Genomic DNA, 71,219 nt, shown 5'->3' on the forward strand with positions numbered 1-71,219 from the left:
TGATGGCCCCTGGACCTTCGAGAACCATACATTTGTGTGCGACCAGGTCCCGCCCGAGGCCAGACCGGAAGAGATATCGCTCGATCATATCTCCTTCTGGATCCAGGTTCACGGTCTGTCGACAGTGTATGCATCAACAGAGTTTCTCACGAAGATTGGCAATTATGTGGGCACTTTCGTGTCCATCGACCCGCTGAATTTTGGTGGTTCGTGGAGAAGTTTGTATCGCATCCGAGTCCGAATCAACATCGCAACACCTCTGAAGAGGCGCATGAAATTGGTGCGTAAAGATGGCATGTCAGATTGGATTGCTTTTCGCTATGAACGCCTGAGTACGTTCTGTTATTGCTGTGGGGTGCTGGGGCACTCCGATAAATTTTGCGGACGAGTCTACGTGGAGGGTATTGCACCAGAAGAATTCCCATTTGGTAATTGGATGAGAGCTGGCCAGCGGCGTCAAGTACGCCCGATCGGTGCAAAATGGCTACTATCTGCTCCGATGCAACAGCCCGCGACGGGGGATGTGGAGGTTACTGGGATCTCACCGCCCATGATAGAGGCAATGGAGGAGAATGGTGGTATCCAGGGGGATCTGAAACGCAGGCGTGAAGATTCTGAGGCGTCCGGCAGCACGCATGCGGAGGATGTAACGATGGTGGAGACATAAAAAAATGCTGTGTCGGCGGGTCTGGAGGGCCAGGCTCGCCAAGCCAAATGAGTCTCCTGAGCTGGAACTGCTGGGGTTTGGGTGGCACCCGGACAGTTCGCGAACTCTTGGACATGGTGTCCAAGCAGCGACCTTCTTCGTCTTTCTCATGGAGACGAAGGCCAAGTTACAGTGAGTGGAGGAGGTGAGGGTGAAACTGGGTTTTGAAGGCATAATTACAGTGGATCGACAGGGTATGGGGGGCGGTTTGGCAATGTTGTGGAGGGATGCAGATGGTGTATCGTTACTGAGCTATTCCCAGAATCACATCGACATGGCAGTGACGTTACCGGGCAAATCACCATGGCGGTTAACCGGTTTCTACGGAAATTCGGAGCAGTCGGATAGACACATCACATGGGATCTTTTACGGCAGCTCAGGGATAAATCTCCATTGCCTTGGATTGTCGTTGGTGATTTCAACGACATTTCAAGTCCGGCGGAGAAAAGGGGAGTGCATCCGCAACCGACGGCGCTCGTGGAGGGTTTCAATGACGCGTTGAGTGACTGTCAATTGTGTGATCTTGAGATGGTGGGTGGCAGATTCACATGGGAACGGGGTAGGGGGACGGAGTCGTGGGTGGAGGAAAGGTTGGATAGAGCGGTGGCAACGGTGGATTGGGTGGAGCTATACGAGGAGATGATAGTCCGGAAGATATACACGAGACAATCTGATCACAGCGCCATTTATGTCAACAATGAGCTACGCCTGGTAAGGGCGGCCAAGCGGCCTTTTAAATTCGAATCCGCATGGCTGTTTGAGGAAGGTTGTTCGAAGCTTGTAGACGATGCCTGGCGCCAATCTGCAGGTTTGCCGTTCCAGGACCGCATAGCTTTATGTGGGAAGCGTCTATCCAAATGGGGTGGTGAACATTTCAGACTTTTTGGGCACAGAATTAACATGCTGCGCCGCCGGTTAGACGTGTTACAGGAGGATCGGGCACCTCAGGCGATTGTGGAATATTTGGCTGCCGACATGTCAGGATGAGATCTTTTGGAAGCAACGCTCTAAGTAGCTTTGGCTTCAACACGGTGATGCTAATACAAGCTATTTCCACAAGGCAGCATCGGCTCGACGTCGCCGGAATTTGTTGACGCGCATTAAAGATCAGGGTGGGGTCTGGAAAGAAGGCACTGACATGAATGCAGAAATATTAAGGTATTATGAATGTATTTTCTCGTCCGGTACTAGTAATTCGGATCTTTTCAGTCGCGTGCGGAGACGGGTAACGGATGAGATGAATGTCTCTCTGTTACAACCGTTTACCGTCGCAGAGGTCAAGGCGACCCTATTTTCTATGGCCCCGGAGAAGGCACCAGGGCCTGACGGCATGACGCCGGCCTTCTATCAACATTTCTGGCCGGTGTTGGGTCATGACTTGGCCATGTTCATTCTTCGTTGTGTGGAGAATAAAAGCCTGCCGGAGGGAATGAATGATTCAAATATCGTTCTTTTGCCTAAGAAAAAGAGCCCAGAAAAAGTCTCCGATTTGCGCCCGATTGCATTGTGCAATGTGGTGTACAAAGTTCTAGCCAAGATGTTGGCAAATAGACTTAAAAGTAGCCTGGAAATGGTTGTGTCACCGTCTCAAAGCGCTTTCGTCCCTGAAAGGTTATTGACGGATAATGTAATCGTGGCCGGGGAAATTGGGCATTACCTGAGATGGAAAACGAATGGGGCTGTCGGGTGGGCGGGGCTTAAGCTAGACATGGCTAAAGCGTACGACCGGATGGAATGGGTGTTTTTGAAAGGGATGTTACACGCATTGGGTTTTGACACGGAATGGCTTCAACTGCTGATGATGTGTGTGACTACTGTGAAATATACTATTCAGGTTAATGGTGAGCCAGTAGGCACGGTTAACCCCACGAGGGGTATTAGACAGGGAGACCCTTTATCTCCGTACCTATTCATTATGTGTGCTGAGGGGTTGTCGATTTTATTACAGCAGGCGGAGGCAAGGGGGGAGATTCATGGGGTGCGTGTGGCGCGGGGGGCCCCGACCATCACACATCTATTTTTTGCTGACGATAGTCTTGTGTTCTTTAGGGCCAATCAGCAGGAAACTTTAAAGATCAAGGACTGCCTGAATTTATATTGTGCTGCTTCGGGGCAACTTAACAATTTTGATAAGTCCAATGCTGTGTTCAGCTTAAACACATCGGGGCAGGTGAAAAGTTAGATTTCTGATTGTCTGGGCGTAAATGTTGCATCTGACTTAGGCCGGTATCTAGGCCTACCTTCGGTCCTGGGTCAGAATAAGGTCAGTACTTTTCGTTACATTGAGGAGAAGGTGCGAGAACGGATCGGGAACTGGCAACATAAACTCCTTTCGAGGGCCGGTAAGGAAGTGTTGTTAAAGAGCATAGCGCAAGCTATGCCTATATTTACAATGTCCATGTTTTTATTGCCGCTACGGACTTGCGATTCGCTGAAGAAGTTGTACAACCGGTTTTGGTGGGGGGGCGACGGCACTGGCACGAGGGGAATTCATTGGCTCAGTTGGGAACGAATTTCCTAAATCAAGCGGGGGATTGGGTTTTAAACGCCTCCACGAGTTCAATGTTGCTTTGCTCGCGAAGCAAGGTTGGCGCATTCTGATAAAGCCGGAGTCACTCGTCAGCCGTATTCTGAAAGCAAAATACTTTCCGAAATGTGAGTTCATGGAGGCACAACCCGGGGGGAACCCGAGGTATATCTGGCGGAGTATTCTTGCGAGACAGAAGGTGTTAAAACTGGGGTTAGCCAGGCGGATTGGGGACAGACACGACACAAAGATATGGGATTGGTCGTGGCTTCCAGACACAACAAACCCGAAACTACTCACGGCTCACATTACCGAGTTACGTGATGCCACGGTAAGCGGCTTATTAGATGAGAATGGTGCATGGGATGTGGAGGTTGTACATGATTTATTCCAGGAGGAAGATGCCAGGAGGATCGTTGCTACGCTGGTGAATACCCAACACAAAGACTCATGGAGGTGGTTAGGCGATCTTCGTGGACTGTACAGCGTGAAGCATGGATACCGATTAGCTTCAACAAATCATGGTCAACTCGGCATGGTGGATGAGTTTCAGATTTGGAACAAGCTATGGTCGTTACCAGTTCCTCCGAAGGTGAGAAACCTTCTATGGCGTTGCGCTCGCAGAGTATTACCAGTGCGTGAAAATCTGAAGTCGAAGCATGTGTTCATCGGAGGTGGTTGTCCCCTATGCAATTATCATTCCGAGACGCCAGAACATCTCTTTTACGACTGCTGCTACGCACGAGATCTTTGGGGGCGGGTGGATATGTTGCAGGGTCGTAATCTGCAGGCATGTATGAAGGCTTGGTTCGAATCATCCACGGCGGAACAGGCGATAGAGGCAGCCGCAATCTTCTGGATCATATGGACTGGACGTAACGATGCGGTTTGGCGTAGCATTCAGCCGTCTACCACGTTTTTGCGTTCGCAGTTGGCGACCTTATCTGCTTGCTGGGCAGCTACGTATCACAAAGGATCCCAGCGGGGAACGCGTATCATGCTCGCGGCCACTTGGCAGCCACCATCGCGTGACATGTTAAAATGCAATGTTGATGCAGCAACCTTCTCGGCTGGAGCAGGCTATGGTGCTGTTGTTCGTGATCACGATGGCCGGTTCATAGCGGCGAGAAGCGGTCGAATTGTGGGCAGCCGGGATCCCCTAATGTTGGAAGCAATTGCGCCTAAGGAAGCGTTGACGTGGCTCAAAACCTCCCATTTTGAGAATATCATTCTTGAATCCGATTGTATTAATTTTTGTAACGCTTTCAATTCTAGTAGTACGGACTACTCGTACGTAGGGGTGATAGTTAAGCAATGTCGTGCTATTGCTAATGACATAGGTAATGTAAATGTTTGCCATGTCAAGAGAACAGCGAATCGTGTGGCTCATGAGTTAGCTCGGGCAACCGGTTCTTCTTCTGTCTCTAGAACGTGAGAATTTATCCCACCAGCCTGTATTTCCGGTTTATTAAGCTATTAATGAAGTTGTTTGCTTTTGTTTCAAAAAAAAAATGTAATTAATAAATTTAACTCGCCTGTTATCCATTATTGATCAATTATTAATTATTAATGATAACTAGTATTTTCACTCGTGCATTGCACGGAATGGATTTGTTATAATATTTTAAGAATATTTAGATCGATATACAATTGTATAAATTATAACGGCGAATATTATATAGTGCAATTGAATAATTGAGTTTGATCGATTATATTTTATGATGTTATCATTGCTTGAATTCGAGCAAATAATTGTCCAATTAATAGCTAACGTGTAGATATACGCATCCGGTGCTGAAACTTTAGAGATTTTATATATCAGTGTTTAACATTTGTATCAATTGGGCTAATTAATTAGCTCGTTGTCTAGCAACTCAGTTATATAAATTATTTGTATGGAAGATATATATTTTTTATGTAGATATATAGCAATTTTGCCATCTTTGTATAAAAAGAAAACATAATATCACTGGTTTGAATTACACATTATTGAAAACCTCTTTGTAGAAGACATCGGTAGTAGTAACAGAATTTTGTCCATCCCCGTGTAGAGCTAAAGCCTTCAGGCCACCAAGATGGGTGATGGGTGACTCAGGAAAAAGTCACTGTGAGTCTGTGACACCACGAAAATCCTATCCTTTAAATAGGATTAATTGGATAATTAATCCTAAGTCATCCTTGCAGACTTTCTTATCAATTTTTCAAATTGATAGTCGGAGGACTTAAATTGACCAACTCCTTGGTCAATTGATTTAAGTCTAAAAGGGAGACCTTTGGCTTTGATGGTTGTATCTAACTCTTTGGGGTCTTCCTAAGTTTTTCTGGGAAAGTAAGTGCACTATAGTCTTTTCTCATTTGCTTGGTCTTGAAGCCTTACCCTATCAAGCCTAAATCTCATTTCCCCAATTTGACAAGAAAACTTGAAGGTTTCTTAAATAAGAACATTTTTGACTTCTCAATACTTGCTACATTAATGTGCAAACAATTATGTTTGTACATCTTATATAGAAGAGCTCAAGAGCTCATCTTTTCAAACATTTTCAATGTGGGATCAAAATGATCCCACATCATTTACAAAGGGAGCTCGTGGGTTCCCTTTGTTCTTTTTTTTTTTTTTTTTTTTTTTTTTTTTTTTTTTTTTTGATTTTAATTTTGTTTTGTATATGGTTTTGTTTGGATTATTATTATTATTATTATTGTTGTTGTTGTTGTTGTTGTTGTAATTTGATCATTTGACAAATTAGCTAAAATTTTAAGAAATTCGTCTGTTTAACATTTTATATTTAATCAAAACACCAAAAATATTATTTAATAACTTAACAATTTGCTCCAAACGGTTAAAAACTAAAACAACGTATATACATTTTGGGTTAATCTTTCTCAAACCCCCTAATAAATTAAAAAATTAAAAAAAAAAACAAATAAGAAGCCACTAAATAAGGTTTCTTAAATAAGAGCCTTTTGACTCGTTGTGCTTCAATAGGTTGATAAAGTTTATATTAACAGATATTACATGTAACTGGGGGAATTGAATCAATCATTATTGCATGGACCATGGTCCACAAAATTGTATGGATCATAAATAAAAAATATATTTTTAATATATTAAGGGTACATTATTTATGTACGTAAGGTACATTTTTTAAAAATACATTTTTAATATACTAAGAGTATATTATTTTATATAATGTACCTTAAGTACAAATATAATATACTTTTAATATATTAAAAATGTACCGACACCTCAATAATCATGTATTTTTTTTCTAAAATTCTAATTAGATACGGAGTAGTATTTTTCTTTTCCTTTTCAGTAAAATGTTCTCTTTTTCTTTAATTTTGTTTGAAAGAAAAATATCTCCGATTGGGCGGTTCTCAATGGCATCCAAAATACTGAATAGCTGATGACTTCCCATTCTGCAGATAAGCCCATCCTCTTTTTCACTCTCGCCGGCCGCAGATTCCAATCTTTTTTATTTTCTCTGTAATACTGATTTCTGTCTATGAATTTCAAGCAACCATCCTTCTGAAATTCATGCCCAAATATACTCCACCGGAATTTCTTCAAATATGGCTATAGATGTACTTAATTCCTCAACATTCTGTTGCGCTCATTTCAATTGCATATCCGTAACTGACACTGCGCCAGGTAAGAGCTCGCTATCACTGTGGGTTTCAATTAGTAATGGGCCACTTAGAGGCAGAAAGTTTGAATCTTTGAAGGTTTTAAGGCGCGGGTCTGTGGTAAATTGGAAGAAAACTAGAAGAAAGAATGTGGGTGTTTGGCATAATGTGATGAACACTTCGAATGGGAATCTCAACAGTGGGATTTCTTCAGAGGAAGTGTTTGGGATCTTGAAGTCGTTTTCAGACCCGAATCAAGCCTTATCTCTGTTTAATTCTGTTGCTGAGCTGCCTAAGGTGGTTCACACTACAGAAACGTGTAATTACATGCTTGAGCTTTTGAGGGTTCATGGGAGGGTCAGTGATATGGCTATGGTGTTTGATGTGATGCAAAAACAGATCATTTATAGGAATCTGGACACTTATTTGACCATATTCAAAGGTCTTCATATAAGAGGAGGGATTAGACTGGCTTCATTTGGTCTTGAGAGGATGAGAAAAGCAGGTTTTGTGTTGAATGCATATTCCTACAATGGGTTGATACACTTAATTCTTCAAGCCGGGTTCTGTCAGGAGGCTTTAGAAGTTTATAGAAGAGCGGTTTCAGATGGCATTAAGCTGAGCCTTAAGACTTACTCCGCATTAATGGTTGCTTGTGGTAAAAGAAGGGATACCGCCACGGTCCTGAGTTTGTTAAAAGAGATGGATAGTTTGGGGTTGAAGCCTAATATTTACACCTTTACCATCTGCATTAGAGCCCTCGGGAGAGCTGGAAAAGTTGATGATGCTTATGCTATATTGAAGCGAATGGATAATGAGGGTTGCACACCTGATGTTGTTACTTATACAGTTCTAATTGATGCTCTTTGTATTGCTGGAAAACTTGATACTGCTAAAGAAGTTTTCATTAAGATGAAATCTAATGGTCAGAAACCTGATCGAGTCACATATATCACCTTATTAGACAGGTTTAGTGACTCTGGGGACTTGGATTCTGTGAGGGAATTTTTGGACAGGATGGAAGCTGATGGTTATGAAGCAGATGTTGTTAGCTTTACGATACTCATTGATGCTTTGTGTAAGGTTGGGCGGATCGATGAAGCTTTATCAACTTTAGATGCTATGAAAGAGAAGGGGGTATCACCTAATATTTATACTTACAATTCTCTAATTAGTGGCCTTCTGAGAATGAATAAGGTGGATGATGCATTATTACTGTTTGATAACATGGAGTCTTTTGGAGTTCGACGTACTGCTTTCACGTATGTCCCCTTTATTGACTACTATGGGAAGCTGGGAGAGCCTGATAAAGCACTTCAAACTTTTGAAAAGATGAAAGCTCATGGAATCACACCAAATCTCGTTGCTTGCAATGCTTCTATGTATAGTTTGGTAGAGTCGGGCAGATTGAGAGAGGCTAAAAGTATTTTTGATGGAATTAAAAAGAGTGGACATGTTCCGGATTCCATAACCTATAACATCATGATGAAGTGCTACAGCAATGCTGGGAAAATTGATGAAGCCATTCACTTGCTGTCTGAGATGAAGGAAAATGGATGTGAGCCTGATGTGATTGTAGTCAATTCATTGATTGACATACTTTACAAGGATGATCGAGCTGATGAGGCATGGGAAATGTTTCATGGAATGAAGGATATGAAACTTGCTCCTACTGTTGTGACTTATAACACACTATTGGCTGGACTTAGAAAGGAGGGTAAAGTTCAAGAGGCGTTTAAGTTATTTGAGAGTATGGGTGCACAGGGATGCTCTCCAAACACAATAACCTATAATACTCTTCTGGATTGTCTTTGCAAGAACGGTGAGGTTGGTACGGCCTTGAAGATGCTTTATGAAATGACAGAAAGAAATTGCGTTCCTGATGTTTTCACTTATAACACTGTCATTCATGGATTGGCTAAAGAAAAAAGGGTTTATGAAGCATTTTGGTTCTTCAATCAGATGAAGAAAATTGTCCCGCCTGACTGTGTGACTATTTACACACTTGTTCCTAGTCTTGTGAAAGATGGTTCTGTTAAGTATGCTGTTAAAATTGTTGAGAATTTTGTTTGGCAAATGGAAAATTGGTCAGATGATTCTTTTTGGAGAAGTATTTGTGATGGATTTTTTAATGAAGCAAAATTAGAAGATTCCATGTTGTTTATTGAAATGCTGATGTATAATGGTATATGCAAAAATGACTCAGTTATGGCACCTTTGATAAGGTTCCTGTGTAAGCAAAAGAAAGCTCTTGTTGCTCATGATGTCTTTGTAAAATTTACGAAATCTTTTGGAATTCATGCAACACTAAAGTCATATTATCCTTTGATTGAGGGCCTTCTTGATATTCATCTTTCAGAATTGGCATGGAGTGTTTTCAAGGAGATGAAAAACGCTGGCTGTGCCCCTGATGTTTTCACGTATAATGTGTTGCTCAATCATCTTGGAAAATCTGGGAAGGTTGATGAACTTTCTGAACTGTACGAAGAGATGCTTCACAGAGGGTGTAAACCGATAGCTATAACTTACAACATACTTATCTCTGGTCTGGTGAAGTCAGATAAGTTGGAGAAAGCAGTAGAGTTATATTATGATCTTATGAGTGATGGTTTTTCTCCCACTCCTTGTACATATGGTCCGCTAATTGGTGGCCTTTTGAAGGCTGGAAAATTAGATGATGCAAAGACTTTCTTTGAGGAAATGACAAGTTATGGTTGCAAACCTAACTCTGCTATCTACAATATCCTCATAAATGGGTTTGGAAAGGCAGGTGACATAGAAACTGCCTGTCATTTGTTTGAGAAAATGATCAGAGAAGGCATTAGACCAGATTTAAAATCCTATACCATTCTTGTGGATTGCCTTTGCTTGGCAGGAAAGGTAGAGGATGCTGTGCGCTACTTTGAGGAATTGAAATCATCTGGCATTGATCCCGATTTAGTTTCATACAATCTTATGATCAACGGCCTTGGGAGGTCAGGAAAATTCGAGGAAGCCTTATGTCTTCTCGATGAGATGCGAAGCAAAGGAGTTACTCCTAACCTTTATACATATAATTCTTTGATTTTCAACTTTGGAATAATTGGAAGGATGAAGGAGGCAGACAAAATGTATGAAGAGCTTCAGAATCTGGGTCTTGAACCTAATGTTTTTACATATAACGCTCTAATTAGAGGGTATAGCAGGTCGGGTGATCCTGATCGAGCATATGCAGTCTATGAAAAAATGATGGTTGGTGGCTGTAGTCCTAACAGTGGGACTTTCGCTCAACTACCAAATTAATGAGGGAATTCCATATTCTTTTTATGCAACTCATGAGAGTGAACTTGTGAAGTCGGAATGCAACGAGTAAGGTACTTTCTGTCTTTACTCACTGTTCTTTCCCCCAATTCTCTTATTGTTGGGCGGAGGTCGGTAAGGGCCAAGTCCAACACCATGTGGCTAGGGGGATTGTTGGGTGGAGACCGGTAAAGGGGTCAAGTCCAGCACCCTGGCTCTCGAAAATGTAAGGCGGTTTATAAGGAAATAAAGTTGCGCCTTCGCTACTAGCTATAGCTTTTGGCATAGTGGTAAGCGCTTGATCCTAACACTTATTTTCCTCAGTGGTTGCTATTTCTTCTAAAGGTAATATTACCTCGTCTTCAACTTCAAACTTTTGTTCTTATATTCATCTGGTTCTCTTCTGCAGAGTCAGCTTGTGTAACTACATTGACTACATCCGATTATAGGTGGCTTATTCAATGCGGAGTCTTCCTATAGGTGTTTAACTATTGTTCATAACAGTGATGCCAGCCTCCATTCTGGCACTGCTTCATAATGTTAAGGTGCAATGTGGCTCTTTCAACATTGTTGTCTATACAGATTGTGAATATTTGGTTTCTGTACATATCCTTGAGCTTATGCAAATATACATTAACAATGTATTGCCTGTCTTATTCCTGGTCAAAATGTTAACTTTTTGCATTTTCAGAGCGGCTATTATAGATTATCAGCTTATAGAGCAAATTTCTTGTATACTTTCAATCTTGACATGTACTTCTGAGGGAACTCTTGACCAAGAGTATTGTCAATAACAACTTCCCTTAATTACCTCCTTATCTATGGTATTTATAGTATTAACCTAATCTTAGACATCTATTTTTTAAACACCTGAAAATATATAAAATTTGAAGAAAGCTACCAATCAATCCAAGTATGTCCTAAGTTTCCAAATTATTGTAACTTTCATGTGACTTCAATCCAACTTTATTTTAAAGCAAACCATTGATGCGTGGTTGGTATTTTAGAGGAGCCTAATTAACTGAGTCAACTTGGAAAAACCTCAGTAAATCCACCACATGTAGATCCTCTGCAGCTTATGCAATTTAGTATTGCTCTCTGTATGCAAAGTGTCGGGAGTAAGGGTGTAGCATAGTGGTAAGCTAGCTATGCCATTTCCAAGTAGCAGACTTGCGGGATTCAAATCCTATAGCCCCCATCCCCCATAAGATGTACCAAAATATAGTTAGGTGGATTGGATTTTGGGGAAGATGTGAAGTTTGAGCCTTCCAAGCTTTTATGAACATAAGTTCAAGCAGGATTGGAGAATGGGGCTGACATTGGATGGCAATGCTGGGTCTAACTTGGATTGGTGAGTTTTTTTTTTGGTCAATTATATTGTTGTTGTTGCTGGTTGTTTGGTAGTGCGGTTAGTTGTAACTTGACTCGTTTTTATGCATTTGGTTCTGCTGGTAGGTTTTTGCTAATATGTTGGGTGAAGTTATGATGCTTAACATTGCATTAGTAACGGCCTTGAAGGAAGGAGGAAGGAAGGAGGAAGGAAGGAGATTGCCTGCCTATATATGCAATTGAGGTAATATGTTTTTGTGGCATTACTAATTTTTCACTTCACATCAGAGTATCTATATATGCTGCAATTTCTTCATTGGAATTGGATGGAGAAGTATGGTGAGCTGTCATTACAAGAAGTGCATTGCATGCTCCAATCCCCTGAGATTTATCTGGCCTTAAAACCTTTTTATGTACTTACAATTTATTGCTTGGCCCAGCTTCTAAACTTCAGAAGTATTAAGCTTCAAAATAAGTGGGCTAAACAAGTATAAGTGGCCATGTAATTATTACACATTTTACCTTTGCAGCCTTTGTTTGTCGTTGATGATGTTTTATTCCATGCTATATGAAGCTTATCCTAGTTCTAAGTGGAAATGCTGCTCAGCTGCTTAGAAGTAGTGCATGACTGATTAATAACTGTTGTGCAATGAAGGTCTATACATGTGCTAGTGAATCTGTTTTAGCTGAGTATGTTGCATTCCCTACTGCAAAGGTGAAGAATTGCTCGGGTTTTGATGTTACTTATTCAATGTTTGGAAGCATATCATGTGACATGCATAGTTTGAGAGCTAAGGTATGTATCTAAGGTTAAGCTGCACAGAGACGGTTCTTTCATATCATATTAGCATTCCTTGAAGTGTTTTTCTATTCCAAAGTTCTGGTTTCTGTTGACTTTCTCAGTGAGGTATATGATAAAGATACTTGGTTTGTGCTGTCCACATATTGCCTGTTCCAATTCTTTTTCATTGTGTAACACCAAGTCAAATCTGTCAGAGTCTACTGCTGAATCTGCACGTAAAAGATTGGCAAAACTTGAGTCAACCTTCGTGTTTTGTTTGGTTGAACTGGGTATTTTCTTGGCATTGAAGGTAAAATGTTCAATCGCTGTCACTTACAATTTGCATTACTGTTTCTAACCTTGACACATTGTTCAATGAAATGTGTCTTGACTTAGGCTGCTGAATCCTTATCTTGTGATGATAAAGACTCCTTTTTGTGGGGCAAATTGGATTTGCGTGCTGAAACCATTTCCAGAGGCTTTAGTTTGGATGCAGCTAAGATCTTCTCAGCCCACACGCCTTCTGGTCTGATGCTTTGGTGTTAAATATCATATCTAAAAAAATTTGACTAGTTTTTTCTGATTTATGATTGATGCAAAAATTAATTTTATAATAGCTGAATCATTTGCATTTGACTGAATCTATTCAAATTTCATTGTCTTCTGAAGCATATGTTAACTGTTGCACCATTCTTTTTGTTTTTTTTTTTTTTTTCCATTTTGTATGCTCCTTTTTTCTAAAAATTCTATTCAAGTATCGCATTTGTGCGGTTGTGCCACACAAATATATTTGGTAAGAGATCTTTCTATTCTAAAGTTGACATATTGTCCTATAGTTTTCAATGCTTCCTCTGTTAAAATTTGAACCATAGCCTGTCACTATGGTTCATAAAATACATTTTCGGTAATTTCACTCTTCACTCTTAATAACAACTAATTTGTTAAGAAGATGGGTGTAGTAGCATTGAATAAATTCAAATTGATGCCATTTGTGATGTTAAATCTGCGATTATTTGCTGCATTATTCTAACAGTTTGGATGTGGATTTTATCTTCACTGGATATCTCTTGTAATGACTTGCGCTTTTGTTTATACTATACTATACATTTGTAATTTTTAGATTTTGGAAGCAATCACCACAAAAAAATGGCAAGAAAGTTTTCATTTGGAGTCTTTGGAGACTTTGGGAGACTCCTTTCTAAAATATGTTGCCAGTCAGCAGCTATTCACATCTTTTGAAAATAATCACGAGGGGCTCCTTAGTGTTAAAAAGGGACAAAATGGTCTCAAATTCAGCATTGTGCAGGCTGCATGCAACCAAAAGATTCTGGTAAGAAACTTGATGAGCGTAATTTCATCTCAGTATTCTAAGGAAGCTGAGCTGAATATTGAATTGGACCAATATTTTCCTTCAGTTATTACTGCACACAAAAGATTTGCATTAACTGTTTTTGGTTGTGTCGTTCCCATCGAATTGCAGGGATTTATTCGCACAGAACCATCTACTAGCGTGCGCATAATGTGCTAAATACGTGATATAAATATGTGTGTGTGTGTATGTGTGTGTGTGTGTGTGCGCGCTTTTAAGTCCTCGTTTCGGCATCACAGTTGCTAGGAGATGTTATTGAGTCACTTGCAAGAGCAATCTTCATCGATTCTGGTTTCAACAAGGACAAAGTTGGTGAATGCATTCTCCCGCTTCTGGAGCCAATGGTTACTCCAGAAACCATAAGGCTTCATCCAGCGAGAGGGCTGAACGAGTTATGCCAACGAAAAAATTATGTGAAGAAGAAGTCTGTCACTAGGAAAGATGGAGTTGCATGCATCCGAATAGAGGTCGATGCAAATGGCTTTATTTATAGCGACACTTGCTTTGCTCGTGACAAACGCACAGCCGAGAAATTGGCTTGCATGCATATTTTGAAGAAGCTAAATATGGAAAGAGGAAGGGGGCATTAAGTTGTCTGTACTAAAATTACTCCAAAATTTTTGGTGAAATATATGTGGTCATTGTTCCCAAACTACTTGTGGAGAAGTGTGATGGTTTGCTGTTACTATCTGGGGCCATTGCTATTTTGGCTGGCAGCTGGCTGGTAGCTTTTCCAGCAACTGTGAAATGTGAATGATATAACAAAATACATTTATGATATATTCCTTTTATCTTCTTTGTTCCACTGTCTCAAAAATCTTTTTGTTTTGTTTTTTGTTTTTAGTTCTGCTGTTAGTTTATGTTTGTGTTTGTCATTAAAACATGAAAGAGGTAGATATAAGTAGGACTACTTGCTTAGAGCATCCGAATGTATATATATATATATATATTTTTTTTTGAAGTTAGAAAGTTGTTTGAGCAGCACGCGTGCACCTAGCGGGCATCATATGTGGAGTGGTGTACTTTTTTTTTTTCACCTCATCTCTTTCTCTTACTTGACAATAAAGTTGTCAATATATGATTTTGTAGTTGGCCACCTATCGACTGGCTTTAAAAAAGAAAAAAGAAAAAAAAAAAAAACCTAGAAAGTCGTTTGAGCAATATGCGTGCACCTAGCGGGCGTCATGTGTGGAGTGGTGAACAAATTCTCAATTGTTTATTTTATTTTTTGACACAGGCACACGCGCGCGCACACACACACACACACACATTGGCCGAGCATGGGCTAGATAAACCGACCAGAGTCGACCGAGACCGATCGATGTCGAACACCATTGAGTCCCTTTAGGACATTTCTTGATCACCTAGTCACATATAATTAGGAAGTCAACTCTATGGATCGAATATTTGCCCTATTGGTCTACTATGCATAATTACCAGAGAATGGTCAAATCACATTGCATCCACCTTTTCCCCCTCTAACTAATAAACCCGCATCCACCATGTGTAGAACATGTAGGAGCCCTAACATGTGTCCCAAAGTCGGCCTATATAAGGCACATTTATTGCTTGGGAGGGGGGGGGGGGGTGGAGTTTTACTTCCTAAACTACCAGAGACCTATTCGAGGAGAATAACTCATTCCCGGGTAGCGTTGCGTGCAAGGCGTGTGCAGTGGGGGTTGACCTGAGTTACCCATTCTGTAGCAGGGAGGATGAAACATTGGAACACCTTTTCTTTTCTTGTGAGGTAGATCTGGGTGTTGGGTGGAGTGGAGTTTGGTTTGATGGGGGAGGGGGGTATGGAGGAGTTGGGGAGGATATCAGTGTTGTTTTGGGCCCTATGGGCGGCTAGGAATGCAACGGTGTAGAAAAATGAGAGTCAGACACCGGCAAACATTGTAAACACAGCAGTGAGGGTGTTGAGCTAGTGGTTGAATGGTTTGGCAGTCTTTGGGGCTCAACGCCAACAGTAGCAGGGCATAGGGCAGTCGGCCAAGGGCGGGCTGCGTTGCTTTGTGGATGCAGTAGTATGGCAGATGTCGGGGAGGGCGGGTTTGTGGCAGCAACATGCGGTCCGGTCTGGTGTGGTGGTGATCCATTTGCAGGAGAGGTGTGAACTTGTAAGGAGGCGCTCTCGTGGCTCAAGGATAAAGATATTGGAGATGTTACTATTCTTTTTAATATGTCAATTTGTGTAATGCCTTGCGTGAGAGGCGTGTTGCTCGGTCTTATGTTGGAGTCTTGGTTCATCAAAGTTTTCATTTGGAGTCTTTGGAGACTTTGGGAGACTCGTTTATGAAATATGCTGCCAGTCAGCAGCTATTCACATCTTTTGAAAATGATCATGAGGGGTTCCTTAGTGTCAAAAAGGACAAAATGGTCTCAAATTCAGCATTGTGCAGGCTGGCGTGCAACCAAAAGATTCCGGTAAGAAACTTGAAGAGCGTAATTTCATCTTAGTATTCTAAAGAAGTTGAGCTGAATATTGAATTGGACCAATATTTTCCTTCAGTTATTACTGTGCACAAAAGATTTGCATTAACTGTTTTTGGTTGTGTCGTTCCCATCGAATTGCAGGGATTTATTCGCACAGAACCATCTACTAGCGTGCGCATAATGTGCTAAATACGTGATATAAATATGTGTGTGTGTGTATGTGTGTGTGTGTGTGTGCGCGCTTTTAAGTCCTCGTTTCGGCATCACAGTTGCTAGGAGATGTTATTGAGTCACTTGCAAGAGCAATCTTCATCGATTCTGGTTTCAACAAGGACAAAGTTGGTGAATGCATTCTCCCGCTTCTAGAGCCAATGGTTACTCCAGAAACCATAAGGCTTCATCCAGCGAGAGGGCTGAACGAGTTATGCCAACGAAAAAATTATGTGAAGAAGAAGTCTGTCACTAGGAAAGATGGAGTTGCATGCATCCGAATAGAGGTCGATGCAAATGGCTTTATTTATAGCGACACTTGCTTTGCTCGTGACAAACGCACAGCCGAGAAATTGGCTTGCATGCATATTTTGAAGAAGCTAAATATGGAAAGAGGAAGGGGGCATTAAATTGTCTGCACTAAAATTACTCCGAAATTTTTGGTGAAATATATATGTTCATTGTTCCCAAACTACTTGTGGAGAAGTGTGATGGTTTGCTATTACTATCTGGGGCCATTGCTATTTTGGCGGGTAGCTTTTCCAGCAATTGTGAAATGTGAATGATATAATAAAATACATTTCTGATATTCCTTTTATCCTCTTTGTTCCACTGTCCCAAAACTCATTTTGTTTTGTTTTTTGTTTTTAGTTCTGCTGTTACTAATCCAGAGAATGGTCAAATCACATTCCATCCACCTTTTCCTTTATATTCAAGCACTTGACATTACCCCTCTAATTGGTGAACTCGCATCCACCATGTGTAGAACATGTAGGAGCCCTGACATGTGTTCCAAAGTCCGCATATATAAGGCACATTTATTACTTAGGGGGTGGGGGGGGGGGGGGGGTGGTTGACTTCTTTAACTACCAGACCTATCCGAGGAGAATAACTCATCTCCCGGACTCGACCAACCAAACTCAAACCCGGGTAGCGTTGCGTGCAAGATGTGTGCAGTGGGGGTTGACATGAGTTACCCATTCTGTAGCAGGGAGGATGAAACATTGGAACACTTTTTTCTTTTCTTGTGAGGTGGTGAGGTAGGTCTGGGTGTTGGGTGGAGTGGGTTTGGTTTGATTTGGGTGGGGGGTGGGGGGGGGGGGTTTCTACAGGGTATGTAGGAGTGGTTCGAGTATCGAGGAGTTGGGGAGGATATTGGTGTTGCTTTGGGCCCTATGGGCGTCTAGGAATGCAATGGTGTAGAAGAATGAGAATCACACCCCGGCAAGCATTGTAAACATAGCGGTGGGGGTGTTGAGTCGGTGGTTGACGAGGAGTGGGGTGGTAGGCGGGGGGATGGTTTGAGAATTTAATTTCTTATTCATTTATTATTCATTTTGAGCATAAAATAAATTGAAATACTTATTGTAAAAAATTTAATAATAACTTAAAATAAAAATAAATCGTTACTCATAATAGATATCGTAATATTTATATGTGAAATGTTATACAACACTTACTATTTACGATAAAATTGATTGTTAGTAATGATAAATATTGTAATACTTATTTATAAACTTATATATCTTACATAAAAGATTTTTTAGTGTTGTGAGTTCGACAATAATATTTTTTCGAGTAATTTTCCAATATAATTTGATATATGATTCTATACGTCTCGGTACACTGTACTCCCTGTATCGCTAGCGATTGACGAATCGCACAGTTTTGCGCCATTCTACGTTACCTCCAATTCAAATCTCAATCTCTCCCTCTCGTCTTTTGTAGTTTTGTCCCCATTTCTCTCGGATCCACTCGCCTCCCTCCTTTTAGTCCTTTTCGGGCACTTTCTCCATTGTATCTCTTTCCGAATCAAACTTCTAGGGTTTTCCTTTGATCGGAGAGAGGTTCAGAAAAAGGTGGGATAATAATATGGGGCAACAGACGCTGATCTACAGCTTTGTGGCCCGGGGAACGGTGATCCTCGCGGAGTACACGGAGTTCACCGGCAATTTCACCAGCGTTGCCGCCCAATGCCTCCAAAAACTACCCGCTTCCAACAATAGGTTCACCTACAATTGCGATGGTCACACCTTCAATTACCTCGCCGATAACGGTTTCAGTCAGTTTCTGCTTCCATTTATTTTTCGATTTGGATTTTGCGTATCTGTTATCTGATTGTGTATCTCAGTTTCTGATTGACTTATTGATCCAAGGGGGAATTGATTTTGTTTTTCAACTGCATTTTTGTATATGATCAATGTTTTGGACATGGTCTTGTTATTTATGATGCTTTTAAATTTGATCTGTTTTGCTTTTCCGTGATTTTATTTTATATATAAAAATTCCATTTACATTTGGATCGACGTTATGTGGAATAAATATAACTGAAATGAATTGCAATAATTATGCTTGTAGAATAAATTTAAAGAGCTAAGATATAATTATCAATTTAATCCGATCTCTTTGCTCTTTCTTTTTATATTGATATGTCTGTAGGTTCCATTTACTTGAGTACTTTATAGATCCTTGTTGATTTATGTTTGACTGGGCTCATTTCTTCAGTTTCCAATCCATTGCATGCATTGTTTGAAACTTGTGTTCAGATTGAAAATGAGGGATTAACAGATGATTTTTCTTGTTTTTTTCTGAAAAAATGTTTTGAGTTAAAAAATTTACAGATCCGACTTTAAACTTGATGTTTCCCTAATCTTGTAATTGCCAGCCCTTCACTACATATATGGTAAAGTTCTATTTTATATTGCACACTGCAGCCTACTGTGTTGTTGCAACCGAGGCTGCTGGAAGGCAACTTCCCATTGGCTTCTTAGATCGAATAAAAGATGATTTTAGCAAGAAATATGCTGGTGGAAAAGCAAAAACAGCAAAAGCCAATGGTCTTAATAAAGAATATGGGTATCTTCCTTTCTCCAACAGTCCAGCTTTTGTGATGTAGACTGAATTTTCAGAGTCACCGTCATATCTTTCCTCTCGGCTTTTCTCTGTAGATCAAAATTAAAAGAGCACATGAGGTACTGTGTTGCGCATCCAGAAGAAATAAACAAGCTTGCTAAGGTGAAGGCTCAGGTTAATGAAGTAAAGGGAGTCATGATGGAAAACATTGAGAAGGTGAGGAGGTTTTACTAAGCCTTTGTTCTGAGCTAATGGAAGATGAGATTTGGAGGAATGTACTGCTTTTTACATTCCTGTCTCCAAACATGCACTCAGCCTGACTTTGCTTATACATTGATCTGGTGTTTAGGTTCTTGACCGTGGTGATAAGATTGAGCTTCTGGTTGATAAAACAGAGAATCTTCGTTCCCAGGTTAGTTTTATGCAGCTTATGAGTCTTGTGCCAATTCATATTGCATAACGTCTTTTCAGTATTTAACTGCAAGTGCAGATGTTCAAACCCCCAAGAAACACCGAATGCTGGAAGTCCAGTAATTTTAATCTTGTGGGATTCTCCGTCTACCAAGAAATTCAAAAAGAAAAAGAAAACTAAAGATAATAACAGGATTAAAGAGATGGAGAGCAGTAACAGAGATTTTCCCACGACTAATATCCTCTTTCAGTAAAACTGTAGTTCTTTCCAGGGGGCTATTTTGTTGATGCTGTTTCGGGTTGTCTGTTTTTTCATGTTTCAGGCTCAGGATTTCAAGAAACAGGGAACCAAGATAAAGCAGAAGATGTGGTATGAAAACGCAAAGATAAAACTGGTTGTAGCCGGTATCATTGCACTTCTGATTCTTATCATCTTCTTGGCAATCTGCCCTCATTTCGAATGTTGATTGCTATGGATGCCGGTTGCCTCGTGCTGTCGTGGTTGATATGTGACCATATCGATACATGATCGACGCCTTTTCATCCTGACATTCCAATTGACAATATGAACACGGAGCCTTCTTCAGCGAAATTTTCACATAGGTGGACGGGATGTACTTGTATTTTGGAGTTGAATTGGTGTATAGTTGTATAGCTTTCAGCTTTCTGCTTTACTAGGCATTATTCACAGTAAGTATTTGTCTCTGTACATGGCGCTTTACTGTCTTTGTACTGTAAAATAAGTTTTGTAGCATATAATGCCAACCCAGTTATGGTCTTATACTCTATATTCTTATGGAGTTCTCTGAGGACATTATAGATACATGAATGATGATAATACAACTGTCAACTGTCAATTAATAATAATTTATGAAATTCAACTTATATCAACTAAACTTCAATTTTAATATACTTATAATTCGGAGTTTTATTTCCCTTGAAAAACTCCTATGCTATAATCAATATAGCTTTTAGCTACGGAAACTTTCAACTAGAATATTAAAAAATGAAATCACTTTTAATACCTTGTACAAAAACACACCATAAGGTCATAAAGTAACAAATAGCTAATTAATTTTCAAAAAAAAAAAAAAAAACTAATGTGTAATTCAATGGAAAGTGCAAAGTTGGAATTTCACAAGGACTTCGTTGCGCGCGCGATTTGCTGCTCTCTTTCCCGCCAAAAACACAATCTCCCCTTCTCCAATCTCCACACTAGCACAGCATAGCACAACACCACTTCCATCGAGAATTGCTGAGACGATGGAAATGGATATGGATACGGACATTCCCGATCCCTCCGAGCTCGAATGGCTCGAATCGAACTCGTACCACCTCCACGACGACCTCGAGTTCGACGACGATTTCCAGCAACCCCCATCCCCGCCATCGGAGCCTGAAGAAGAAGAAATCCCGAACCCAGAAACCGCAAAAGGCGTTGACCCTCCCGTACCCAGAAACCCCTCACTTCAATTACCCCCAAAACCCGCTCTCTTAATCCCGCCTAAGCCATCATCATCCCTCCCCAACCAGACAAAGAAACGATTCCGGCCCGACCCGGTCCCGGCGGGTGCCGGAGATGCGGCATCCGTTGAGGAGAAACGAAGCAGAGTGGAAAGTGGAGAGGATGAGGACTGGCTCCGGTACTCGCCGCCGCCTGCTCCGGCGGTCGAGGTGGTGGAGAGAGAGGAGGAGGAGGAGAAGGAAAAGATTTTGTCGAGGTACGCTATGGAGATTGACGGGGATTGCGTACCGGTCACGGGGTTGGATGGGGAGAGGGTTTATGCAAAGATTTGCAGAGCTCATATGAGAGAGAGGATCACGAAGCTGAGCACAAAGGGTGAATCTAATGGTGAGTGCAGTAGTACACTGTGTGTGTGTGTGTGTTTTTTTTTTTTTTTTTTTTTTTTTTTTTTTTTTTTTTTTTTTGTGACTAGGGAAATCCCTCAATGTGTGTACTGGTAAATAGTTTATATGAATTTTTCTAATTTATGATTGATTTTGCAATTTATGTAATTGAAAACTTTGATATCTATGTGAGATTGATCTTGTACATTTGCTGGTTTGCATTTTCTTTTTGGATCTCAAATGCAACAGAGGCTGCTTATGATATCACCCTAAGTTTAATTAAGTGTATAATTTTGCAGGTCTTATTTTGGAACCTGTCAGGGTTCTTATGGAAAGAGTGGAACAGGATGAATTTACAAAGGTGTGTAAGTTAAGACATTATCCATACTCTGCGAAATGAGAATAGAACATGATGAATTTATAAAGCTTAGCTGAGCAAATTAAGACATTACCCATACTCTTAGAATAGTGATCTAGTGAATTACAGTAGTTTAATTTGATAAATACTTGTTCTCTTTACTTCTCTAATGAATGTAAGGTAGTTAAGTTTACTCGTATACATTTCTAAAAGATCCTTGCTTTTTCTTCCCTAATAGAATATGTTATTGATTATTGATAGAAGTCTCTTGTATATTACAATGACTACCCTTTTATAGGATTAAATGACATTGAATTGTATCCAATTTAAAATTATAACACGATATAACAAACGGTCATGTTCTAGTAATTCATAGGCTATCAATAGGATCATAGATGCATTTCTTTGCTGTTAGGATGCTTACCTAGAGCTGTATTTCCTGCATCAAGCAAAATAATTTTGAATATGCTATCCAGTAGAATGCCTTTAACCAAAGTAACTGAAACTGTCCAATCTTAAATTGAGTAAGCTCATCAAATGGCTTAAAGATGGTAAATTAAGATTTTTACAAACGATTCTTCAAACTCTTAAATGCTAGTTGCTTGGATATAATATGCTTTAACATCACAATCTGAAATGTTTGAGCTTGTACAAACTTAGTTTAACATTCAACTGAGGATCTAACAATGGTTTGGTATTAGCACAGAGTTCTGAATAATTCAGTTTATTGTACTTCTTATCTACAATTTTTGTCTGCTATCTGTTCTACCTTTTTGGTGAAGGCATTGGAAGCTAGTTCTGAAGATCAAATTGAGACAACTCCTCCAAAAGCAACGTTAACAACTGAGCAACTTTGGGTGGAAAAATATGCTCCAAGTTCATTTACAGAACTTCTTAGTAATGAGCACACAAATCGAGAGGTAATGCAACATTTGTCTATGCCCAGTTAAAACTTTGATGTATTTCACTGTTGGAAATGCTATTTAAGGGTGCCCAATGAATCATTAAACTGTACACTGGAATCAAACCACACCAAACTGTAACCAGTGGTTTCAAGAGATGGTAACTTGGTAATCCATTGGTTGAAACTGCTGCAACCAGTCATTTATAGGTATATATTATTATATGCTTGATATAATTCATTGCATCTTTAAATAGTTGAAGCAGAAAATTCTTCACTATGAAGCATAAAACTAAAGGCATTTTGGGACAAATGGGTTGCCCGGAATACTTACATATGACCTTTTCTCCATTAGACCATAGTTCTGTTGCAATTTATTGATTCTTGGAGTTTTGAATAAGAGCTTTATGACATTATTTGTTAAATCAAGCTCCTTGTTCACTCTTAACTGTATTTGCTTTGTAAATTAAATGATTCATGCTTGGCTGTTTTCATTTTAAAGTAAATTGTACTTTTCTATTTTTCTAGTGAAGATTCTAAAACTGCAATGCATTAGAGTTGTTTTAAAACTGCCACCAATGGTTTGAGTGGAAAATTAAGTGTGAAACTGTCAAACCCCTTGGATATCCCTTTGCTATTTACATACTCTAATGCCTTCTTGTTGTTGTAACTTTATCGTAGGTTCTTATGTGGTTGAAACAGTGGGATTCAAGTGTTTATGGATCTGAAATTAAGAGTACAGAGGATCATGTCTTGTCTGCTTTGAGACGCCATTCATTAGTTAAACGCCCAAAATATTCCGCTAGTAAGACTTTTGGAACTAATAGAGAATCTGTGTTCAGCAAAGATGGATCTCATAATTATCCATTTGAAGAGAATGGTAACTCAAAAGATATTAAGGACCTGGGGGAGAAGAAAGGTAGACAATCTGGCCCACCTGAACAGAAGGTCAGTTATCTGATTTGTCTGGAGAAGCACCTTTATCCTGCATTCATCTGTGTCCAATCCAAATTTTGATAATGCATTACTTTCCTTTCAATCTTTTCACTCATATAAGAATGTGTTTTATACTTTTATAATGATGGAGTCTCCTTGCAGGCACTTGAAAAAATATTATCTTAATATGGATCTTTTGCATTTCTTGAAGTTCCCATGTGTCTATTAGTAGCTCAACTACTACTAAGAACTTGTATACATGGTCAAGTAATTAAAAGACTTACTGGTGAAAATATCCAAACCTTTGCACCTTGTGGCAATTCTAATTAAACTTTTTAAAGTTGGTACTTGGTAATTGAGTACCAAAATTTGAAACATTTATGCAATTCTCTAAAAAAAAACTTGATCCCCAAAGAAATCGGAGTTCAAATGCATACAATTTCATGACAAAATTGATTACATTCTTAAAAAGCTTCATTTATTTCCCCACTAAATACTATGTTTTTTTTTTTTTTTTTTTTTTTTTTTTTTTTTGGCAAAAGTTGTGTTGTAATAACTTTATGTAATTTACATTCAATATTTTAGTGGTATTTTCAACTCAAGAAAGAATATCAATAATTTATTATTACATATGAAGAACATATAACTTGATTCAAGTTGAATAAATTTTTATTTTTTTTTCTTTTTGGATCAAGTTAAAATATTGTCTAGATTGTTCCAATGTTTCAAATTATGGTACTAAATTATCAACTTTATAAAGTTTGGCTAGAATTGTCACAAGGCACAAAGGTTTGGATATTTCTTCTTCCCCTCCCCCCCCCCCCACCCCCCCCCCCCCCAATAAGCCTATTTAAAAAAGAACTCAACATCTTGCTTGACATTAGATTCTTCAATTTATGGTTTTTAATATTTCTTCATTCTCTGTTTTTATTTTTATTTGTCAATTTAATTTGAGTTTAAATCATATAAGAATGCTGACTTGCAGATTCTTCTACTTTGTGGTCCTCCTGGGCTTGGGAAAACAACACTTGCTCATGTTGCTGCTCGGCATTGTGGATACCGAGTAGTTGAGGTCAAGTAACTTTGCTTATTTTACTGAGTTCCCATGAATCTGGTTCCTTTTAACTTTTTTAGAATGTACTTAAATTTATAGAAGAGATTATAGCCTTTTCTGTAATGGAGAACCAGTGAAGGACTCGGTATCTATGCTCTTTGAAGCTTGATTTCTCCTGCAGAAATGGCTAATATTAAGTCTAGCTTAGTTGAGTTCATCAATATTAAACATTTAAACTGCTTTTGAGCAATTTATGTATAGAGATGATGTGGGAATTGGTTTAGACTTTGAAGTGCTTTTTGTTGCAGATTAATGCCAGTGATGATCGGTCATCATCTACAATAGAATCCAAAATCCTGGATGGGGTCCAGATGAACTCTGTTCTTGCTGATTCAAAGCCCAAATGTTTGGTTTGTTTCACTCGTTCTCTCTCTCTCTCTCTGTTTTTGTTTTGTTTTGTTTTTTTTTTGTTTTGTTTTTTTTTTTTTTGTTTTTTTGTTTTTGTTTTGTTTTTTTGTTTTTTTGTTTTGTTTTTTTTTTTTTTTTTGTTTTGTTTTTTTTTTTTTTCTTTCAAGCCTTCTCCTTTAATCTTGCATGATATCCAAGCCTCTAAAACATAATGTAATTGTCACTTTCAAGGTTATTGATGAAATTGATGGTGCTCTTAATGATGGAAAAGGTGCAGTGGAGGTCATTATGAAGTTGGTAAAGTAATTTCTCTATTTGTTGGTGTTGTTGCATGTTATCTTATGGATTGCTTGTATCTCGGTAATCAAGTTCCCCTATACTTTCCTGCAAAAGAAACTACTGGAACATTGTGTCACAATCATTGTTGGCGACATGGGAATATATGTATACACACACTCACAAATGAAATTGTGTATGTAGTCAATTTTCTAGAATATTGCAAATGTGCAGATCCGTGTTAATGACTCGGTTCTAAACAGATGCACTTTAGAAGTCATCAAATCATTTGCTCCCATTTATAAAAACTGAAAAGGCAACTATAAAAACTCACAGGTTAAATAACTTTAGTTACCTCTGAACCTTGATTGCCTCATCCCAGTTGGAAGGGGGAAGATTAATGTAAGCTGAAAGAGAGAACTGATCGTGGGGATTTGAACTATGTATATTTTCTTACAAAAACTATATCCTTTTATCTACAGTTGTTTATTAAGCATGAAGTAGCTGATGTGTCATGCTGGGATTTTAAGCCACCATAAATATCATGCATATTATGTAAATAAGTGACAGTTGAGGAACTTAAATAGGACTTGGAACTAGTACTGCAATTGGTGGCACCATTTGTATTTTTCCAACCTGACTTATAAAATTTTGAAACTATCTCTCTGCCTCCTAGTTAAATACTGTACTAAAGATGCATTGACAAGAAATATGTTTCTGAAAAAACAATAAACCCTGCTGTGCTGATTAAGGTGTCTGCGGAGAGGAAATCCAATGCCGGAAAAGAAAATGATCCTCAAGGGGCACAGCCTGTACGGAAGTCCTCAAAAAAGAAGGAAAAGACTGCATCTTTGTTAAGGCCTGTAAGTTTAAATATCTTTTAATGTATTTATTAATTTGATAAGTTAAAAGTTTTCTTGATCCAGAAGTTGTCTATGGCATCTAGGTGATATGCATCTGTAATGATCTTTATGCTCCTGCCTTGAGGCCATTGCGTCAGGTTGCAAAGTAAGTTTTTGATCAAGAAGTTTCATAAAGTCATTTGAATGTGCATTTCAATTTAGATACTAAAAGTTTTGCACTTTGGAGTGCTCTTATGACAGGTTTGATGTTACTGATTTGATATGCATTAACAATATTAACTGCTTATGTATGCTATTCTTGGTTTCAGTTTTTAAATTCCCATTTCATCTAAAACAATTAGGTGTTCTAAAGATAAAAGTATGTGTTATTTAATGATATTAATCAATGGGATTGTATATTATTTTAGCTGTCTTTATTAGTGACTTAGTATGATACTTGGATTACAAATAGCAAAATACCAAGTTTTCGTTTCATTTCCATATCAATATGGCAACATAATAAAAATGCAATTTTATTTTATCCACATTATCATTACCATGATCTCTGAAATTGTAAATTCAATTTTTAGTTTATTTCATTTCTCTGCAATGCCAGGGTTCATGTATTTGTTCAACCAACTGTGGTTCGTGTGGTAAACAGGTATAACTAACTCTAGCTTATAAAATTCCATACTTGAAAGCTTGTATTGCTCATGGACTCATGGTAATATGTGTTGTCTATGTTGTTTCCTTGATCTACTGACTACTGTGAACCCAAGATAGAGTCTGGTGCATGGATGGCCTCAATTCCCTAGTTTTGTTAATTTTTGGGAGCCATTCTCCTAAAGTAATTTACCGCTAGTCTACTTGTATAAAAATACACAGAATAAAATATTCAATCATGTAATGATGTTGGGTGGAGATAAGTAGATGAAACGACTCTCTTCTTGAGTGAATTTTAGGTTTTGTCATCACTTTACAACTGAAACACAAAATTTTCTTCTTTTCATGTCTATCTTCCATTTGCCTAAAAGAACCCTCCAACCCCTTCAAAAATCTCAAATAGCAGACTAGCAGTCCTCTAAAGTCTCAGCAACTTTGCCCAAAAAGAGGCCTGAAGTCACTATACCAAAGAAAATAAGCACTGGAACTGCTTAGTACAACTTGTTAGCAAATAGTGCTTGATGCAATGTTGAGTCTTATTATTCATTGGCTTGAGCAACTTTCACTGTTCTAACTTTCAGAGCCCTATTTACCAGTTGCTTGTACCCAGCTTGTGTTCCATTCACACATCTTTCTCTGGCTGACGCTTGCAAGTGTACTAACATTTTGTGCTTTGTAAATCCTACCATGAAATTCTAATTTTGCTAAAGAACTTTAGGCTCAAGTATATATGCAATAAGGAAGGAGTGAAGACTAACTCCACTGCTCTGACTGCTCTAGTGGAGTATACAGGTGAGTGTTGTTAGCTGTACTAGCAAAATTGCCTCAAAATATCAATTTTATTTTACGAATTCAGGATTGCTTCAATGTGGTAAGCATATTCATACGAGAATGTTGAGCATCGCACACGAATTTTAACTTTAACAATACACTGTTTTTTTTAATCTTTTTTATTTTCCCAAAGTCTGACAGTGGAAAAATCTAAAGCCATTTTTTGGCATAATTTCTAGAAGTGGGATACCAACTAAATGTATTAATAGTGCCCAGATCTTCTAAACTCTTTTCAGAGGTTTACTAATGTAGAGGTCAAAGGAACTCTGGCTTCCCCTTGTTGGCTAATGTGAGCACAGAGGTCAATAGACTAAGTTCATTTTCTCTTAAGAACATGTATAAATAGATTAATAGTTCCTCAAAAAGCAAACAGGGTAATGAAGTTTATATGAAGTCTGTTGAGTAATTCTGAAACCATTTAGTATCTGATCTGATAAAAATTTGGGATCTGAAGTACATGATTATAGAATGCTCTAATGTGTTACAAATACATAATTTTTCTTAAAGTCAACTTGAAGTTCAGGAATATGAATACCACATTTATCTATGACTCAACTAATTTATTAACTTGATTTCTGACTTTTTACCAGAATGTGATATACGATCGTGCTTAAACACCTTGCAGTTTCTCAACAAAAAGAAGGAGACCCTCAATGTGGTATGAACTTTATATTATCCTGCTGTATAATCTTGATCAAGTAGTCAGTGGAGAGGTTGATCAGTGGCCTCAACCAAGTATATATTTAATATATGTAATTATGTATCAGCATGCTGGCGAAAAATATTTTACTCTTTTCCAGGACAAAATTTGGGAGTGATAATTTCTATACCTGTGCTCAATTTGTACACTAGTTGTACTGTTATTTTTCTGCCAGTAAAAATTATGTCATTACATCAATAAATGTTTGTCTAACCAGATACTCTGTATCTGTGAATAGAATAGTCTTACTTGCCATATGATTATTCTAAATTTTATGACACATTTTTGGCGTTGTATTGAGTTCTCAAACTATGCATTGCCTTTGATTTCTCCAGAAAATTGAAACTACTTCATAGATGGATTTTCCAACTAGTAGGCAATCAAAATTTTAATGGCTCTAACTTCAAAGTTACTGGAATCTTCTAAATTCAGAAGCGTAATTTATATTTTCCTACGGGATAGAAATGATTTTATGTCAAGTTCTAGTTACTTTTTCCTATAATCTGCCTTTCCTTTTAGATATATTGATCAACATCATATGCCTCCTTGTAGTTGGAGCTAAGGTCTCAAGTAGTTGGCAAGAAAGATGCATCAAAAAGTGCTTTTGACATCTGGAAAGAGGTAAGTCTAGTTCCCTACTCTATCACTTTAGTCAGATACATGCCTTTGGAGGCCTTTCTCTCATTATTTTGGTAATGTGGTAACCCTTCTTCATTTGTTTTTTTGGGATTTCATGTTTTGTTTTTCCTTCTAAAGATTTTCCAGAAGAGGAAAGCAAAACGTGAGAAGAAATACAATAATTCCTTCCAGTGCATGTCTAATGATTTTGAATCTCTGCACTCTCTAATATCTAATAGGTAGGTTACAAACTCCACATGACATTTCTATCTTCTCTTTGAGAGATGCATCATCTATCTTAATGTATAATGACATCCAGGGGTGACTTTGACTTAATTTTGGATGGAATCCATGAGAATATTTTGCAACTCCGATACAATGACCCTGTGATGCAAAAAAGTGTAAGTTGTTTTAAAGAAATTAATGTTTCCCATTTTAGTAGTTTCTCTTATTTTTGGATGATCCAGGCCTATATTATAAGAATATTTATGATCTGTTTATTTACATGAAGGCCAAGTCCTTGGATATTCTTGGTGATTCTGACATAATTCATCAATACATCATGCGCACACAACACATGTCCCTTCTAGGTAGAGGAGAATCTTCCCACCAACATATAATTTATATCATCTGGTTCTATCTTTATTTTTCTATTTTAAATTCTGCAGTTTATCAGCCTTCACTTGCAATTACTATTCACCGTCTCGTAGCTCAGGTTGAAAGGCCAAACATTGAATGGCCCAAGTCATTTCACAGGTACTCATAACTCATTAACTTGGCGCCTGTTCTTAAACATTGTAGTTCTTTAGGGGTGTACCTACTGTTGCAACTTATTGTTGAATTTTGTTTTAAACCTGTAGATATCGCAATATATCAATAGAAAAGATGGAAACATTCCGTTCGTGGCACTACAAGATGGCACCTTGCATATCTAGACATCTGTCAACTAGATCTTTTGTGGAAGACTTGATTTCTCCATTGTTACATATTCTTTCGCCACCAACATTAAAACCGGTAATTACCATAATTTTTCAGTTATCTGAAGATTGATTTAAATGAAAATACCTATAAGAAAGATAGATGGACTCTCTATTATACTTTCTCTATTCAAAGTTGTAATATACTTGTACTACATCTTTAATTCTACTTCTCTTCCAATGGTTTATCCAAGGGCCTCTTCCTTCTGTTTTACCACCTTTATAGGCTGTTTAAGGTTTGGTTGAGCATTAATTTATCAATATGAACTAGGATGGCCTTATTCTAAAGATTAGAGATGGTGGCAGCCTGTAACCACTTGTACTTTTAGGTTGATGTGAACTGGAAATAACATTGTTTCGTTGCAGGTGGCATTGCATTTACTATCAGAGAAAGAGAAGAGATATTTGGCTCAATTGGTGGATACAATGGTGTCATATGTAATAACATATAAGAACGTGAAATCTGATCCTTCATCAGGTTCCATGAAACACGAGGATGCTTTAGATTCTTCAATGCTTTCTTTTGAACCCCCTATTGGTGATTTCATAAATTTCAAGGTTTGTTTTGGATTTTCTAATAAGAAAGGAATGAATTTGGGAAGTGTTTAAATGTTCTATTAAAATGAAAAATAAGAGGAAATTTCAGTTATATTTTTTTTACTATTCTACTGTCTTTATTTGGACAGGGCTACATTTCATGCCATTTTGTTCTTGCTTCCGCAATGAAGGCAGTCTTGGTACATGAGGTAAGTTATAGCTGAGAATTTACAAGTTTGCATCTAATTTGAATAGAAGTATTATTTTTTAAAAGCTTTTCAATGAAGAGTAATTTGGTCTTGTTTTGGCATGCAAGTAAAAACTGAAATGGTTCTTGGCTCAATTAATTTGATCTTCCTGTCTGAACTGAGGGACAGTAATGGGGTCATTTATGTGCAGCTTTTAGGCTAATTCTTGTCATCATTTAAAGGGGGAGTCTGATAAACAAACATGTCAAGAAATGCCAATGGATATTCTTCTTTTGTTAGTATTGGATTCCAATAATTATGCATCTTGAACATAGTTTAGGGGCTTGTAAAGGGAGAGTGGAAGCACATTTGCACGTATTATACTTATCTTATAGATTTATTGCATTCTTGTTTGATTTATATATTTGTGGAAATGATCTTAATATTATTTACAAAATACTTAATATAATTAGGTTGAAAATCAAAGGATTTTGAAAACCAGCAGAAATGAACTGATACAACCAACTGTGAACCAACCGTCAGTCGGGAACAACAAGAACTCTACACTTCATTCTAGATCTTGTTCTACAACTACTTCTGCTGACAAAGATCCAAGTATAAGGAATCCTATCCAAAAGCTATCTACATCTTCTAGTCCTTCAGCCACAGAATCTATTGGAGGTGCTGCAGTTAAAGTGAGTTCTCCAGAAAAAAAGAAGCCTGCCAGAGGATCATTCAACTTTTTTGACAGGTATTTTTGTATTTATATTCTATTCCCAGTTTCATTTTATGTTTAATGCGGAAACGTAATAATTACATTGAATGACCAAATATGTAAAGATTTAATTTTTGAGGAACAGCTAATTGTCATGGATGTTCACTCCAAATCAATGCTTCTTGCTAATTTTTATGTTATTTTTGAAACAATTCTAGATTCAAAAAACTTAGTAAAGGATCTCAGCACAAGGATACTGCTAAACAAGGACCAACAGAGAGGAGGGATTCATGTCCTTTATTGTTTAAGTTTAATGAGGTACGGAATGAATAGCATCTGCCTATGTGCTTGTTCTTGACTGCACCATGCCATGATTGAGAGCATTTTGATTCTGCAAATTTTCTGCAGGGTTACACAAATGCAGTCAAGAGACCTGTCCGAATCCACGAATTTCTTTGATTCCAGGTGTTGTATGCAAGTGATCATTGCGAATCTTAGTTAGAGTCCGACTAGTTTTGTTTACATTAATGCTTTTCTTATTCAATAAAATTGGGAGTTCATTGTCTGCTGCAGCAAACAGTTAAACATGTGGATCAGTAGAGAGAACTGAGATTAACCTTAGAAATGACATCTGCTGCCAGAGGTTGGTTGTCTATAGCAAAGTGAATGAAAGGCCTAGCAAAATTTGGTGCAACCTTTAATTATGTCAATATATATTAATCATGATATGAATGCCAGATCCAGATCCACTCACTTGCATAAATGGAAGAACAAAGCAAAAGAAACTAACAGGGGCTTGGAGATTTTTAGTAACAAGTTTACTATGATTTATTTATGTACAATAACTGATGGCTGTTATAGATACAATTTACACTAGTTTGTTTTCCCATGAATCTGTGCTTCAGTTTCCCATGAAAGTCCAAAAATGTGCAGGGTATGAGGCTGCCCTTGGATCAACAGATTGGGGGTATATTTGTAACACCCCAAATTCTACGATGCAAATTAAGCAATAAAGTTTTTAATATTAAACAGCGGAAGCAAAATCAAACTAAACAGGGGTGTTATACTACATTTAGGTCATACTAAACCTAAATGCTAAGGCAAGTTTACATCATCAAACCATAAGTATAATACTCCAACTAGCCAAGAACCATAGAGCTAAGTCTAAACAAAAGGGAAAAACAACTAGCCAAGAACCATAGAGCTAACATAAAGCTAATGCGCTCTTGAATTTGGGTATTACTCCATACTTGAGAATATATTTTACAAAACTAAGTGAATAATGTTAATTAAACCCACTTTAACACGGAAAATTACGTAAGTATACATTTCATATTCAAATAGGTTTTGTAACGGTATGAATACATACTCTCTCTCTCACACACACACACACACATATATATTATACCTACGAACTCAGCAGAAGGATTTCAAAAGATAGATACTCAATAAACAATACTCAACTTCAAGAATAAGGATTCAATCTATAGGACACTTGCAATTAGACTCATTTCAAGAAAGACAAGGGAGAACATGCTCATATCGACTTAGATTCAATAGGCAACACAAGAGATACAACCAAGTTAACCAACAATGGAATTCTAGAAGTTCTCACAACAACATGGTATAATGGTATATATACATAGCCAAAGGAATACATATATCAATATCCAACCTTAACACCAGTCCAACCTCAACACCAATAATAGAGGCTAAGCTCCTTTCGGCCAAACAAAGGGAGTCGAAGCTCATCAATTTCGCCGAACAATAGTACAATATATTCAAGGAAATATATATATATATATATATATATATATATATATATATATATATATATATATATATATATATATATATATATATATATAGCCAAAGGAATACATATATCAATATCCAACCTTAACACCAGTCCAACCTCAACACCAATAATAGAGGCTAAGCTCCTTTCGGCCAAACAAAGGGAGTCGAAGCTCATCAATTTCGCCGAACAATAGTACAATATATTCAAGGAAATATATATATATATACACCGACATGTATCACACAGTTCAAATCAATATCCAAGAACTAGGATTCATGGGAGAATAACAATCCATAATTGAGGCAAAGGAATACACAATGTACTGGATTAACTCAACGTTGCACCAAAGGCTGACCAACAGTGCACCAGCGGCAATGAAGTAACATACTGGACGTAGCAGAAGAGGAAAGCACTCCACGGGGGTGATTGGCAGGAGCAAGGTGCCCGCCTCTCATTACAGCGAGGGTCACGGGGTGATTGGTGGGCACTGCCCACCCGCCAAACCCTCCATTCATAACCCTTGCGGGTTTGTTTCACGGGTGTCACCCACCCGTGTCTCACCCCAGCAAGGCAACAGAACAACATCTCAGCTCAACAGACAATAGCTCAAACAATAGCTTAGATAGTGGACAACAAGATCAATACAATAGCCAAAATAACATCAGAAATCCTTTAACAACACTACCAAAATTATAAGGATTGAAGAATGAAGGACATAGCTCAATATCAACACAATAACTCATCCAGAACAAGACATTTATCAAGAATAAACATCAAAACATGCTCAGGGATTTCAAGAACATCAACAACACATATATAAGAGTGGAAATAAGTTTTGATGGACATGAAGTTTACCTCTCAAGCTAGCAATCCAACTTCAACCTCCAAGCTATCACCCTAGCAACTCTTCTTCCTCTTGATCCTCTAAGAACCCAAAACCCCAATGTAGAAGAATGAAATGTGCTATAAAGATGGTGGAATAATATAGGAAAATGCAATTCTTTCGGAACCTCTTTATCTGTCTTACGAAACCTTGCTTCTTTTTTGGGCGTTTCTTCATCTGGTGGCCGCCAGCCTCTGGCCAAAGCTTTGAGCCTTTGACGGAGCTTCGTCTCTGGGCCCGCGGTCTCCTTTTTTTTTTTTTTTTTTTTTTTTTTTTTATAAATTTTTTTTGTTTTTTAATTTCATAATAAAGTCTACTGCTGATTCAGCCACCAACCCTTCAAGAAAGTTGTGGTAGTTCCAAAGATCTAAAGTTTAAGGATTCCGCTAGATCGGGATAAAGAGGTGGTTTGATTCTAGTGGATCCGTAAAACAAAGTTCAAGAGGTGTACTGGTGCGCTTCTCTTTTCTTTTGTGTTTTTTTTTTTTTTCTGTATTTTTCTCTCTTTTGTGTGACGAGTTTGTTTTCATCTCGTTTCTTTTGGCGAGTTCTTTTCTTCATAAATGTGAAACATATAAGTTGATCATAGCGTATGTGAACTTCATCCTGGGTGACAAAGATGATAATGTAAAAGAGCATCTGCAGTTCAGCTCGATGGATATATTGTCAATGAACGATATATGGAAAACATATACTCAGATGGAAAACATATACTCAGGTGGTGTACAAGACTTTTCAACCAAAGTCAGTCTTGACTACGTTTGATCAATTCTTCAATGATATTAAAGAAGTGTTAAATTCATCTAACGAATTCAGATCAGCTTCAAATTTGTGAAACAGTTCGGGAATCAAGTTACTAGGAAAGTTGTTTCTATGTCAGAATGTAAGGAATGGTATACCGTTCCATCGATCTTATTTGTAATCGTTTCAGCTTATGATTAAATGAATGATCCTCTTTATTTTCAAAAAAAAAAATGAAAATGCAAATTAAAAGAAAGGGAGATCTTACCAAATAATCCTAGGTTGAAGATGAATAAAAGATAGAGCTGGGTAGTATTTCCCTTGAATAAAATGGAGATGAATTTATAGTGGATGGGGAGAGGAAATGGCGTGAATGGAGTGAGGAGAAAGACAAACTGTGAGTGTAGTCTAGGATATATTATAAGAGTGGATAGAATACATTAGATATACATGTTTGTATATATTAGGTCAATCATTATTGTGTGGACCATGGTCTACACAAGTTGTGTGGACCTTATTTTGTATACTGTTAAATAATGTACATTCAGTATAAAAATAATGTACATTCAGTACAAAAATAATGTACATTTAATATATTAAAAATGTACTTTTTGTTATGGTCCACATAACATTGTGTAAACCATAGTCCACACAATAATTTGCCATATTAGGTTAGGACATAGGCAATAGTTATGCTGTGCATCCGTATGCACCATGCATGGTGCATACGGATGCCAAAACGACGTCGTTTTATTAAAAAACGCGCGTCTCCCCTTTAAAAAAAATTCAGGTTCGATTCCCAGCAACAACATTATATTGTTCATTCATTCTGTAATTTTAGTTCATAGATTATGGAATTATAGTTTATTGATTATGGAATTATAGTTCATCGATTATGGAATTGTAGTTCATCGATTCTGAAATTTTAGTTTATAGATTATGGAATTTTAGTTCATTCATTCTGGAATTTTTAGTTCATAGATTAGATTATGGAATTATAATTCATTGATTATGGAATTATAGTTCATCGATTATGGAATTACAGTTCATCGATTATGGAATTTTAGTTCATATTTTGTTGCTGGGAATCGAATCTGATTTTTTTTTAAGGGGAGACGCGCGTTTTATTAAAACGACGTCGTTTTTGCATCCGTATGCACCATGCATGGTGCATACGAATGCACAACATAATTTGCCGGACATAGGAGAATAGGAAAGTGGGTTATAACATATACTACATGGGCTATTTCATTTTGGCTCTGTTTGGCAAACCTAGCTGAAAAGCTATAAGCTAGGAGCTGATAGCTGAAAAGGAGCTGAAAGCTGAAAAGCTATAAGCTCGGAGCTGAAAATTGAAGAGCTGTTAAGCTAGCTGTTATAATTGAAAGTGTTTGGTAAAATTAGATTTTTGATAAGTTGATAAATGTAAAAAGACTAAAAATGGCATCTTCATAAAATTTAAATTAGTTTGTTTACATATTAAAATTTAACATTTCGTCTTCCAAAAAAAGTAAACACTTTTTAAAATAAAACTATTAGCATGATCATGATCTAGCATCGCATAATGAAGTAGCAATATTGTGGCCATAATAACATCAATTTGGGTCTCCTCACTAAACTGCGGCATTTTAGCAAGTATCTTCCATCTCTTATTCAATACTTCAAACGATCTCTCAATACAACTTCGAAGAGAAGAATGTGCACGATTGAATGCTTCTTGAGCATTAGTTGGCGGCTCTTGTTCAAATTGAGATTGAAGCCATATTGCTAATTTAAAAATAACATTAATACTAATAATAATAATAATAATAATAATAATAATAATAATAATAAGCTAAAGTTTCAACATAATTGTTTAGCAGGAAACAAGACTAAGGAAGGGATTGACGTGAAAGTTAGGATAGGGGAAGAGAAAGAGTTTTAGTTCATAAGGTTAAAATATGTCATTACTTTAAAATAATAAGGGTAAAGATGGAAAAAAAGTTAGGAAGCTAGTAGCTTATTTTGAAAAGCTACCTAAAGTAGCGTTTCAAAATAAGCTCTTATTTTAAGCTAGGAGCTTATTTTGGGAACATTACCAAACAAGCTTATAGCTAATTAGTAGCTTAAAATAAGCTATAAGCTCCTAGCTTAGCGTTGCCAAACAGAGCCTTTATAACAATTCCAGGCTTATTTTATAATGATTGGGATAGTAAGGCTGAATAAATATAATTAGAATGAGAAGACTTAAGTCCACAAATATATAAAAAGGTCTAATTGTTATGCCGTGGAACCGTGTCCACCTTGTAAGGTGAACACGGTTCTATGTTCATAATTACTGAATTTTATATTCATAATTATAAAATTCTATGTTCATAATTTTTGAACTTCATATTCACAATTATTGAACTCTATATTCACAATTATAGAACTCTATGTTTATAATTTTTGAACTTCATATGTCACAATTATTGAACTCTATATTCACAATTATAGAACTCTGTGTTCATAACTCTAGAACTATATGTTCATAATTTTTGAACACTATATTCACAATTATGACAGTTTTAAAACATGTCCACCTTTCAAGATGGACACGGTTTCACAACATAATTTGTCAAAAAGGTCTTAGAAAGGTGAATATATATTATAAAAATTCTTATGAGTTGGACTTAACATTAATTAAAGAAGAATAAATCATAATTACAAATACTAATTATGGAATAAATAATACGGGGTGTCACAGTATTAGTGTATAATTTACAGTTCAAATTTGAATGAAAAAAAGAAAAAAACTATATCTAATACATACATACATACATATTATGTACTACTACGTCCTAGTGATAGGTAATGTGAAGATGAGAAGAATGAGTTGTTGGAAATGAGTTGGTTGTGACATTAATCCTCGTTGGAAGCGGCGGCACGAGGGTCCTGAGGAGGATTGACAGAAATCCATAGCAGAGAAGTTGTGATGGAAAGCAGCCCAGTCCAGACATAAACAATGGTGGGAACTTTCCCTTTTCTCCCCATCAGCCCTTTAGCAAAAGGATAGAGATGAGCCAGCACCCAGAAGCTGAAGAACGCGCCGCCAAACAGCTTATTCCACTGCGGAATCACGCTGTAGATCTGCCTGGAACACCCAATCACCAGCGCGAAGATGTTCACCACCAGGATGGTTAATGGCATGATGAAAAGACTGGTCCATTTCACCACGTAAAGGTCAGCGTATATGTCGTCTTCATCCTCCGCCGCAGATTTGGAGGTGAGCGTGAATGAGATCTCGATCCCGGCTATGACTTTCAGCAGGCCTTGCAGCACCGCCGCCAGGTGGGCGCTGGTGCCGCCGATGAGCCAGAACTGCTCGTTTCTCCAGAGCTCCTCCAGGCCGATGCGCGCCCACTTGACTTCCAGGAGGGAGATGAGCATGAGCGTGACGGTGATGATGAGGAGATAGCAAAGGAACTCGGCGTCTAAGGTCTGGACGATGAACTGGCCGGTGAAGTTGCACATGGCGGGGATGAAGCAGTAGACGACGAGGAAGATGGAGGTGAAGGGGTAGACGCCGACGTTGAAGTAGGCGATTCGCTGGAGGAACTTGAGGCGGCGGCTGGCTAGAGCGGGGTTGTTTCGGGAGAAGAAGATCTCCACGGAGCCCGTTGCCCACCGGAGGACTTGATGCAGACGGTCGGTGAGATTGATCGGAGCAGTGCCGCGAAAAGCGTCCCGCTTGGTGATGCAGTATATAGATCGCCAGCCGCGGTTGTGCATCCGGTAACCTGTCACCACATCCTCCGTCACTGATCCGTAAATCCACCCTACTCTGTCTCCCCATTCAGTTTTGTCCTCGAACCTGCACCACACCAGAAATTTCATCTAATCCGGCGACTAGGGTTATTAAGTAGTTTGGCCGGACTAAACAAATAGTCAACAAACTCTATGCCTAATATAAATCTGAATTGATGGAATACATATATTTATTATATAGCACATTCAGTTAGGGTACTCATGCTGTTCGGTAGTCACCTATACACCATTTTCCGAGTTAGTATGAGGCAAAATATGGCGAACGATTTACCGTCATGCTGCTCGGGAGACACCTATATACCATCTGGGGTTCTGAGTTAGTATGAGGTAAAATATGCCTAACTGTCTACCATCATGCTGCTCAGGAGACACCTATATACCATTTGGGGTTCTAAGTTAGTATAAGACAAAATATGGCTAATGGTCTGCTCGGGAGACACCTATATACCATCTAGGGTTCTGAGTTAGTATGAGGCAAAATATGGCTAACGGTCATGCTGCTCGGGAGACACCTATATACCATCTAGAGTTCTGAGTTAGTATGAGGCAAAATATGGGCTAACGGTCTACCGTCATGCTGCTCAGGAGACACCTATATACCAGTGAGCACCTATATACCATCTGGGGTTCTGAGTTAGTATGAGACAAAATATGGCTAACGGTCTACTGTTATGCTGCTCAGGAGACAACTATAAACCATGTAGGGTTCTGAGTTAGTATGAGGCAAAATAGAGGCAACTGCTCCCACTTATACGAGGGGTCAGGTTTCTCGTATACTATTAGATCCGCTTATACCAGATCAAGTTTTTCGTATACTATTAGATTATTTATATCTAACATTGGTTAGAAATGAAAACCCTAATAGTACTAGTATTGAGCTGAGAGCCTGAGACAGGGATAGGGAAGTACCAACAAGACACAACCGCGATGGCCTCAGCTACAGTTGGCGCATCAAGGGGAGTTCGAGGAGCAAGCAACGCCCCAGGAGGGCGGCCGTTCTTGACGGAGACGTGATCGGCAAGCGGCCGTCCTTGAAACTCAGCAACCGCGATTGATTCATTGAACATGGTGGAATTTCCAAACTTCTCCGGCAATGCCAAGTCGGGATGGTCAGTTAGGGGCTCAGAATCGTCGTCTTTCTCACCCCATTTCTTCTTATTCTGTCCAAAAATCCCCCAATACTCTCTCGGTCGCGGCGGGTTAAACCCATACAGTGCGTACCGCCGGAACATACACCCCGTCCCCACGTACACCGGACCTTGCAGCCCGTCCAGTGCTCTCATATTCCCGTCGAAAAACACCGTGTTGTGATTCGCGTATCTATCCGACGGATCAATTCCTTCGAATCTCTGCGGGAATTGGAGGTAGCAGATGCGATCGCCACCGCGATCCATCATGTAGCATATCCCCTCGCGAAGCGCCATGGAGTTGTATACGTAATGGTCGCAATCCAGGTTGAGAATGAATGGGCCATTGGAAAGAATAGCAGAAGCTCTCACCAACGCGTTCATGGCGCCCGCCTTCTTGTTATGGTCGTAGCCGGGGCGTTTCTCTCGCGAAACGTAGGCGAACATCGGAAGCCGGATGTCTATGCCGGTGAAGTCTAGCTTCTTCTCATCGGCTTCCCCCATTACAGGATCGTACTCCGGGATCTTGCTCATTATCTGTAAAATTCCGGCGTGATCTCCCTTTTTGTGATCGGCTATTGGATCAAACCATGTCCCTGGCCAGTGTGTGGAATCCGCCATCCATGTAGCCTTTTCGTATTCAATGGTCTCGCCGGGAGGAATTACGCCGCCGTTCTTCTCCTTCACCGCCGCCTTTTCCTTCATTTCTTCCTTCCTGTTGTGCATGGCGCACCGTTTCTTGATCACCTCCGGCAAGCCGTTGATCCGCACCTTGAACTCGTCGTACTCTCGCTTGATCCACCGCCGATCCTTGACGAAATCATGGCGCTTCTTGTGTCTGGTGGGATCGCTTTTCTGGGCGAAGTAACTGTCCGGATTCCGGGGTTCAATATTGTGCTTTCGGCAGAAAGGCACCCAAACCTTGGCGAACTCCACCGCCTCCGCCATGGCCTCGAACGTAAGGATGGCGCCGCCGTCGTCGGAGATGTAAACGAAGAGTTTCTCCACGGGGTATTGACAGGCCATGATGGAAAGGATAGTGTTGGCGGTGACAAGCGGCGGCTCTTTCTCCGGGTCCGCCGTGGAAATGAAAATGTCCATCCCCGGGAGGTCGGAGCGACCATTTGGGTTGGTCGGAGATACCGTTTCGAACTTTTCCTTCAGGGCATTCAAATCGGCTGTCCGGTCTATCGGATTCACCTTCGGAAATATATCAAGAATCCATGAAAACGCAAACCATAATTCGCAGACGATAGATATCGCCCATAACCACATCGCATCACGATTCGGATTCTGAATCCGCCATGTTAGAAAGAGAAACAGAGCTACCAACCGGATCGCTATGAGTACTCTGTAGGGGCTAATGATTCCGCCGGAAATCTGCACTTTCCGGGTAATCGGTTTCCATGGCTTATCCATGAAATCCGACATGGACATCCCGGTATCATGATCATACGAATCCTCATCTTGCCAATACGCATTCCCAATCCCATATTTCCCTTTGGATTCAAACAGCCAACGGTTGTGATCAAAGTCCCCCGTTTGGGCCCTCATCAACATCGACTTGTTATTGCTCTTATTCACCCCCGCCGTCCCCTTCCCGCTCCCTCCCCCGCCGCCCCCCTCCTCGGCACCGCCGTTCCTCATCCGCTGCTCCCCGCGGAACCTCGAAACCGGCCCGTCCGGCTTGTCCCCGCTCGCGTTCACATTATTACCGGCTCCCGGTTGGTTGTCCGGCGTCGGAGGCATCATCACGGTATAATTCGTGTTGTCGGATGTCTTTCTTGGGTTCCCGGAGGTGGACATTATAATTGTGATGGGTGTTCGTGAAGATTAATGAAGAACTTAACGTACGTAGTGTATGTTCCCATGCATGCAAGGAGAGAGGATTATATTAACGTAGGACCTTTGATGAAGACATTGGATGAATATTGAATATATAGTTGAAAAATTGAAGACAGACTTTAAGTATTAGCGGTCATAGGTTTGTCATGCTAGTTGATTTTCACGAGACTAAACAATTTTCCACATTTCACGCTTCGCCTCTCTCACTAAAATAACAAATTAATTCAGCATCATTCAACGTTAATTAATTAGTATGTATAATCTTGGAATTAAAATTTAAATTAAAAAAAAAAAAACAAATTGTATTGTTTTCACATAAAAGAGGTGGACGATATACTTTTGTTGATCTAGAAAGACTAAAATTGATACTATATAAGTATATAGTATAACAATCAAAGTAATTAATTCCTCACCAAAAAAAAAAAAAATCATAGTAATTAATTAAAGTACGTAGTCGATTTTAAAATCATAGATAAGAAGAATATAAAAATTACTATGAGCATGAAGAGCCAATTTAATGAGAAAATAACTTTAATTCCAAATGAGTTCTACTACATGTATTTTATATGTCTAGTCCCTCACTTTTATTTCATGATTAGTTATTTTTATTCCGTGAGTCCTAATGAAAATGTCAACATCACAATTTTGTGAGATGGAGTAAGGTTGGAAGTAGAATTTGAGAGTAGGAGTAGTATTTTTCATTCCAAATTGACATGTAATTCCATGTATTTCTTAATGAAAATACTATGTAGATTCATATTTTCTACTCTCAACTCTAAAATTCTTGAAATTAATACTTTTATGGGGATCCTCATGATGAAAATATATGAAAAGGGTCAAATTGCCCCCTAAGTCAAGCGAATAGTGCAATTGAGCCCCTTAAGTTTAAAAAAAAAAAAATCATTTAAATCCCTAAACCTTTTAAAAAGTTCAAAATTAAGTTCAAAATTACATGTTTGGCAGGTTAGTGCTTTCTAATGCTGACATTGTCTCTTTTTTAATTTTTTGTTTATCTTTATTATTATTATTATTATTATTATTATTATTATTATTATTATTATTATATTTTATTTTATTTTGATTCTTCATACAGCCATGGTTGTCAAAAATGATGGTGGTGGCTATCCGGCAGTCACGATTGTCCTAAAAGATGACCATGGCTGTCTAGACAACCATGACCGTCTAAAAAAATTAAAAAATTTAGAATTTTTTTTTACAGCCATGGCTATCAGGCGATAGCCATGATGGTAAAAAATGGTGGCCGTGGCTATCTGGCAGCCACAGTTGTCCTAAAAGACGTCATGGCCGTCTTAAAAAATTCAAAAATTTTGATTTTTTTTATACAGTCATAGCTATCTTCTTTCAAGACTCGTGGCTGCAGAGGTAGTGAAACGCGCAGGGATAAATTGAAAAATCGTGATAATAGAGAAGAGAAGGAGGAAAGCAGTGAGGAGAAGCTTTAGCTCCAGTGCACACTTCTAGACCACCCCAACAAACATCTTCCTATCATTGCCGCCGCCGGCGGCACCACCACCAGTGGCGGACCCAGAAAATTTTGTCAGTGGGGGCGAAACATTAAAACAAAGAGTAAGTTTGAAAAAAAAAAAAAATGAAACACTAACCATAAATATTGTTGGATATAGCGAAAAATAAAACATATAAAAACTTTATAAAAATATTCATAACAAAATATGAAACATAATTAATTTGATAAAATAATTCAAATATAAAACACATTATAAATTACACATCCCACTATTAATATAAAAGAAAGTCATAGTATGTAGCTACCGGATAGCCACGACTATAATTTTTTACAATAATGGCTGTCCTTGAATGAGTATATCCACCGGCGGTTGTATGAAGAATTAAAATAAAATAATAATAATAATAATAATAATAATAATAATAATAATAATAATATAAAAATATATTAACAAAAAAAATTAAAAAGAGACACATGTCAATCATTAGAAAGCACTAACCTACCAAATAAGTAATAGTATGTAGCTAGATGCCCCTTTCGATTGGGTAGAGGTGTGCTATTTGTACTCGAGTTTATGACTAAATGACATGACGGTTGATGGCAAGTGGAGTCGACATGGAGCATCCTTATAGGTGGAGGAGGATCGTCGGCTAGCTTGCTCGGTAGTCCCATCAAATGGTGTGTTAGGCTTAGCATGAAGCTACTTCAATAGTCTAGGGAGCATAGGCTCTACCTGGTCAACCGAACTAGTTGGTCGGTCAATTGAGATGACTTCCATGAATTGACTCTTGGTCTTACTTCTTGGTCTTATTGTTCGGGTTATTAGGACTAGTGTTGTCAAAATCCCGCCTATGCGTCGACCGACCGCCTAGTGTATCACCACAATCGGTGGTCTAGACGGCCGATTAGCGCCGCCTAAGTCACTTAGGCACTGAGCCACTGACCGTCTAGGTTTCATAGGTATCGACTTGGCCGCCTATTCGGCTGATTAACTATTTAAAAAAAAATTTATTTAACACAAAACAACATCATTTTGAGCGAAATAATTTTAAAATTTTCAAACTCTAGATGTTTTTTAGGTTAATACTTAATATTTTAGTTGTTGGTTTTAGGGTTTTTGGGCCCAGAGAGGTCCAACACAACCTTGATTGGTAGATTCACCTTTCAAAATAGAAGGGAAAAGATAGCTCTTGTAAGCGTGTATATTCTCTTGGCCTCAACTTATCGTCCCCCCTTACATCCTTGAGGAGTCCCTTTTTATAGGGGGCCTCCTCAGAATTATTCAAAACATACATTTAAAGCCATAAAGTGGCCTATTAACTCTAAGGACCGTTGGGCTGCCGTTACTGGGTCTCCCAACGGCTTGCTGACTGGGTTCCTTAAATGGCTCTTTTAATGCTCCAACGGCTATCCTCGTACCGCCTGCCTACTCGTGCCGAGCTCGCACTCGCGCCGAGCCTGGGCTCGAACCGACCTCTGTTTCTGGACTATTTTCCCTTCTGGATTTGGCCTTCTCTCCTCTTGGGCCTCTCTCCCCTTGGGCCTCTCTTCTTCCTCTCTTGGGCCCGAGCCCACGGGGTTCACACCCAATAATTAGTATTAACTATTAAAGTATTAAATTAGTTTATAATAATTAGTCTTAAAAAAATTAAACAATTTAAAAAAAAATACACGGGCGCCGATTAATTGCCGCCTAGACGCCCTCCAGGCACCCGAGGAGGCATAGCGATTTTTTCAACCATAATTACGACAATTAATTTTATTTTTTTTTTATAATCCCATCAATAATCAAGTGACTATTTTTATCCCTTAAATATATCTAGGAACGAAAATAACCACTTAATAACTAATTAAGAAATACATTTGTAATGCCCGCATGGGCAGCTTAATAGGTCATAAGGATGAAGTTTTGGAAGAATGACGGCAGTGCGGGAACAACCTCTCAAAATGAGGGGGCTCAGTTGAGTTATACATTTGTAACAATATTCTCTTTGTTAATTATGCTCGTATTTTTACTAGTCAAATCAAATGTTATTCTAAAAGCGAAGTGGCCTTATTTCATTAGAGCAACCATATCAATTGAAGATTTTATTTGGTTTTTGTCATACACATGTAGGAAAGAGAGGGAGAAGGAGAGGAAAGCAAAGAAAAATAAAAAAAATAAAAAAAAGACAAACAAAAACTGACCATCAAAAAAGAAAAAAAAAAAGACCTATTTACGCGCCTAGCGGTGCGTGCATTGCACGAGCCAGCTAGGCGCAGCAGGTGCGCGAAACGCGCACATGCCAGCTTATTTTTCTCATTTCATCACAAAGCTTGGGACTCAAAAAAAACAAAAAACAAAAAAACAAAAAAAAAAAAAAAAACAAAAACAAAAATTGCAGGAATAAAACCCCACAAAAATCACTTCTCCCATTTGTTAAAAAATCATATGTTAATTTTTTCTTCTTAAAAAACTAAGCAAAAATCACTTATGTGGTTGCTTAGAGTTCTAAAAGTGAAGTTGCCCTATTTTCAAAAAAGTGAAGTGGCCCTATTTTATTAATATGAAGGATTTGTAATTTTTTTTTTCATTTTTGATTTTATTACAAAATTTAAGTTATTATTTTTCATTCAATTTTATTAATTTTAATGTATAGAACATAAATATATTTAAAATTTAATTACTTTTTCAAATGAAGATTGACTATGTCATTAATGTGATCTTCGGAAAAGAGGTTTAGAAACTGATTAGCCATAGCTTTTGAGGACGATAGAGCGTTAACTTGACTCACTATGTCATCCCCATAGACAGCACAAAAAATGATACGATTAATTTTCGAGTGTCCAAACTAGGCTAGACCTTTCCGGTTCTCCTATCTTGCATTCGGGTTTATGAGTTTGGTTGGTCGAGTCTGGAAGATGAGTTATTCTCCTCGAATAGGTCTCTGGTAGTTTATGAAGTAAAAGTCACCCATTTAAGTAATACATGCGCCTTATATAGGCAGACTTTGGGACACATGTTGGGGCTCCGGCATGTTCCACACGTGGTGAATGTGAGTTTGTCGGTCAATGGGGTGATGTCAAGTGTTTCAATATAAAAGAAAAGAGCGATAGGATGTGATTTGACCATTCTCTGGATTGGTAATTATGCATAGCAGACTGGTAGGGTGAATATTTATTATCCTAATCCCTAGAGATGACTTCTTAGTTATATGTGATGAGGTGATCAGGAAATGCCCTAAAGGGATCCAATGGTGTTTGGCATCAATCAGTCTCGATAGACTCTGGTCGGTTTATCTAGCCCATATCCGGTCGGGTGCGTACAAGCCCTATATATGTGTGTGCAACAAAAATAAAAATAAAATAAAAATAGAAAACCAAAAAAAAAAAAAAAAAAAAAAAAAAAAAAAAAAAAAAAAATTGAGAATCCACCATGCCACATATGATGCCCGCCAAGTGCACTTGTGCTGCACAAACAACTTTTCTAACTTTTCTTTAAAAAAAACCATTCAGATGCTCTAAGCAAGTAGTCCTACATATATCTACCTCTTGCATGTTTCAATGACAAACACAGAAACATAAACAGCATAACTAAAATAAAAATTAAAAAAAAATAAAAATTGGGACAGTGGAACAAAGAGGATAAAAGGAATATCACATAAATTTATTTTATTATATCATAATTCACATTTTACAGTTGCTATAAAAGCTAGCAGCCAAAACAGCAATGACCCCAGATACTAATAGCAAACCATCACACTTCTCCACAAGTAGTATGCTATCTAAATAAATACATACATATATTTCACCAAAAAGTTTGGAGCAATTTTAGTACAATAATCAATCTAATATCTCCCCCTCCTCCTGTTTCAGCTTCTTCAAAATATGCATGCAAGCCAATTTCTCAGCCGTGCGTTTGTCACGAGCAGAGCAAGTGTCGCTGTAAACAACGCCATTTGCATCAACCTCTATTCGGATGCATGCAACTCCATCTTCCCTGGTGACGGACATCTTCTTCACATAATTTTTTCGTTGGCATAACTCATTCAGCTCTCTCGCTGGATGAAGCCTTACGGTTTCTGGAGTAACCATCGGCTCCAGAAGCGGGACTATGCATTCAGCGACTTTATCCTTGTCGAAACCAGAATCAATGAAGACCGCTCCTGCAAGTGACTCGATAACATCTCCTAGCACCTGTCATGCCAAAACAAAGACTTAAACTCAGTGTTGCAAAAATCGGGCCTAGGTGTCGATTAATCGACGCCTAGGCACTAGACTGTCGGCCACCTAGGCGCTCTAGGCGGTCCCCAGGCGCCTAGCGATTTTTTCAACCTTGCTTAAAATCATATATATATATATATATATATATATATATATATATATATATATATATATATATATATATATATATATATATATATATATATATATATATATATATATCATGCATTTTGCACGTTATGCGCACGTTGGGCGAAGGCTTGAAAAGGCAAGTCCAGCACCAGGTGGTGATTAGGTGGATTGTTGGGCAGAGGCCTGAAGGGCCAAGTCCAGCACTTTCAGAGGGCCCGCTCAGCCGTAAAGGTTAAATCTTTATTCGGGTATTTTATCACTTATAACGTACCTTGGGGAAACTTGTATCCAATTCCCATCCAAAAGTTGAGGAAAGGGATAGCTGCGTAACGCTCTCAACAGTGCTCGCTATATGCCCATGGAGGTCGTTGGAAGCATAGAGAATATGCTTTTGTAAATCGGCCTTTATTGCACAAAGAGCGTAGCAGTCATTGTTCACTGAACAAGACCTCAAGTCGGTCAATAGGCCAGGAGAAAGCCCGGGATATTTGTAATAGAGGTATGTTGTGATAACATAATCCAGTACCGCATCCCCAATAAACTCCAAACGCTGCATAACACAATGAGAAGCAGCAAAATATTATAGCCGATTAGGTTAGAGTACGTATGAATCAAATCGAGGTATTACCTGATAGCAAAGCGGGATTTCAGAGAGCATATAGGAGCCGTGAGTCAGGGCTTCAAGAAGCAGAGAAGGATCAGAGAATTTGTAGTTTAGCAGGTTCTCGAAATGGTGCACATTAACAAATTTCTCAGCATTTACGGGGAAGTGCCTCGTTCTGGGAACTTTGATAAACTGGATATCCAAACCGAGCCATGTCATAAATGATAATGCGGCTTGTTCTCCAGCTGTACTAACATATGCGCCTATTAGGGCCTCGGCCACATCAGCCACCCTCTTACCCTTGATGGTCCGGCTTCCCATGCTATACATTTTCCTCGTTGGAGATAGTGTCTCCAAATCCAGATTCAAAGGCAGAGAATAATCACAAGGGATCGCCCATGTTTTCGGATCAAATGGCTCTGTGCGAATAAATCCCTGCAATTCAATGGGAACCACACAACCAAAAACACTTATTACAAATCTTTTGTGCGCACAAATAACCGAAGGAAAATATTGGTCCAATTCAATATTCAGCTCAGCGGCCTAAGAATATTGAGATGAAATTACGCTTATCAAGTTTCTTACCGGAATCTTTTGGTTGCACGCCAGCCTGCACAACGCTGAATTTGAGACCATTTTGTCCTTTTTAACACTAAGGAGCCCCTCGTGATCATTCTCAAAAGACGAGAATAGCTGCTGACTGGCAGCATATTTCAGAAACGAGTCTCCTAAAGTCTCCAACGACTCCAAATGGAAACTTTCTTGGCATTTCTTTGTTGTGATTGCTTCCAGAATCTAAAAATTACAAACGTATAAACAAAAGCACAAGTCATTACAAGAGATATCCAGTGAAAAGATAAAAATTTTACACTATAAAACCCTAAACACTATAATGTTTGAAAAAGCAAGCCAGAAAATTACGATATCATAAGTCCGTACCTTGGCAGTTGGTATGCTAACATTTTGCATGCAGTGATCCTGAACCATTTTTTTCAAGTTCACCGCTACGAGCAATGACTCGATCCGATGCATGATTGATGGAACGTAGGTGAAGGAACACAACGTAACATGAGGCACCAAAGGCATTACGATGGAACAAAACTCGGGAGGCAATTCAACAGATGAGTTCCTTGATTCTACAAATAAAAACATAAAGAGTAACTCGAGTAAGTTGCATGCACTTATAGCGGCCAACATCAAGAACAGAGAGCAGAAATTGGCATCAGTATAAGGGAAAATTGCACTTTTTATCCCCAAGTTATAGGGTAACTGTAGGATTTGTCCATACTTGTTGTTGGTCCTACTCACTTTTTTCTCGTCCCTAAACTATAATTGACGTTGCAAATTTCGTCCTTTTTCTAACAAAAACATTAGGGAAAAAATTTGCAACGTTAGTTATAGCTTAAGGACAAGAAGTGAGCACGACTTGTTAGAAAAAAAGGACGAAATTTGCAACATCAGTTATAGCTTAAGGACGAGAAGTGAGCACATTACCCTATAAGGACGAAAAGTGCAATATTCCCCAACAGTAATACTTGGTAACAAATAAGCATATATAACTAAATAAAATGATTTTCAAGATGCCAACCTTTAGATTTCAAAGGGCTACATCGACGGAGGTAATTTTGCACTGTGGGCAAATATTTTCCATCAAGAAGTGTCTCTCTCTCAAAGAGCAAGTCAATGCTATGCCTATAATCAGCCGCGGTTTTATAATCAATTTTCAGCAAAAAAATATAACATTAATTAATTAAAGGCAATGTGATATACCTACCGTTTTTTAAAATACTCTTTGTAAGTCATAGACCCTCCGTTTCTCATCTTCAAAGACGAGTTACCATCCAAATTGTGCAAATAGCCAGTAGTGTAATATACTTTACCGTTATGTGGGGTGCATACAAGCGAATTCTCCAACCAGCAGCTAAATACCAAACCGTTCTTTGTATGCACCTGATTACAACCCTGCAAAGGGCAGCTACTTGTATGCTTATCATCGGGTTTTTCGGATGGAAATAAGAGAGAACCAATAATTTTCCAATCGACCAAAGGTTCACTACTGGGGCCCGTGGATGGTAGAAGGAGATAATCAAAACTTGCAGAACCCATCAAATTACGAGATTGATCCGAAGCTTCTTCCAGTTTATTCAGATTATGGTGCAGAAGAGCTCTTAAAAGAACAGCTTGAAACATCCGACACCTATGTATCTGAAAAACCGAGAGAGAGAGAGATTAGTGTTCAAAACATATCAAACCAAGTAATGTTTTTTTCTCTAATTCGAGCCTTCGAGATAAGTAGAATTATACAAACCCATTCAGAAGTTAGCTTAATCAGTCCAACGTGCAATAGATGTCCTTCCCGACACTCCCCTTCAACATTCAATTCGAATGTTAACTTCTCAGTACCAAAACCGAGCTTCGTTCTCACAGCGAGGATGATATTCTGAAGGTGAGAACCATTATGGCGGTAATGCTGCAGCTCAATAAGGTAGCAATGGTATGAAGCTTCGGGATCCTTGCCACAACAGCCAACCAACTCGGGTGGAGAATACCTTGCCTGTTCATCATTGTAAGCTACACATCCTACGCATATACAAGTGAATAAGTACAAACCGGGAACAAATGGAGATTTGTTAAGAACGAGAAATTAAAACGTCGTTTAGAAACTTGCCTGATTCCTCGATGACCTCCGTTTCCTCCATAATATTGGGTACGAGGTTATCTGTCAAAGCACCAGCTTGATGAAGCTGTTTGCAAGCTTCCAGACACGCCAGTTGCTTCAAGATGTTGGCGGCTCCCTCAACCCGAACTGTTTGGATTTGGCAATTCCTAGGAAGATTGAGGGTGCAAGTTTTCTGCTCTTTGTCAATATCACACATAGGAACGGGCTTGAAATATCTACAGAGGAAAATTAGGGACAGCCAATTATGCAATTAAAACAAGTACTGAAAAGCAAGGTTGAAAAAATCGCTAGGCGCCTGGGGCACCTAGAGCGTCTAGGTGGCCGACCGCCTAGCGCCTAGGCGCCGATTAATCGGCTCCTAGGCCCGATTTTTGCAACATTGCTGAAAAGTGAAAACACTTCGAGTTATCAAAGAACTGAAGATAGATACATGGTACCCACCGATCAGAAGGTAGCTTCGAGCAATAGAGGTATAGCAACGAGACACTAGATCTCAAATTAACAACTGCTCCCGTACTTTCAACTCTGTAGGAATATTCGTCATTTTCACAATCAAGAGGTGAACAGGGAAGAGAAGCATGGCGCAAAGATTCCTTCCGCATTCTCTCTCCACTAGCCAGATAGTTTTTTACTTGAGCAAGCATTGAACTATCCCCGCTGAAATTTCAGCAAAATATAGATAAAATTATTAAATCTACACACCGAAGATTTTCACATACTCAAATATTTCTCCATTAATGAAAAGACGGCAAGTGATTTTGTACCAAGATGATAAAACAAAACAAACAAAAAAATAGACAATACAAAGAAATTTGAGACCCAAAAAATGAATTCAAGGCTAATAGTATGAATTCCAAATTAGAGACGATTATACAAAGCAAACCCACCTTCGCACCATCAATACAAAATCCGAGTTCTGCATTCGAGCGCGACCACGCGACTGGATAAAGCTACAAACTGTAGCAGAAGGATCGAATCTTATTACAAGGTTGCAACTTTGAACATCCAGGCCCTCTTCAAGCATAGAGGTTGCAACAATAATGTTCACCTGCAGATAATATTACAAATCCAAGAATTCAAAATCTTACTATATACTCTGTAAGAATTACATTTTTTTAGGATATATGAATTATCACCCACCATTCCCTTACGGAATTCTTCAACAATTTTATTTTGGACTTTCCTACTTTGAGGCTGCATTGCAGACGTGTTTCCTGCAGTGTATTCAGTCCTCCATCCTGTTAACTTCGGTAGCAGCTCATTCAATAGAGATTGAAGAACAATTGCTGTAATAACCCTCTCAACAAATATTATACATCTCAACTCCTTTATATTCCTGCTCGAACAAATATTACAAAATATCAATCTTAGACATCATCACAGTGCAGTATTACATAGTACTTCATTTTAAAATCAATAAAAAACTCGGTAGTCTACCATCTATACCTGTAACAGAGAAGAGTCTCCACTAGAGACAAGACTTTTGAAGTAATATATCCAGCATCCTTATTAGCTTGCAGATCATTAGTGATATCCCACTGTGCACCTACGTTCACAGTAAAAGGGAAAAAATTAAGGATGGACAAAGAGCTGAAAGATTCAAAGATCAGTGTAAGAACAAGGAAAATAGGATTTTTAACACCAAAGTATCATACCAGAAGGCATGTGGGCTGAGAAGATCTTAACTGCACCCAAACTAAAGCCTCTGGAAATGGTTTCGGCACGCAAATCCAATTTGCCCCACAAAAAGGAGTCTTTATCATCACAAGATAAAGATTTAGCAGCCTAAGTCAAGACACGTTTCATTGAACAATGTGTCAAGGTTAGAAACAGTAATGCAAATTGTAAGTGACAACGTTGGACATTTTACATTTTTACCTTCAATGCCAAGAAAATACCCAGTTCAACCAAACAAAACAAGAAGGTCGACTCAAGTTTTGCTAATCTTTTACGTGCAGATTCAGCAGTAGACTCTGACAGATTTGACTTGTTGATATCCTGGTCATGCTGAAAAATTGAAAATTTTATAACACAAGGAAATGGAATAGCAAATATAATATGTTACACAATGAAAAAGAATTGGAACAGGCAATATGTGGAATAGAAAAACACTTCAAGGAATGCTAATATGATATGAAAGAACCGTCTCTGTGCAGCTCAACCTTGGATACATACCTTATCTCTCAAACTATGCACGTCACATGATATGCTTCCGAACATTGAATAAGTAACATCAAAATCCAAGTAAGTCTTCACCCTTGCAGTAGGGAATGCAATGTACTCAGCTAAAACAGATTCACTAGCACATGTATAGACCTTCATTGCACAACAGTTATTCATCAGTCATGCACTTCTAAGCAGCTGAGCAGCATTTCGACTTAGAACTAGGGCTTCATATAGTATGGAATAAATAAAATATCCACAGGAAAATACAAGTAAAAGTCCCATGATCAGATCATGCTCTAACAGGCAAAGGGGAGATATTTCTATGACATAATTAGACCAACCAAGGATGCAGCAGATTTTGAGATATTCTTTGGACTGAAATTCTATATTTGCAAGGTAACTTTCAAGAAAACATGTAACAATTTTTAATAAACAATTGAAACACTTAGGTGCGATTACTAACCGGGGAAATGATAAATCTGTTTACTTGTTATTTCTCTAATTTGAAAAACAAGAAAACAATTCTCCATTTTTATTAAAGAATATAATAAAAAAAAAAGATATTAGGATGAATAAAACAACATAAAAAATAGGTGCTTTGGATCAATTCCTTCAAGAGACTTCAAAGATGCGAAAGATTTTAACCTATACATGAATCTAGGGAAGTTTGTACCCTTGTACTCTTTCACCAGAGTCTTATGATAGAATTTAAGCATGTAAGGATGACTGCTTGTTTTATAGGTGTAGAAATAAGTGATGGGTAAGAAATTTTTTATACAGCAGACATTTCCTTTGACAAAAGTATTAGGACTACAAAGATGCTCCTTTGGGATAACTTAACTTTGTAGTCCTAATACTTTTGTCGAAGGAAATGTCTATTGTATAAAAAATTTCTTACCCATCACTTATTTCTACACCTATAAAACAAGCAGTCATCCTTACATGATTAAATTCTATCATAAGACTCTGGTGAAAGAGTATAAGGGTACAAAGTACAAACTTCCCTAGATTCATGTATAGGTTAAAATCTTTCGCATCTTTGAAGTCTCTTGAAGGAACTGATCCAAAGCACCTATTTGGTATGTTGTTTTATTCATCCTAATATCTTTTTTTTTTTTTATATTCTTTTCCGCAATATTGACTAAAACCTGTCTTATCTGTACTAACAAGTTCTCCATTTTGAGAAATGGAATTCCTATGTTCCTTATCTTTATTCTATTTTCTTTTCTTTTCTTCTTCATTCCTTGTCTAGAGAAATGAATTAAACAGGCCATTGACTTATAAATTCTTAATTTAGCAACATTAAATTAAAATAATAATACTAAACCAAAGACGATGTGTTTGCAGCTTCTTATTTAGTACCACCCTAAATTAGGTTTCATTAAATATTGAAAAAGATGTAAATGACTGGCTGATGAAACCTTTGAATTCATAAGATTTTCCAGGCAACGTATCTCCTTCCAGTAGCTTAATGTTGAGCTTGAACCTAATTGAACAAAGAAACAGATTAGCAACTTCATTAAATTCAACTATGTTAAAAACAATTACAGATTATGTTATGTTAACCTTTAGCCTTTATAGGCGAAGCAGTCATCCCAAATATTCTTGGAAGTTGAACATTTCTTGAATGTAATTGGGGATGATAGAATTCCTAATGGGAAATTAGTATTATTAGAAGCTAGTAAACTCTCAAGGTCATGCAAAAGGCAATTAAAAAAAATAAAAATAAAACATCATCAACGACAAACAAAGGCTGCAAAGGTAAAATGTGTAATAATTACACGGCCACTTATACTTGTTTAGCCCACTTATTTTGAAGCTTAATACTTCTGAAGTTTAGAAGCTGGGCCAAGCAGTAAATTGTAAATCCATAAAAAGGTTTTAAGGCAGATAAACATATATGGATTCATACCGTCATGATACATGAATAGGGATGTTTGCCTCTTGCATTATGGCACTCGTCAAATATCAGAATCTTTATCATGTCAATTTTGATAAAGCTGTGCCTCAAAGCAGCAAGTAATATTGCCGGTGTCATGATAAGCACCTAAAACATGAAACTCCAGGTTAAGGCACATTACCCTTCAGTTGCAAATAGCTGTATCTATAAGGTCAGTTTTTCTTCACATCCATGGAACACGTGTCAATAGTTTCAAATTTTAGCCGAAGCAATCTACATGTATCATAGGAGTTAGTCTTTCATGTATTCACTGTCCAATCTCCTAACTTTATGAAAATGTAGATTTGATAATTTAGTCTATAATAACTGCAGTGCATGCTAATCATATAATACTTGATAAACTTTTACGCAAATCATCTATCATACCTTTTTAAGTTGACTACTTAGGAGATTAATAAAATTCATGATTCACTGGACAATGTCTAAACTTCTGAAAAATGTGAATTTGCGGGTTCAACATTATGCAAAGGCTGGAATCTTCTTATTCCTATACCCTTTTGTCTATGACAGATGACCATGTCAATTTCCTCCAAGTTCTTTTAGCCCAAAAGTAGGATAGATTCAGCTGTGTGATTTGCTCAGAGGTGAACTAAATTAAGACAATTTTCCTCATTTTTTTAATCAACTTACTAATTACTCTGTATAAAGCTCAATATGTTACTGGGAATATCCACTGTTACTTTTCCAAATATTTTATCACCCAAAACCATAATTCATCAGAAGCATAAGAATGGCTTAAAATATACTCATAAACAAATTAGAGTTGCTTGGTCTTAAGTATTACACACCTCAAAGTTCTGCACTTGCTGCACCCACATCTTGGCATCCCAGTAATCAACGCCCATTTCTCCCCAATATTTTCCAATTTTCAGGTCAGTATGCTTCCTTATAGCTTCACCTTGCTAGTAGTTTAATCATAACCATTAAATTTAAAACCCAAAAAAAAAAAATAATAGTCAGCCAAAATAGGGACAGATTTCAGAAGTTTGAACAGCAAAACATCTGTGAAGCAGAAACAATTTTACAAAATCATATAAACAAGAGCATACAAAACATTTGTACTATAAACTTGAATTATGAGATAATTTATCCTTACCTGAGTAACCAAGACAACAGTGGGAACCAAGAACACTGCTATATAAGGAGAAGGCTTCCGAATAAGATGGGCAAAGCTGCGCAAAAGCATGATGGCTATAAGGGTCTTCCCAGACCCAGTCTCCAAGAACACAATAGTGTTCTGCCGGATGGCCTTTTCCAATGCTTCCAACTGATATCTAATCCCAACCCAACAAACAAAATTAAACTAAAAGCCTCATTCAAGAAAACAAAAATGCATAAACTATTCACATATACAAGATACTGACGATCTAGCAAAAGGCACAGGATCAGGCTGCAGCTCTGAGATTTCAGAGGTAGGATTCATAACTGGCTCCATTGCTGAATATCTTCCTTATCCTTCCCCAACTGTTAAGCCATTCAAAAAGGAAACCAAGAACAGAATCTCACATTGCAGAAATTCAGGAATACCAAGGAATAAACTAAAAAGTAGACATACCCATCACTAAAAACATGCATAAACTGATGAAAAAGAACAATCTTTAAAGAATGAAATTTGAATAAGAGTAGGTTGGCGAACACTCACAGTACTACCAAAGTGTAAATGCCGATTTCTTGATTCTCCCAATCACCCCACACAATCTTTGTTTGGGGCCTTTGGGCGGAAGAGGATGTTTATAAAGAGGTCCTTCCCTTAACGAGGAAGTTTTGTTTGGTTAAAGATCCTTCACAGAAAAAGGGAAATAGTGTAAGTTGTGAGCACCCCGTTTTCTCTACTAGGACTGGGAATAGGGTCGTATATTCGTAAACACTACTGTACACAACAAAGCAATGCACTATTACTTCAAAATTTAAAAAATAAAAAATAAAAAATAAAAATAGTATGCGCCATTAATAATTTATTCAATGCATCAAAAGCACTGAGTCTGTCAACATCTTTTCGCAACGGAAGACATTGGAATTTGGAAAAAGACAAAGGAGAGAAGCCCTATGGATGTGACAATTCAAAAATGTCATTGTATACAATTTCGCATTAAGAGCCCGCGTTTTTTAGGAGTTCTAATCCCCGTATAACTAGAAAATAGAAGATGAGAGGGAAGAGAAAAAAACAAAATCTCAAAAACTATATATATATGATCGCATTCAGGTGCGAACTGCTTGTCCAAAAGAAAATTAAAAATCATCCAGTGTGTGTTCAGATTTAGGTGCATCTATAGTTATAACTAGGTGCATTTGTAGGTGAAAGTAGGCGCACTAGTAAGTGATTTTAGATGCAATTTTTTACTTGTATAGGTGCACCAACTACTTGCACATATAACATATTTACATGCACCAAAGGACATGTGACGTGCGATGGATTGTTCTCAATTCTCTTCTGGCGCGGCCGTGGGCTGTGGAGTGCACGTGCCTGGTGCACCTCAAGGAGAAAAATACTAATTGAACTCCCAAATTCTACTCTTTCACCCATTTTTTTTATGTTGACATTTTACTTAGAACTCATAGAATAAAAATAACTTATCCTGTCACATTAGGGAGTAAAGTGATTGAGTAGAAATTGAGAGTCTATGTAGTATAACTCTTTTCATTGTTATTATGCTTACTTTTATTTGGATAGGAGGAAAGAAAACAAGTTAGCTTAGCAATTATTAGACTAATCGAAGTTCAGTTTAACTAAAGGTTCAAAATCGAACCGTGCACTGTACTATACAAAGTTACAAACTGGTTCTGAATTGTAACTATACAAAAAGTTATGGTTAACCTTTACAATTAAGGTTTTTGATTAGATACTGAGAAACAATCGATCAATTAAATCATACATGTAAACTCAACACCAACACAATCTCTCATGAATATTAGTACGACTCCTTCTGAGTATTCCCACGAGAAAGAAGTTATCTAAGTATACAAATAATTTCAAAAAAGAAAAAAGTATATCGCAAATACGTTTGAATTATTCGTGTTTGTTTTCTGCATCTACATACATCAACAGAATGTCAAAATCTACATAGGTCCCCACCACCATGACTACTTAATTAATGACTTACTTCTACTAGAAGAAAAAGTAGTTAGCTAGGCGTGAGGACCACGTATAGTATTGCTAACTTTATGATAATATAGGAAATTTTACTCTCTGATGTGATAAATACTAATAAATTAATTTTTTCATGTGAATCATAATACAAATGTAATTTTGTGTTTGAAAGTAAAAATTGAGAATAAAAATACATGTAATATTTTCCTTCACAAAAACTTCTTCTTTCACAACAAAGCCTCAAAATTCAAAATGGGAAAACAAAAATAATTGGGGAAAAGTACAAAAATATCCCAATTTCACATGCCAAACTTATCGATATGAATATAAATACGTTTTATAATCTAAAAAAAAAAATTAACGAAAAAGAAAATTGTTGGGCGTTATTCCGGTGGACCGAGTTCAGCCCTTACTCAATTCGAGATGTGATGTTGTCGCTTATTAAAGGACAATAGTTAAATGTTTAATGTCAACATATCCTTATCACCAAATTGATTTTAAGTAGAATATGACAATCAATTAGTTTTAACTCTGTAGTTAGTGTGCTAGCTTACAACAATTTGAAAAATTGATATTGATAAATGTATTTTTTTATAAAATTTATTTTTTTAAAAAAAAAATTAAATATTACTGGCTCTATTACATTGTAGTATCTGTAAAAAAAAAAAATTAAAGTAAATATAATCAAACAATATAAAGGGCATCTACAATGGTTATCATCTTACTTCCCTGTCCTGATTCGTGGCTCCAACTCTTGCACATTGCACAATAAATTTGTCAACTTTGAACATGATTCTTACGTTCTCCATATCAAGATTTGAATTTTACTCTCTTTTTCAAATACTCCTACGGAACCAATGAGTTATTGTTATACGGGCTTCTATACTTTTCTCTTGTTGCAACGCATGGTTGTAATGACAGAAGCATGATTAGTTCACACTTCACAGTGCACTTGTGAGCTTTTGTTAGGTAGCTAAGCAAATTGGTACATGGGCAAATTATACAAAATTTGATATGTTTAGAGGTGATAATATGTAAATTGTATATTTTAGTTGTAACAGTATATTATTATTATTGTTGTTGTTATAATAATATTAATAATTAATAATAATAATAATAATAATAATAATATTATTATTATTATTATTATTATTATTATTATTATTATTATTATTATTATTATTATTATTATTATTATTATTATTATTATTATTATTATTATTATTAGTCGTCTTAATTGAATTGGAATAATTTGATCATTTGAACGGGTGAAATTGAAAATGTGGTTTGTTATCTATTTCAAACCTACTCCAAATCTCCAATTCATCTAGGATGTAACACCTCACATGCACATGAAAAGCCCCCTGATCATCTTCAGTGTTATGCAACAAATTTCAATGGAATAAGGTTAAAATAGGTCATTTAATTGCACACGATAATGCAATTAGGTCACTGTACTTAAAAAACTAACAATTATATCTCTAAATTAACCAAATTTATACAATTCCTCCAATTTACAGGTTTTCAACAGGTCATTTCAAATTATTTTTTTTTAAAAAAATAAATTTTAAAAAAATAATTATTTAAAATTAAAATAAATAAATAAATAAATAAAAGAACTTTCGGCCGGAGACGAAGAATTTCTTCGTCTCCGGCCATGGAGACGTCTCCGTCTAGACGAAGCTTCGTCTCAATTTCCTCGTCTCCGTCTCCGTTCATGGAGACGAAGAAACCGGCCGAAACTCCCGAAAGTTTTGTTTTTAAAAAAAAAAAAAAATTAATTTTAAATAATTATTTTTTAAAATTTATTTAAAAAAAAAATTGTGATGACCTATTGGAAACCTGCAAATTGGAGGAATGGCATGAATTTGGTTAGTTTAGGGACCTAATTGTAAGGTTTTTAGGTTCAGTGGCCTAATTGCATTATCATGTGCAGTTCGATGACATATTTGACCCTTATTCCATTTCAATTTATTTGTTTGTAGATATTTCTAAAATCTAACACAAATAAATCATAGTCAATAAAATATTAATTTTTCTCACTTGAGATTTACTTGTACTTTCAAACTTAGATTTTTTTTTCTTTTTAAAAATAGATGTTCCTATATATCATCATATGTAAGAGATTTTAACATTTCTCAAAATACTACGCAGAAGTAGGCAAATTATTCTGTAGACTCAGCACCTTGTAAGATGGACCCGAGTCTAAAAATATACAATTTACATCCTAAGTATTTACAAAAATCAATTATACAATGGTCAAAATACACATTATTTTATGTATAATCAAAGGAAAGTTTTGCTAGTCTACTACAAACAACTAGCATATATACATTCTTAAATACTCCATCTATCTCACTTTAAGTGTTTGATTATGTTAATGAGATCTAAGAGCAAGCTCAACAATTTGAATTTTTGTTTGAATTTTCAAACCTAACTAGGAAAGAAAGTTTAATTTGGAAGGGTAACCTATCGATAACAAATAAAAATAGGTCAATTTCATCTCTTCTTTTTTTTTTTCTTTCTAAGTTTGATGCTTTATTTGATTTTTTTTATAAAAAAGTTCAATGGTCTATAAGTGCCATCTTCAATAAGTTCAAAAATTAATTTGATTATTATCCCTAAATTAATGTTACAACAAATTAAATAAGAAAAAGAGTTAATTACCGTTTTGGTTATCGACTATTGCGAAAGTACTAAATTGGTCATCGACTACTAATTTTGACCAATTAAGTTCTCAACTATTGATTTTGTATCCGATTTGATCCTCCGTCAATTTGGATGTGAGCTGGCCGTCTTTTTTGAAGGCAAAATGATACTTTCACTATGATCGTTGTAGATGCCGCTCCGGAGATGCAAAATCATATCGGAGATCTAGCCACTGTCTCGATCGATCCAGAAAATATAGGAAAAACAACCGAAGCAAATACAAATCAAGTTGATACTGGAGATGCTCTGAATCAAGGTCGCCGGCTCCCTGCAACTCTATTGCGCTCTTTCGTAGACATTGTACAACAAGACAAATCAACATAAACAGCAAAGATCACGCAGGTACAAAATGTTGATTCAATTCTTCCAAATTCGGGAAATTCAACCAGTAGATTAAGACAGGGGTGTTTAGTTGTGCAAATCGCAGAGGTAGAATGGAAAGAATTGGCAGAGAAAGAAGATAAACTCACCTTGATTAGGGCTGAGTTCCGAGATGCGTTTGCTCTGTCAACAAACGTGCGAATTGGAGTACTAAATGCAAAGAACACACTAATTCGATTTGAGGCGGAGTGGGAATGCAATAAGGTCTTGGCTAGAAATCAAGGAATATTTGGAGGAAAACTTGTGCGGTTCTCCAGATGGACGTCGGATTGGAGCCCTAGACGAGACATGCCATTTGCAGCAATATGGATTCAATTACCTAGGCTTCCATATCAATAGATTCTAACACTGCTGGAAATTATTGAATTTCCGACCACCTGAAAGTGATTTTAAATCAATTCGATAGCAAAAAGTGGTCGGAAATAGCAATAAAGATTTTTCCGGATACTAAAAGTGGTCGGAACAGGGCTTTCGACTTGATTTAAGATCACTTTCAGGTGATCGGAAATTTCATAATTTCCAGTAGTGTAAAGCGCATATGTGCACCAGTGGGTCGATTATTGGCTGTAGATGCTGCGACGACAAGGAAATCAAGGCCAAGCATAGCAAGAGCCAAAGTTGAGGTAATCTGTTGAGGCCTCGAGTGGAAAAATATGGATTGAGGTGATATTTATAGCATAAATTATTTTAATCAAGTATTGTTAACTGAATCAAACGCATAAAATGGAATGAAAAGAGTAATATTTATAGCATAAAGATTGAATCCATTGATATAATATAATTCATGGGTTAAATTGTAATTTTTCCAACTAAATAAATACAATCAGGGAAAAATTATAATTTTAGTCATTAAGCTATAGTATAAGTGTAATTTTCATCCAAAATTAATATGGAGTTGTAACAGTACCATGTAATTAGTCACCAAGTTGGCACATTTAGTCCTTGTTCTAATGAGCAGTGTAATTTTCACTCCTAATTAACATTGAGTTGCAATAGTACCCCTTATTCGTCCAAGGTTGAACCCCAACCCCCCTTATTACTCACAAAAGTGGCGTATTTAGCCATTAGAGTTAATTCCACCAGAGATCGCTTGTTTTCGGTGAAAATTTCAAATTTAGTTCCAACTATTGTTTTTGTCATTTAACATTCTAGACTATTGTTTTTTTTTTGACACTTTTAGTCCTTCTCATGATTTTTCCTATTTTTAAGCGTTTTTGTCTCTTCATATTTTTGTTTTATTATTTTTTTTCAGTTTCAATCAATTTACTTGGTTTAAGACTTTACTAAAAACCGGTTGAAAAATATGATTACTAAAAATCATAGATTACATAAAGTTCTAAACCAATTAAACTGGTTGAAATCATAAAAATAACAAAATAAAAATATAAATTAAAAAGACAAAAATACACTTACTAAATATAGAAAAAATCATAAGAATGACTAAAAGTATCCAAAAAAATAATAGTCTGGATGTTAAATGGCAAAAACGAGAAATTCTGGTGGAATTAACTCTTAGTCATTATCATGATGACATAAGTTATTTTGGATGAAAATCTAAACTATTATAGAAAGAGAAAATTATATTCTCATGGTAAAATTTTATCACAATCTCATATATAAATGCATAACTGCAAATAGAGTTAATTTCATTTTTGATCCTGAATTTATAGGTGATAGTCCATATATTTTTTTTTTTAAATCAGAACATCCCATTTTGGTTCTAGTATTATTGTGACATGACCAATTTTGATCATCTATTAACAAAATAGTTTAAATACCCTTAAATACAAGGGCATTTCAGTCTTCAATTATGATTTTTTTTTTTAAAAAAAAAAACATAAACATAAAAAATAGGAATAAGGGTCAAATAGGCCACTCAACTACACACCAACATGCAATTAGGCCATCCAACTCAAAAAGAATGCAATTGGATCCTTGAACAACACAAACTTATGCAATTTAACCCAAAATTACTTGTTCACCTGAATAGGAGGTTATTAAATTTAAATATATTTTTTTATAATAATTTTAATTAAAATAAATATCTAAAATAAAGAAATTAAAAAAATTAAAAAAAAAAATTAAAAAAAAAACCGCCGGAGACGAAGAGGTCTTTGTCCCCGGCGGGTCGCTTTGTCTCCTGGTCGGAGACGAAGTTACCTTCGTCGTCTCCGACCATGGAGACGAAGGGACCTTCGTCCCTAGGCCATGGAGGCGAAGGTCTCTTCGTCTCCATAGCCGGAGAGCCATAGAGACGAAGGTACCCCATAGCCGACGATGAAGGTCTCTTCGTCTCCATAGCCGGAGAGCCATAGAGACGAAGGTACCCCATAGGAGACGACGAAGGTAACTTCGTCTCCGACCAGGAGACAAAGCGACCCGTCGGGGACAAAGACTTCTTCGTCTCCGGCGGTTTTTTTTTTTTTTTTTTTTTAAATCTTTTTAATGTTAAATAGTTATTTTAATTAAAAATTATTGTTAAAAATTTATTTTTAAATTAGTAACTATTCAGGTAAAAAAGTAAATTTTGGATCAAATTGCATAAGTTTGTGTTGTTCAAGGACCCAATTACATTCTTTTTGAGTTGGATGGCCTAATTGCATGTTGGTGTGCACTTGAGTGGCCTATTTGACCCTTATTCCTAAAAAATATAACAAGTCGATGCACTTTGTATTAAAAAAGATCAAAATGTCCTTGTATTTAACGACATTTCAATGATTTGGTTGATGAAGGACTAAAATTGGTCATGTCATAATAATACTAGGACCAAAATGGAATCTTCTCATAAAAAGACTAAAAATGGACTGTCACATATAAATCTATAACCAAAAATGGAATTAACTCCTGCAAAAATATATGTCACTTGTCAATCAATACTAGAAAAAAAAAACATGTTTATACAAAACATAACAAAATATATATATATATATATATATATATATATATATATATATATATATATATATATATATATATATATATAGGGAAGGGATCAGGTGAATTTGTTGCTTCCCGTGCAGTTGTGCAGTGGATTAATGTGCGTGAGGTTTATAATTAATGTCCGTGAGTGTTGTGCTTAATGTGCCTGAGATTTGTACTTAATGTGCGTAATGTTAATATGTGTGAGTTGTTTACTTAATGTGTCCGAGTATTGTACTTAATATGCGTGAGATTTGTGCTTAATGTGCATGAGTAGTTCAGAATTACGAGCTCAGAAGGAAGCAGAACAGAAAACTCACGCACATTAACGCCCAAGCTTCTTGTTACTTCTTCCTTCAATTTGGCCATGGATTCTGGATTATCAGCTACCTTCAGTGCAGTTGAATGTTTATATATATGACGCACGCACAGCAAAATTTGCACACCAGCTAAGTGTAGATTTCTGTTGTATTATTCCCATAATTCTTAACCACCATAGCCCGCCTCCGCATCATCATCACCAGGGAGGGGGCAATGGCTACTGCGGATGGAGAAGAAACTGACATCCATATTTTCTACTGCATTTTACACATTCACGCACACTAAGTACAAATCTCAGGCACATTAAGCACAACACTCACGCACATTGAGTACAAATCTCACGCACATTAATTAACTGCACAACTGCACGGGAAGCATTCAATCGCACAGAAACTTTTCAATATATATATATATATATATATATATATATATATATATATATATATATATATATATATATATATATATATAGAGAGAGAGAGAGAGAGAGAGTTGTCAAAACGGGCTTAACTTGCCGAGTCAACCCACCAATCATAATAATAATATTTAAAAAATTAATTTTTATTTAGATTTTAGCATTTGGAGTTTTAAAACATGAATTGTAATAACAATTTTAATTTTAGTCATATGTTAACAATTTCATCCTATCTCCGTGAAATTTGAAGACTAAAATGTATATTATTATCTTCTGAACAAATTGCACTTTTGGTCCTGTGACTATTAGGGCACTGATAATTTGAGTACGTGACTTTCAAAACTCTCAATTTAAATCTTTAACTATGTAATTATTAGCAGATTTGGTCCTGCCGGCCAAATTGCCGGCCAATTTTGGCCGGAAAATTAAAACTATTTTTAATTATTTAATTATGAGGGCAAATTGATCATTTTAGAGTCTTCTTCAATTCCTTCAGTTCCCGCTCCTCTCGTTGCGACTCCATCGCCATCGCCTTCCTCCGCCGCAGAAGCTGAGTCGAGGAACTGGCAGGATTCGGAGCCGCAGTCCACACGTGCTCCCGGAATCAGACGGAGCAGAGGCGGGGATGAGAGTTTAATATGTGATGGTGTTTTGTACTTCTTGATCTACTCTACTGGAGGTGGCCCTCCATACAATCGTCATGGCTTAGTGACTTATAATCTCATGAGCAGATCAACCCATGGTTTACCAATGAGGAGTTTCATTCCAGTGCCATGTTCCCTTACTTGTGGTCGCTTGATGAACCTCAAGGAGAGGTTAATAATGGTGGGAGGGATTGGGAAACCAGACCGACCTGATATTATAAAAGGGATTGGGATATAGGGTCTGAATGGGAAGGAGTGGCAAGAGATTGCATGTATGCCACACAAGTACTTCCAAGGCTTTGGTGAGTTTGATGATGTTTTTGCTAGCAGTGGCAGTGATGACCTGGTATATATCCAGAGTTACGGAGCCCCAGCTCTTCTTATTTTCGATGTGAACCAGAAACAATGGAGGTGGTCAGTGAAATGCCCCTCATTTAAATATTTTTATCCAAGGAGTTTTGGAAAGGTTTACATATGTGGTCTGTACCGGGGGATGACTGTCTATTTATGAAAATGGGAAACAGATTATTATTATTATTGATTATTGATGTGATATGGATTACGGTAGTATGTTAATAAGTTAGCATAGGAGGTTTGAATGTGGCGCTTCTGGAAAAGGCTTCAAAGTCACCGGCTCCGTTTGCGACCTGTCGTCTAGGGAACAGAGGTTACTCGATCAAAACAAAGCAACTAACACGATAATGTCGATCGTTATAGACCATACGAAGTTAAGGATAGCAGTGGCGGTAGTGGACGATGGAGACGGCGGAGGCATGGCGATTGAAGGCGAGGGAGCGGCGGTGGCGGCGACACTGGACACCGGAGAAGCGGCGGAAACAGGGGACGACTCAGCTTCTGCAGTGGAGGAAGGCGATGGCGATGGAGTCGCAACGAGAGGAGCGAGAACTGAAGGAAGTGAAGAAGAAGACTCTAAAATGACCAATTTGCCCTCATAATTAAATAATTAAAAATAGTTTTAATTTTTCCAGCCAAAATTGGCCGGCAATTTGGCCGGCAGGACCAAATCTGCTAATAATTACATAGTTAAAGGTTTAAATTGAGAGTTTTGAAAGTCACGTACTCAAATTATCAGTACCCTAATAGTCACAGGACCAAAAGTGCAATTTGTTCTTATCTTCTCGTTGATTCCTTTTGTTACCAATTTCATTTTTGGTTGTATTGAAATTTTTTCACTTAGATAATTCAGTGAGGATTTGAGTGTCATATTTGAATCTACCTATCAAGCAAAACAAGTGATTGACAAACAATAACTTTGACAATTTCATCATCAAATAAGATAGTAATTTACCTTTCAACTTGCAGATCTGATGGGATCGAATTGTACAACTATTTCAACTTGCAATTTGAACTAAAATGAATTCTTGATGCAATTTCTCGAGATGAGGTAAATTGACCTATAATAGTTAATGAACATATTATTATATATAGTAGTATATATTTATTTCTTTTATACAATTTTTTTTTTCCGATTTGAAATAGGCCTACTTCTTTTAATATACGGTTAATTTGAGGCTTCTGAATTTTCGAGAACCTTTTACGTGCCCTTCATGTGCGGTATACTCACTTTGATTTCAATCAAACTTACACATTTAATTTGAGGCTTCTAAATTCCAACAAAATTTTATTTGATCTTCATGTGTTATACTTACTTTGATTTCAATCGAACTTACACATTTAATTTGAAGCTTCTGAATTCTTGACAACTTTTTACTTGCTATGATACTCATTTTGATTTCATTAATAACAAGCTTTCCATGGGAGTGATGTAACATTTTTCATTATGCATGCCACCATTAAGTGGTGCAAGTTAATAGGCCATTTGTAGTCATTATGTTGTGATTTAATGGTTTCGTTACTTTAACCTATAATGATGGCACGTAGGTTATATATATGTATGGTCTTCCCACTGTTCCTATTATTCGAGACACTACACCATCTAGTTGTACAGGAGACCAAGTGGTAGAAAAAACTCTAAAGTTCTTTACTATTCTTAAACAACTCGATCATATGCTTTTGCTAAAAGGTTAGATTACATGCATTGATTCTGCCTAGTTAGTCAAAATTGCATGAATATATGTATAAAATATATATACTATACGAATATTGTTGCCAATTGAATTGTAGCAATTTTCCAGTGTATATTCATATATTACTTTTGCAAATCAGTATGCATGTACATAATTTGTGCTTTTTGAAAGTGATTAGTATATTACTATGCATATTTTGGAACAAAAATATTTCTATGTATATTTGAATATGAATATACCTGGATTTTTTACTATTGGTGTATATTTTGTTCTTTTCTGGAATTGTTGTTGTTGTTTTCGGTTTTCGGTGACCTTTGTTGAGGAAAAGCTGCATCGTGGCCGCCTCGTGGGGTGGTTGTGGCCGGAGAGCTGAGACAGCGGAGTAAAAGCTGGAGAAGATGTCGACAAGGATGTCCGGCGATCGGAGTTCCGGCGGTTGGCAGCAGATCGAAGGTGACCGGTCGTCCATGGATGAAGAAAATGGTGCAGCGGTCTTGTATGGAGCCGTGCCGCTGGGCGGACATCGCCGTTGACGCAGCGAACCTGGTGTCGCGACGAGGAGAGAGGCTGGATTTCCGGCGTCGTCGCTGTCCTCTTCCATCCTTCAGGCGACACTGGTTCACTTGCTATGGGCGGCGCTAGGGTTTTCTGGTTTCAGCTATCATGAAGAAGACAAACTGATGGAGGGGTACTGCTGTACTGGTACGTGCATATTTTGTATTCAATTCAAATGCAATTATCTTTATTTACCATATTTATTTATTTATTTATTTGCCTTATTTCAGAATTATATATTAATTTTGGTATGGTGATTATTTGTTTCAAAATTGTCATATTACCTTAATTAATATATATATATTTGGCAAATGGTAAATTACATGGTAATTGCTTATTTTGAAATAATAATGCCCTTTAATTATTCTTTAATTTTGCATTAAAAAAATTTCTAATTAAGATTAATTATGGCATTTTTATTACCTTAATTAATATATACATATTTGGCAAATAGTAAATTACATGGTAATTACTTATTTTGAAATAATAATGCCTATTTTGAAATAATAATGCTCTTTAGTTATTCTTTAATTTTGGCATTAAAAAAATTTCAAATTAAGATTAATTATAACATTATTTGGATGATTTTGTATTTGAATTATTGTCCAAGGCCGGTTCTATGTCTAACATGAGCGACCGCACAGGGCTCCCAATTTTTGGGGGCCCCATATTTTAAAAATAAAACTATATGTATATAGTAATAATAATATTTAGGAATAAGGGTCAAATAGGCCATCGAACTGCACACGATACAACAATTAGGGCACTGAACCTAAAAAATCAACAATTAGGTTCCTAAACTAATCAATTTCAAACAATTCTTTCAATTTGAAGGTTTCCAACAGGTCAACAGGTCATCTCCCAAATTAATTATTTTTTTAAAAAATAAATTTTAAAAATTAATTATTTTTAAATTAAATTTTAAAAAAAAAAACTGGAATCCAACCGGAGACGACCGGAGGCCGGTTTCTTCATCTCCATGGCCAGAGACGAAGAAGGTTTCGTTCTCCATGGCGGGAGACGAAGAAACTCTTCGTCTCCACTGCCGGAGACGAAGAGTTTCTTCGTCTCCGGCCGTGGAGACGAAGAAACCGGCCGGAGACGGTCGTCTCCGGCCGGAACCAGTTTTTTTTTTTTTTTTTTTTTTTTTTTTTTTTTTAATTTAAATAATTAATTTTTAAAATTTAAATTTTAAAAAATAATTAATTTGGAAGGATGACCTATTGGAAACCTTCAAATGGGAAGAATTGTTTGAAATTGATTAGTTTAGGGACCTAATTGTTGATTTTTTAAGTTCAGTGGCCTAATTGTTTTATCGTGTGTAATTCGATGGCATATTTGACCTTTATTCCTAATATTTATTTTATAAAAAGAAAATTGAGCCCAAATTGCTTTTAAAACCTTTAAAAAAAGTATCTATATATGTTAGACTATGGTTTATTATTATTAATATTGTTATTATCTGATGTTATGTGTAGCTTAGATTAGTCTTAGTCTATAGCCTATTAGTTAGTTCTCTCTAGAGTATTATTATTGTAATCTGATTCTGTTATTGTATTGATTTATCAGTTTCCATATTCATCTGGTATCAGTTAGCCAGGCAAAATCCTCCCAAAATTTTTTTGATTCTATTATTGTATTGATTTATCAGTTTCCATATTCATCATATATATAAGGACAATTAGGTTAGACTATAAGGACATTACCAAAACTGCAATTCGGCAATTAAATTTTCTAATCCGAAATCTCAATTAGGCAATAACATGTTCAGAGTATAAGGAATTAAACACATTCCCAATTCTGCAATTTGGCAATTCGAAACCCTATAAACTATGTACTAGTACCCTAATAAATTGGGCAATTGGCAATTCCGCATATTGCAGAGCGCATCTCAACTAATTCTTCAATTCTTCTTGATCACACAAACTTTCAAGTTCTTCAACTCTCTTAACAGGTAATTAAAATTACGTATTTTTCACAATTTTTGTTTAATTTGTTTTATTGACATGACTTAATAATTCTAAATTCGATTATAACAATATATTTAAGATTTTGTTTATTGATTAATTAATTAATTATTTATAAAGTTTCTAAATAAATTCTTTTTTCTATAGGATTTTATAATATGTCTTCTAGAAAATATTCATCAGTGTAAAAAGAAAAGAAGAATTGAGCAACTAACTCAATTTCAAAAGGGAGCTCTTGAAAAATTCATTACAAACCAAACTCAAATAGATGAGCAAAAAGATGATGCCAAGGAAAAATTGTTGATGACACTTCATTATCACCCGAAGAATATTTTAGGGTTCATTATTTTTTATACATTGTAGATCAAGCTATTATTTCATTGACCCAGAGGTTTGAACAATATGAAGTATATGAAGGAACTTTTGGTTTTTTTGTTTAGTTCTGACAAGTTACAATCGATGACTGATATCAATTTCAAGTCTTGTTGCACTTGTTAGCTCTTAAGAGATATGATCAGTGTGATGATATTGATGGAAATGAATTGTATTTGGAGCTAAAATTGCTTAGAGAGATTTTATCAAAAGAAAATATAGGCGCAGTGAGTATATTGAATTCATTGAAACAGATGTGTTATTTTCCAAATGCTACTATTGTATATCAAATATTATTGACTATCTCAATTACTGTTGCCTTTACAGAAAGGAGTTTTTCGAAGTTGAAATTGTTGAAATCTTACTTACGATCAAGTATGTTGCAAGAGAGACTCAATGAATTAGTATTAATCTCCATTGAAAATGAGCTTTTGGAAGAAGTTGATATCAAAAGTTTGGTAGATAATTTTGCGTCTAAATGTGCACGACGCATGTCACTTTTTAAATAAAATTTTACATGTATTTTTTATGCAATGTTTATATGTTGATACAACTTTTTGAATAGCGTAACTATTATTTATATATAAAAATTACTTATAAAAAATGGCCCAAATTAAGATACTGCACAGGGTCTCAATTTTTATTGAAACGGCCCTGTTATTGTCATTATTAGTACCAGTACAGTAATTCTTGTCACAATTAAATTTTTATTCATTTTTGAGCAAATATTAAGTATTGAATTTGCTACTTGAATTTTAATTTAATATATTGATGTGCATATTAAATTGCCTGAATTATTGAAATTTATTTAGGATTTATGAGTTAATAATATATTAATATGCAAAATCCAAGCATGCTTTGTATATTCCTAAATTATTTTATTATAATTATACATTTAGAAAAAAATATATTAAGATTGTTGGATATAGCATATTATTAACTCATAGTCTTATAGTAAATATCATTCATTTTTTTTTTTTATCCTTGGGCTAATTTTGGATTTTATAG

The 71,219-nt window shown here is 37.0% G+C and overlaps 5 protein-coding genes and 1 long non-coding RNA gene across 12 annotated transcripts in view; 3 read left to right on the plus strand and 3 right to left on the minus strand.

The window, feature by feature from the left end:
* Positions 1-6,595: 6,595 nt before the first annotated feature.
* Positions 6,596-14,268, plus strand: LOC109176485 (pentatricopeptide repeat-containing protein At4g31850, chloroplastic). 5 transcript variants are annotated; one of them, XM_019325924.1, is made up of 4 exons: positions 6,596-10,211; positions 10,547-10,682; positions 13,368-13,577; positions 13,728-13,849. In XM_019325924.1, the coding sequence occupies exon 1, from the start codon at positions 6,805-6,807 to the stop codon at positions 10,138-10,140; it is 3,336 nt and encodes a 1,111-aa protein (XP_019181469.1). In that variant the 5' UTR covers positions 6,596-6,804; the 3' UTR covers positions 10,141-10,211; positions 10,547-10,682; positions 13,368-13,577; positions 13,728-13,849. The 5 variants fall into 5 exon arrangements, with proteins under 5 accessions (XP_019181469.1, XP_019181472.1, XP_019181468.1 ...); XM_019325927.1 differs by lacking the exons at positions 13,368-13,577; positions 13,728-13,849 and adding an exon at positions 13,856-14,268; XM_019325923.1 differs by having other exon boundaries at positions 13,368-13,849.
* Positions 14,269-18,134: 3,866 nt separating this feature from the next.
* LOC109176489 (putative vesicle-associated membrane protein 726) lies at positions 18,135-20,314 on the plus strand. Its single transcript, XM_019325932.1, has 5 exons — positions 18,135-18,324; positions 18,977-19,118; positions 19,211-19,331; positions 19,465-19,527; positions 19,850-20,314. The coding sequence occupies exons 1-5, from the start codon at positions 18,135-18,137 to the stop codon at positions 19,991-19,993; spliced, it is 660 nt and encodes a 219-aa protein (XP_019181477.1). The 3' UTR covers positions 19,994-20,314.
* A 414-nt stretch (positions 20,315-20,728) lies between these two features.
* LOC109176486 (chromosome transmission fidelity protein 18 homolog) lies at positions 20,729-32,165 on the plus strand. Its single transcript, XM_019325929.1, has 24 exons — positions 20,729-21,378; positions 21,674-21,735; positions 22,515-22,652; positions 23,315-23,581; positions 24,555-24,641; positions 24,932-25,033; positions 25,263-25,328; positions 26,060-26,170; positions 26,254-26,315; positions 26,766-26,810; positions 27,531-27,604; positions 28,234-28,301; positions 28,896-28,964; positions 29,100-29,200; positions 29,281-29,362; positions 29,473-29,551; positions 29,630-29,717; positions 29,822-29,975; positions 30,305-30,496; positions 30,625-30,684; positions 31,137-31,414; positions 31,597-31,696; positions 31,787-31,843; positions 31,952-32,165. Exons 1-23 carry the CDS (start codon positions 20,790-20,792, stop codon positions 31,835-31,837), a joined length of 2,925 nt encoding a protein of 974 aa, XP_019181474.1. The 5' UTR covers positions 20,729-20,789; the 3' UTR covers positions 31,838-31,843; positions 31,952-32,165.
* A 5,465-nt stretch (positions 32,166-37,630) lies between these two features.
* On the minus strand, positions 37,631-41,522 carry LOC109176419 (cellulose synthase-like protein D1). The gene is made up of 2 exons (XM_019325849.1): positions 39,499-41,522; positions 37,631-38,635 (listed from the first exon to the last, which is right to left on the minus strand). The coding sequence occupies exons 1-2, from the start codon at positions 41,520-41,522 to the stop codon at positions 37,684-37,686; spliced, it is 2,976 nt and encodes a 991-aa protein (XP_019181394.1). The 3' UTR covers positions 37,631-37,683.
* A 5,150-nt stretch (positions 41,523-46,672) lies between these two features.
* On the minus strand, positions 46,673-56,614 carry LOC109176517 (endoribonuclease Dicer homolog 2-like). Of its 3 annotated transcripts, none has more exons than XM_019325967.1 (23): positions 56,435-56,614; positions 56,157-56,256; positions 55,889-56,066; positions 55,581-55,694; positions 54,745-54,879; positions 54,399-54,483; positions 54,254-54,318; positions 52,842-52,982; positions 52,545-52,673; positions 52,322-52,451; positions 52,113-52,212; positions 51,807-52,002; positions 51,554-51,714; positions 51,108-51,323; positions 50,655-50,881; positions 50,295-50,566; positions 49,761-50,191; positions 49,575-49,678; positions 48,926-49,122; positions 48,572-48,781; positions 48,011-48,421; positions 47,654-47,932; positions 46,673-47,223 (listed from the first exon to the last, which is right to left on the minus strand). In XM_019325967.1, the coding sequence occupies exons 2-23, from the start codon at positions 56,225-56,227 to the stop codon at positions 46,870-46,872; spliced, it is 4,206 nt and encodes a 1,401-aa protein (XP_019181512.1). In that variant the 5' UTR covers positions 56,228-56,256; positions 56,435-56,614; the 3' UTR covers positions 46,673-46,869. The 3 variants fall into 3 exon arrangements, with proteins under 3 accessions (XP_019181512.1, XP_019181514.1, XP_019181513.1); XM_019325969.1 differs by having other exon boundaries at positions 56,157-56,247; positions 56,431-56,614; XM_019325968.1 differs by having other exon boundaries at positions 56,157-56,258; positions 56,428-56,614.
* A 3,826-nt stretch (positions 56,615-60,440) lies between these two features.
* The window catches only part of LOC109176370, an 11,350-nt gene continuing 571 nt past the window's right edge, over positions 60,441-71,219 (minus strand). The window contains exon 2 of the long non-coding RNA XR_002053376.1: positions 60,441-61,289. This is a non-coding gene — a long non-coding RNA (uncharacterized LOC109176370). The remainder of the gene's footprint in view (positions 61,290-71,219) is intronic.

This window comes from Ipomoea nil, unplaced genomic scaffold, assembly GCF_001879475.1.
Source record: "Ipomoea nil cultivar Tokyo-kokei standard unplaced genomic scaffold, Asagao_1.1 scaffold0706, whole genome shotgun sequence".
NCBI lineage: Eukaryota > Viridiplantae > Streptophyta > Magnoliopsida > Solanales > Convolvulaceae > Ipomoea > Ipomoea nil.

Bases quoted from the DNA above. Each gene is read 5' to 3' on its own strand.
- LOC109176419 (XM_019325849.1), bottom strand. From the start codon at position 41,522: ATGTCCACCTCCGGGAACCCAAGAAAGACATCCGACAACACGAATTAT. The intron at 38,636-39,498 runs GTACTTCCCTAT...GGTGTGGTGCAG, and splicing joins ATCGCGGTTGTGTCTTGTTG to GTTCGAGGACAAAACTGAAT.
- LOC109176489 (XM_019325932.1), top strand. From the start codon at position 18,135: ATGGGGCAACAGACGCTGATCTACAGCTTTGTGGCCCGGGGAACGGTG. The intron at 18,325-18,976 runs GTCAGTTTCTGC...TGCACACTGCAG, and splicing joins CCTCGCCGATAACGGTTTCA to CCTACTGTGTTGTTGCAACC. The intron at 19,528-19,849 runs GTTAGTTTTATG...TTCATGTTTCAG, and splicing joins CAGAGAATCTTCGTTCCCAG to GCTCAGGATTTCAAGAAACA.
- LOC109176517 (XM_019325967.1), bottom strand. From the start codon at position 56,227: ATGGAGCCAGTTATGAATCCTACCTCTGAAATCTCAGAGCTGCAGCCT. The intron at 50,567-50,654 runs GCAAGTTTCTAA...GTATATGCGTAG, and splicing joins GGAGGTCATCGAGGAATCAG to GATGTGTAGCTTACAATGAT. The intron at 47,224-47,653 runs GTACGTTATAAG...TTGGCATGACAG, and splicing joins TGGATACAAGTTTCCCCAAG to GTGCTAGGAGATGTTATCGA.
- LOC109176485 (XM_019325927.1), top strand. From the start codon at position 6,805: ATGGCTATAGATGTACTTAATTCCTCAACATTCTGTTGCGCTCATTTC.
- LOC109176486 (XM_019325929.1), top strand. From the start codon at position 20,790: ATGGAAATGGATATGGATACGGACATTCCCGATCCCTCCGAGCTCGAA. The intron at 22,653-23,314 runs GTAATGCAACAT...ACTTTATCGTAG, and splicing joins ATGAGCACACAAATCGAGAG to GTTCTTATGTGGTTGAAACA. The intron at 30,497-30,624 runs GTTTGTTTTGGA...TTATTTGGACAG, and splicing joins GTGATTTCATAAATTTCAAG to GGCTACATTTCATGCCATTT.